Source organism: Trachypithecus francoisi, unplaced genomic scaffold, assembly GCF_009764315.1.
Source record: "Trachypithecus francoisi isolate TF-2019V2 unplaced genomic scaffold, Tfra_2.0 Lachesis_group10, whole genome shotgun sequence".
NCBI classification, from domain to species: domain Eukaryota; kingdom Metazoa; phylum Chordata; class Mammalia; order Primates; family Cercopithecidae; genus Trachypithecus; species Trachypithecus francoisi.
Window position 1 is genome coordinate 49,594,746 of NW_022681455.1, and position 60,948 is coordinate 49,655,693.

The 60,948-nt window shown below is 37.9% G+C and overlaps 1 protein-coding gene across 1 annotated transcript; it reads right to left on the reverse strand.

Annotated features, from left to right (window-relative positions):
* Nucleotides 1-28,438: 28,438 nt before the first annotated feature.
* RHAG (Rh associated glycoprotein) lies at nucleotides 28,439-58,058 on the reverse strand. The gene is made up of 10 exons (XM_033217414.1): nucleotides 57,827-58,058; nucleotides 42,250-42,433; nucleotides 41,143-41,293; nucleotides 38,687-38,834; nucleotides 37,781-37,947; nucleotides 35,154-35,291; nucleotides 33,818-33,939; nucleotides 29,857-29,927; nucleotides 29,551-29,628; nucleotides 28,439-28,588 (listed from the first exon to the last, which is right to left on the reverse strand). The coding sequence occupies exons 1-10, from the start codon at nucleotides 57,981-57,983 to the stop codon at nucleotides 28,581-28,583; spliced, it is 1,224 nt and encodes a 407-aa protein (XP_033073305.1). The 5' UTR covers nucleotides 57,984-58,058; the 3' UTR covers nucleotides 28,439-28,580.
* Nucleotides 58,059-60,948: the final 2,890 nt, after the last annotated feature.

Below are 60,948 nucleotides of genomic sequence, written 5' to 3' on the forward strand. Positions count from 1 at the left end.
TGACAATACAAAGAACATTATTTTTGAAAGGATTATAGAAATAGCACCTTGAATTTCACTTCAACTATTAGGTTGGAGCAAAACTGCAATTACTTTTGCACCAACCTAATAACAATGGCAGACTGAACTAGATGAGATTTCCTCAATGTTTGAAATTAACTAACTTACAATGAATATTGATATGGCTTACACTAAGTTCTGTGTACCCAGAGTGTTTTGTATGTTAGTCCTGTGACAATAGTTTTAAATTAGGGGTTGGATGGGGCATGAAAATAATATTGGCTTTATGTTAAGAGCTACAAATCCAAGTGTTTTTCTTACAAAATCTTGGGTGATTGCAGGTGAATAATCAAACTAATTTAGTTCTACCTAATACAATAATCTTACCACTAATGTCTTCTGTAAGATCACAAAAACTAAAATATTTATAATAGACTTACTATTCATAGGTACTATAGAGCAGCACCACTTAATCTAATATTCACTGATTCTTTTATTTTTTTTATAATACTTTAAGTTCTAGGGTACATGTGCATAATGTGCAGGTTTGTTACATATGTATACTTATGCCATGTTGGTGTGCTGCACCCATCAACTTGTCAGCACCCATCAATTCATCATTTATATCATGTATACCTCCCCAATATATTCACTGATTCTTAAAAAGTTCAGGAAGGACTTTATTGTTTGCTAAATTTTGTGTTTGTTAATATATTCATTTTTGGGGAGATAGGGTCTATATACTTAGTCATATTTAATCATATTCTCAAAGGAGTTCATCAGCCTTCATCAGCCTTTAGACAGACATAAAATGTCCTGTCTAAAATTAAACAGTATAATTGTCTGTTTCAGGGTTCCCAAGCACCTGTATTTAGAGTAAGTCTATATTTATAGTAACAGAACCTAAAGTATTACAAAGTGAGGTAATATGGTTGTCAGTGGTGCTATTCAAAATGAAAACTATTTGAGAAGGCTCTTTTTTCCCTAGATTCTAGAAGATAGTGACTTTATCACTCACAATGATAAAATATTGAATTTTAGCACTATTGTGAATGTCTGTAGCTCAGAATAAATACTAAGGTTTTATTTAGCACTTACGGTTTTTTGTACTTGGTAGTTGTTGGGGATCAGAAAACAATACCCCAAAATGAAGGCCTCAGAAGCAGCCTCAGAAGCATAAGTTTTTCTCTGACCTTCTCCTATCAGTCCCCTTCTCCCTTGAGCCTAGCCATAGAAACTAGAACCACTTTTCCCCAAAGCCAGAGCATCTCAGGATGCTTGAAGAGCAAAATCTATTTTTTTTTTTTGGTGCCCTGTCATTCATGCTGGAGTGCAGTGACATGATCTCAGGTTCGAGCGATTCTTGTGCCTCAGCCTCCCGAGTAGCCGGGATTACAGGTGCACACCATCATGCCTGGCTAATTTTTGTATTTTTAGTAGAGATGAGTTTTGCCATGTTGGCCAGGCTGGTTTCGAACTCCTGACCTCAGGTAATACACCCAACTCGGCCTCCCAAAGTGCTGGGATTATAGGCATGAGCCACCACACCTGGCCCAAAATCTTCTTTTGATGGGAGAATTATCAGATGTATTAACCAAACAAGCTCTAAACCTAAAAATATTACTCAAATTTTCCCTTTCCCTTTCTGTGTAAAAGCTAGCCATAAAGAAATTATTTGACTCATCTTGTTTGACTGTAGGTCATAATACTCCCATTCTAGAGAGGGTCCTGCCCATACCCAGAAAGAAGGAATGCTGCTCAGAGAGACCAAGAGTCTAGACAGGCCTGCTGGGTTTCCCCACTCCATCTGTTAGCATTAGAGCACACTCTTATTGTGTCTCTCTAATTTATTGAACATAAGCATAAAAATGGACAATTTCTCCTGTATCTTTGGGTCTTCTTTCTGAAGGTACCAGTATATACATGTTTATGCCTTTTATCCACATAATCTAGTTTTTTAGGGTTGATTTTTCAGCAAATCTTCAGAGAGCAAAAAGGAAATTTTCCCTTGGCCCATACATAAATCATACTTTTTACTTCATAAAATTAGCTCTCCTCAGTGACTTCTATTGAGTGTTCCTTTTTCACTCATTGCCTTTACCACATTCTGTGCATAACTAGCAGTACAAATAGAAGGTAGGTAGCCAGAATTATAAGAACTTACGTGTGATATTGGTGGGATTCATAATCCCTGTATCATAATTCACTTGATGTAGTATTTTATGATGAGAGAATTAGCAGATGTGTTAGCCAAATAAGCATGTCACATCTGTGTACTCAGAATGTTCCAAACAAGTATACATTTGTGAAATAGCAATTCTCTAATACTTTTTCATAGTCAATTTTAACAATCAAGTGTACCTCAGAGAAATTAAAATGAATAGCTATGATACAGTTTACTGCAATTCTAAGACCTCCAATGAGTTTCACATTTTCACCAATCAAGGCTAAGAGTCGCAGGAACGAGGAGTCTTGTAGTCAAACCATTTTCCAGGCAACACTAACACAATGATGTTAGCAACAGAAGCATTCATTATTGTTTTCATTTCAAAGGGCTTTCCTACAAGATAATTCATTAATCAAGTTAGGAATATTAACATATATAGTATTAAATCAGTTCTAGACTGATTGGGACAGATTGTCAAGGAAATAATTTTATAACAAAAGGGTTTATTGATGACTATGATTTTCAAGGAGAGATGAAACTTGAATAGGCCTTGAAAAATACCCAGAATTTGTTCAAATGATTGCCAGAGGAAAACGAAAACTATATGTCAAAGGAAACCTGCATTTGGTTTATCTAAAGAAACAAAAATGTGCCAGGTAAGGACATTTTAGTGTCTGTGTAGTGTGTGTGTCCGTATGTTTGCAGCTTGTGTGTGTGAGTGTGTGTGTGTGTGCATGCATACATGTGTGTTTGGGGTTGGGTGGGTAATGCATAATGTCTGGGAAAATGTCACTTCAACCTAATAGGCTGCATTCAAGTTTAAAATAGGATATCTAGATGATTAAAGTGGTTTCATTAAAAAAAAAAAACCAACTTCAGGGCAGTTCTCTGTTTCAGTTTCCTCTGTTACTACATTGTGTTTTTCTCAGCATCATTAAAGACTGCTTAGATTACTTAACATATATCAGTGAATGGGAATACATTTGTAAGTGAAGAGTATTGTAGTTGCTAAGATTTACTCTTAAAATCATCACCCAGCTGGACACAGCAGCTCACACCTGTAATTCCAGCACTTTGGGAGGCCAAGGCGTGTAGATCACTTGAGATCAGGAGTTTGAGACCAGCCTAACCAACATAGCAAAACCCCGTGTCTACTAAAAATACAAAAAATTAGCTGGGCATGGTAGCACATGCCTATAATCCCAGCTACTCTGGAAGCTGAACACGAGAATCACTTTAACCCGGGAGGCAGAGGTTGCAGTGAGCTGAGATCACATCACTGCACTCCAGCCTAGACGACAGAGTAGAATTCTATCAGAAAAAAGAAAGAAAGAGAGAAAGAGAGAGAGAGAGAGAGAAAGAGAGGGAAAGAGAGGGAAAGAAAGAGAAAGAAAGAAAAAAAGAAAGGAAGAAAGGAAGAAAGGAAGGAAGAAAGGAAGGAAGGAAGGAAGGAAGGAAGAAAGAAAGAAAAAAAGAAAGAAAGAGAAAGAAAGAAAGAAAGAAAGAAAGAAAGAAAGAAAGAAAGAAAGAAGGAAAGCCATTGCCCACCTTAAATGTAGAGGCTGAAAGCCTAGGGGATGTCTGATGGAGAATACCTTTTCTTTTTTCAATACAAATGGGAGAGCTTGCGGGAAGCTGTGTAAACCAAGCCCTGAGGAATTAATGTGCATTAGGAATTTAACACTGGGGGAGGAATTGTCATTTTTGTGTATGTAATTCCTCCAAACTGCCAAAAGCCACTCTTTCTAAACATACAGGTACTGCTAATTTAACACATGAGTTCTTGAGTCCTTTGTTTTTCATCTGCATGTGTTTCCAGGTTGTCTACCTTTGATCATTTCACTTCATATTAATTCCTGCATCAGTATAGATAATATTCAAATTAGCTCATTTTGAGTAAGGAATGAGCTCAGTTTAATGAGGAAATGAGTAAAACTCTTGACATGAAAGATGAGATTTTTAGATTGTTCATCCCATATATTGCAAAAAATAATATGGTATTTGATATAGTTTGGTTGTGTTCCCACCCAAATCTCATCTTGAATTGTAGTTCCTATAATCTCCACGTGTCATGAGAGGGACTCAGTGGGAGGTAATTGAATCATGAGGGTGGTTTCCCCCTCATGATCATGAGGGTGGTTATTTTTGTGATAGTAAGTTCTCATGAGATCTCAGGGTTTTATCGGGGGCTTCCCCCTTTACTCTACTCTCATTCTTCTCTCTCCTGCTGTCTTGTGAGGAAGGATGTGTTTGCTTCCCCTTCCAACATGATTGTAAGTTTCCTAAGGCCTCCCCAGCCATGCTGAACTGTGAGTCAATTAAACCTCTTTCGTTTATAAATTACCCAGTCTCAGGTCTTGGGTGTTTTTTCATAGCAGCATGAGAATGGACTAATACAGAATTAATTCCCATTTATTATTGAAAAGCAGAAACACACTCTTTACTGACGAATTGTTCTAGATTAAAGGAGGCAAAAGAAACATGACAACTGAATGCAATCATAATTTAAGATTTCCTTTTGTTCTTAAAAATACTATTGGGACAGTGGCAAAATCTGCATAAGGTCTGCAGATTAGATGATAATATGTTAATGCTAATTTTCTGATTTTTGAGAATTGTATTGTGTTTATGTAGGAGGAGGTTTTTACTTTTTGTAAAGAAATATTAAAGCATATAGGAATAAAGGCAAAGTATTTCTTCAAAGTACTCTCAAACAGTTCAGAAAAAGTAATACAGATTATATAGGCAGATACATAGACCAAGAGTGAGAAAGAGTGAGAAAGAGAGAGACAGAACATGTGCAAATGTAAAATGCTGATGTGGAGGATATTGGAGAAGAGTAGAATGGTAGTTGGGAATTATTTGTATATTCTTGGAATTTTTCTATAAGCCTGAAATTATTATTATCTTGACAAAATAAATCATTAAAATATATCCTTTGTTGACTTCTTTCTCATGAAAAATAAGATATAGTTTTATTTACCCTACACACCTCTGTGAAACTCAAAGTTCTGTATGAGATTCTGGCATTCCTCTATAATTGTGTCTTCTATGATCCCCTCGTCCATTCCAAAATTTTGTAAGGTGGTCAGACTGCACCATCTGATAGTTTTCCAGGTTTCACCATGAAAGAAGGCAATTCCTTATAATGAAGAAAATGTCCTTAAATTATTACTTCTAGGCTTTTTGAAATTTAATTTTTAAGTACAAGTAAAAATTAAAACTAAGAGGTGAATTCTCACTGTTGAAAATAAAAGAAGAAACGTCTCCCTCTCTCCTTTCTTTACTTAGAGCATTTACTTAAAAATCTTTGTAAGTACTTTCTCTTCTCTTTGAAATGTTCATAAATCCTTTTGAAACAAGATAGTTCTTTTATCAGCTTTACGACTCAAGAATACCTTTCTCAGGGACTTGGGGACAATCTTTTTGAATATAAACATCAAAGGAGCTAGCACCCTGTCTCTCAGTTTCTGTGTGAGATTAGGAGCCTAACTTCAGTGGGTACTTCTTCAAGTTGCAAAACTACCTCTTGTCACAAAGAGATGATAAATTTATTTTTCCTTTTTATAAAGCCAATTGACATAAATGGCCATCCCAATTGCCAAGTGAATCTAGAATAAACACTGTGACAAATGCGGTCAAGTCCTCTTATTTAGGGACTAGTTTATCTTGAGGACATGTATCTAATGGGTTGCATCTGATTGGCCATGTAAAAGGGTGAGATTTCTTTGTGTTTTTGCAGTCTCTTAGTGGATAGTGATACACATTATTCTGGTTTAATGCTTCTTCAATAATGAAAGTGTTTTCTGTCTGTGTCACTCTTGCGGAGAAGATTTCTGGGTTGGGAGAAGATTTTGTTTTTATTTACAGTTGCTCAACACATTTGATAAAAATTTCTTGATTACTTGCTATATGCTTACATCATGCGAGTTGTAGTTAAGCAGTTGATGAACAATAGCAAACAAAGTATTTTTTGCCAGGGAAAAAATGCAGATTACCCAAGTAAAAAGTCAGAAATAAATAATTACCAAGAAGTATAGCCAAATTTCTACATCAGTGCTATACATACTAATATCTAGAGACACAGTGTTGTAGCACACAGATGCTCAATAAATGTTTACTGAGTTAACAGATATGTGAATCTGTGCATAGCTAGAGGGAATAAAAATGATCAGTCAAACAAAGTTTCTTAGAAGAGTTTGAGCAGATGCTAACACTTTATAGAAAAATAAGGAAGGAGAGTGTTGCTAAGGTTGTTAACATCTTTTCATGATGAAATTTGTGGTGAAAGTGACATTATTCTTTCTGTGTCAGTCCTAGCCCCAGACCTTCTTTTATTTGCATTTTTCTATAGAGTTGCAAAAGACATGGGAGGATTTTTAAAATTTGATTGGTAACCAGAAATAGAAAAACTAGAATAGACTAAGTCAACCTAGGTGTTAGAAATGGGGCAATATGGTCTCAACATGAAGGAATAGAAACTCCAGAGTTGCTGTTGCCACCTCACGTCAGGTCAGGCCTTCCTTTGAAAGGATACCAATGAAGGATTAGATTCTGCTCTCATTGAATTATTGAATTAGTATCATGTTACTCTATGAATCATGAATTACATAAAACTCATTCATAACAAATATGTGATTCTTCAGACTATCTCATCTTTACATTTAAAATTTTACATTTTAGAATACAGTATTAGGACATTAAGGACCCACAGAAGTCACTGTATCTTTCAGAGAATAAAATATTCGTGTAATCATGGATTAGTTTAGTATCATGAAGGTTTGAAATTCTTTTAAATATTGGCAAAGAAGCCCTTAATATATTTAAGATTTTTTGATTATCCTCATCATTGGTTGTATTTCATGCTTCTTTGCATGCCTGGTAATCTTTGATTTGCCATTAGACATTGTGAATTAAACTTTGTCAGGTACCGAATATTTTTATATTTATTTAACTATTCTGGGGCTTTATTCTACAATGACATTAAATTATTTGGAAACAGTTTAATTTGGGTCTTGCGTTTTTTGATTTGGTAGTCATTTTCAGAACTGTCTTAGTCTTGGGCTAATTAATCTTTTTTTTTTTTTTTTTTTTTTTTTGAGAAGCAGAATATTCCTCTGTTTCACAAGCTAGAGTGCAGAGGCGCCATCACTGCTTACTGCAGCCTTGACCGTGAGTGCTCAAACAATCCTCCTACCTCAGCCTCTTGAGTAGCTGAGACTATAGGCATATGCCACCATGCTCAGCTAGTTTTTAAATTTATTGTAGAGAGGAGGTGTCACTATGTTGCCTAGAGTGGTCTCAAATTCCTAGCCTCAAGTGATCCTCCTGCCTCGAGCTCCCAAAGTGTTGGGATTACAGGCATGAGCCACCATGTTTGGCCATCTTGCGCTAGTTATTTTTCACCTCTGAGACAAGACCTTTCTGAGTATTTTACACAATACCCCATGAATTATGAAATTTTCATCTGGGTGGTGGTTACAGGCACTATTATTTCCTACCCTGTTAAATATCAGGCACTACTTCCTCTAATCCTTTTTAGTGGTGCTTTCCCTGGCCTCAGGTAGTTCTTCCTATATGCATACACTAATTAGTATTTTGCTGAATACTTGAGGGACCTTATGTAGATTAGAAGGTTTCTTTCTGTCTACAGTTCTCTTTGGCTGTTTTGCACACTTCAACTGTAGTGTCTCCCTGGATTCAAAGCAATGCATTCTCAACTCAGGAATCTGCTGGATTTCCACTTCCTGGACTGCAACCTAAAAACTCTCATAAGGCAGTAAGTTGAGAAGATAGTAGACCTTACCTCATTTGTTTCACATCTTTCATGGATAACTGTGCTTTGTTACCTGATGTCCAATGTCTTACCACGTATTTTTATCATATTTTTGTTTGTTTGTTTGGTTCAAGTTTGGTTCCTATGAATACATTTCAGTCAGATGTGGAAGTTGGAAGGCCTGTAAAATATATTAAGTGAAAATATAAACAATAAGCAAAAGATAGTATAGCTTGATCTCGATTACACAAAGGAAATCAAACATTTGTTTATGTATACTTTTTAAGGATCTAACTAAACTGTAGTCGTAGCAGCATCTGTTAGGAAGAAAAGGGTATCAGTGTGGTGTTAAAGGAAAGGGAAGCTATCACTTGTCATTTTGAAAAATAATTAGTACTGTTAGATTTTTTGCCATATACTTGCCATAAATGTGTATTATTTTCATAATTTAAAAAATTGTCTCAGAATTAAGGAAGCTGTGAAGAAAACTTGTTTGTTTTTTCTTCCTAATTCACAATAAGTTAAGACTTTGTTTGTGTTTGTGTGTGTGTATATGTGTGTGACTGTGTGATATGGCAAGTCAGGGGTGGGGTGTTAATTCTGGGGAGATGTTTAATTTGTCATGTCTGAAAAGTAATGGAGCATGGAGAGTGATCCTTGAGACATATAGTTTTGATAACATGCAATTTAATTGTTTATATTAACATGATAATACTTATGAGTTTATAGCATACTTGCTTATTATAAATACTTATGTGTATGTACAGAATAAACACAATAAGCCTATGAGATTAGGCATTGTTACCATCATCCTTGGTGAGAAAATAGAAATAAGTAAACTTTTTAAGGTTACGTAACAAGTAAAAGACAGAGTCGGGATCCAATCTAGGCAGACTGGCTCCAGAATCTACACTTTAATCACAACATTTTACTCTTTTCATAGTTATTTAAGTGTCCTTCATGACAACCATTTTATCTTGAATTTAAGTGATAATCACTTAAGGTGCTATGACTAGAATTGGCTGCCATATCAGGATGTAAAATGAGCAGTAACTGGCCATGAGCTTCAGTATCTGAAGGTCCAAACCAAGAGGCTGATTCTGCAGGCAAAAATGCATTTTAAAACTATTCTAGGGCCTGGTAACCATGGCACCATTATATAAGTTTCTAAGTAGGCAGGGGAAATTAAAGCAAGAAGCAATAGGCTAAATATACATAAACCTGGTAACATGCAAGATTGGAAACAAGAGGCAGTTGGGAGTGCCTGGAGAATTCTTTAAGCCAGACAGCATATACATTAGTTTACTGAGTCTGTCGAAACAAAGTGCCACAAACTGATTGGCTTAAACGACAGAAATTTGTTTTATCTTAAGTCTGCAGGTGAGAAGTTCAAGGTTGAAATGTCCACATTGCTGGATTCTTCCGAAGACCTCTCTTCTTGGCATATCCATGATCCCCTTCTCCATGTCATCAAATGAGTCATTTCTCTGTGTGTGCTTGTATCCTAATTGTCTCTTCTTATAGGGATATCAGTCATATTAGGTTAGGACCCAGACATATGACCACATATAACCTTAATTACCTTTTTTTTTTTCTTTTTTTTTTTTTTTTTTTTTATTTTATTTTTATTTTTTATTATACTTTAAGTTCTAGGGTACATGTGCATAACGTTTATATCATGTATAACTCCCCAATGCAATCCCTCCCTCCTCCCCCCTCCCATGATAGGCCCCAGTGTGTGATGTTCCCCTTCCCGAGTCCAAGTGATCTCATTGTTCAGTTCCCACCTATGAGGGAGAACATGCGGTGTTTGGTTTTCTCTTCTTGTGATAGTTTGCTAAGAATGATGGTTTCCAGCTGCATCCATGTCCCTACAAAGGACGCAAACTCATCCTTTTTGATGGCTGCATAGTATTCCATGGTGTATATGTGCCACATTTTCTTAATCCAGTCTGTCACAGATGGACATTTGGGTTGATTCCAAGTCTTTGCTATTGTGAATAGTGCCGCAATAAACATACGTGTGCATGTGTCTTTGTAGTAGAGTAATTTATAATCCTTTGGGTATATACCCAGTAGTGGGATGGCTGGGTCATATGGTACATCTAGTTCTAGATCCTTGAGGAATCGCCATACTGTTTTCCATAATGGTTGAACTAGTTTACAATCCCACCAACAGTGTAAAAGTGTTCCTATTTCTCCACATCCTCTCCAACATCTATTGTTTCCTGACTTCTTAATGATTGCCATTCTAACTGGTGTGAGATGGTATCTCATTGTGGTTTTGATTTGCATTTCTCTGATGGCGAGTGATGACGAGCATTTTTTCATGTGTCTGTTGGCTGTATGGATGTCTTCTTTTGAGAAATGTCTGTTCATATCCTTCCCCACTTTTTGATGGGGTTGTTTGTTTTTTTCTTGTATATTTGTTTGAGTTCTTTGTAGATTCTGGATATTAGCCCTTTGTCAGATGAGTAGGTTGCAAAAATTTTCTCCCATTCTGTAGGTTGCCTGTTCACTCTGATGGTAGTTTCTTTTGCTGTGCAAAAGCTCTTTAGTTTAATGAGATCCCATTTGTCAATTTTGGCTTTTGCTGCCGTTGCTTTTGGTGTTTTAGACATGAAGTCCTTGCCCATGCCTATGTCCTGAATGGTACTACCTAGATTTTCTTCTAGGGTTTTTATGGTATTAGGTCTAACATTTAAGTCTCTAATCCATCTTGAATTAATTTTCGTATAAGGGGTAAGGAAAGGATCCAGTTTCAGCTTTCTACTTGTGGCTAGCCAATTTTCCCAGCACCATTTATTAAATAGGGAATCCTTTCCCCATTTCTTGTTTTTGTCAGGTTTGTCAAAGATCAGATGGCTGTAGATGTGTGGTATTATTTCTGAGGACTCTGTTCTGTCCACTGGCGGTCTATTTCTCTGTTGTGGTACCAGTACCATGCTGTTTTGGTTACTGTAGCCTTGTAGTATAGTTTGAAGTCAGGTAGCGTGACGCCTCCAGCTTTGTCCTTTTGACCTAGGATTGTCTTGGCAATGCGGGCTCTTTTTTGGTTCCATATGAACTTTAAAGCAGTTTTTTCCAATTCTGTGAAGAAACTCATTGGTAGCTTGATGGGGATGGCATTGAATCTATAAATCACCTTGGGCAGTATGGCCATTTTCACGATATTGATTCTTCCTATCCATGAGCATGGTATGTTCTTCCATTTGTTTGTGTCCTCTTTGATTTCACTGAGCAGTGGTTTGTAGTTCTCCTTGAAGAGGTCCTTTACATCCCTTGTAAGCTGGATTCCTAGGTATTTTATTCTCTTTGAAGCAATTGTGAATGGAAGTTCATTCCTGACTTGGCTCTCTGCTTGTCTGTTACTGGTGTATAAGAATGCTTGTGATTTTTGCACATTAATTTTGTATCCTGAGACTTTGCTGAAGTTGCTTATCAGCTTAAGGAGATTTTGGGCTGAGACGATGGGTTTTCTAAATATACAATCATGTCATCTGCAAACAGGGACAATTTGACTTCTTCTTTTCCTAACTGGATACCCTTGATTTCTTTCTCTTGCCTGATTGCCCTAGCCAGAACTTCCAACACTATGTTGAATAGGAGTGGTGAGAGAGGGCATCCCTGTCTTGTGCCAGTTTTCAAAGGGAATTTTTCCAGTTTTTGCCCATTCAGTATGATATTAGCTGTGGGTTTGTCGTAAATAGCTCTTATTATTTTGAGGTACGTTCCATCAATACCGAATTTATTGAGCGTTTTTAGCATAAAGGGCTGTTGAATTTTGTCAAAAGCCTTTTCTGCATCTATTGAGATAATCATGTGGTTCTTGTCTTTGGTTCTGTTTATATGCTGGATTACATTTATTGATTTGCGAATGTTGAACCAGCCTTGCATCCCAGGGATGAAGCCCACTTGATCATGGTGGATAAGCTTTTTGATGTGCTGCTGAATCCGGTTTGCCAGTATTTTATTGAGAATTTTTGCATCGATGTTCATCAGGGATATTGGTCTAAAATTCTCTTTTTTTGTTGTGTCTCTGCCAGGCTTTGGTATCAGGATGATGTTGGCCTCATAAAATGAGTTAGGGAGGATTCCCTCTTTTTCTATTGATGGAATAGTTTCAGAAGGAATGGTACCAGCTCCTCCTTGTACCTCTGGTAGAATTCAGCTGTGAATCCATCTGGTCCTGGACTTTTTTTTGGGTAGGCTATTAATTGTTGCCTCAATTTCAGAGCCTGTTATTGGTCTATTCAGGGATTCAACTTCTTCCTGGTTCAGTCTTGGGAGAGTGTAAGTGTCCAGGAAATTATCCATTTCTTCTAGATTTTCTAGTCGATTTGCGTAGAGGCATTTATAGTATTCTCTGATGGTTTTTTGTATTTCTGTGGGGTCGGTGGTGATATCCCCTTTATCATTTTTTATTGCGTCTATTTGATTCCTCTCTCTTTTCTTCTTTATTAGTCTTGCTAGCGGTCTGTCATTTTGTTGATCTTTTCAAAAAACCAACTCCTGGATTCATTGATTTTTTGGAGGGTTTTTGTGACTCTATCTCCTTCAGTTCTGCTCTGATCTTAGTTATTTCTTGCCTTCTGCTAGCTTTTGAATGTGTTTGCTCTTGCCTCTCTAGTTCTTTTAATTGTGATGTTAAGTGTCAATTTTAGATCTTTCCTGCTTTCTCTTGTGGGCATTTAGTGCTATAAATTTCCCTCTACACACTGCTTTAAATGTGTCCCAGAGATTCTGGTATGTTGTATCTTTGTTCTCATTGGTTTCAAAGAACATCTTTATTTCTGCTTTCATTTCGTGATGTACCCAGTAGTCATTCAGGAGCAGGTTATTCAGTTTCCATGTAGTTGAGCGGTTTTGATTGAGTTTCTTAGTCCTGAGTTCTAGTTTGATTGCACTGTGGTCTGAGAGACAGTTTGTTATAATTTCTGTTCTTGTACATTTGCTGAGGAGTGCTTTACTTCCAATTATGTGGTCAATTTTGGAATAAGTGCGATGTGGTGCTGAGAAGAATGTATATTCTGTTGATTTGGGGTGGAGAGTTCTATAGATGTCTATTAGGTCCGCTTGGTGCAGAGATGAGTTCAATTCCTGGATATCCTTGTTAACTTTCTGTCTCGTTGATCTGTCTAATGTTGACAGTGGAGTGTTGAAATCTCCCATTATTATTGTATGGGAGTCTAAGTCTCTTTGTAGGTCTCTAAGGACTTGCTTTATGAATCTGGGTGCTCCTGTATTGGGTGCATATATATTTAGGAGAGTTAGCTCTTCCTGTTGAATTGATCCCTTTACCATGATGTAATGGCCTTCTTTGTCTCTTTTGATCTTTGATGGTTTAAAGTCTGTTTTATCAGAGACTAGGATTGCAACCCCTGCTTTTTTTTGTTCTCCATTTGCTTGGTAGATCTTTCTCCATCCCTTTATTTTGAGCCTATGTATGTCTCTGCATGTGAGATGGTCTCCTGAATACAGCAGACTGATGGGTCTTGACTCTTTATCCAGTTTGCCAGTCTGTGTCTTTTAATTGGAGCATTTAGTCCATTTACATTTAAGGTTAATATTGTTATGTGTGAACTTGATCCTGTCATTATGATATTAACTGGTTATTTTGCTCATTAGTTGATGCAGTTTCTTCCTAGCCTCGATGGTCTTTACATTTTGGCATGTTTTTGCAATGGCTGGTACCGTTGTTCCTTTCCATGTTTAGGGCTTCCTTCAGGGTCTCTTGTAAGGCAGGCCTGGTGGTGACAAAATCTCTAAGCATTTGCTTATCTGTAAAGGATTTTATTTCTCCTTCACTGATGAAACTTAGTTTGGCTGGATATGAAATTCTGGGTTGAAAATTCTTTTCTTTAAGAACGTTGAATATTGGCCCCCACTCTCTTCTGGCTTGTAGAGTTTCTGCCGAGAGATCTGCTGTTAGTCTGATGGGCTTCCCTTTGTGGGTAACCCGACCTTTCTCTCTGGCTGCCCTTAAGATTTTTTCCTTCATTTCAACTTTGGTGAATCTGGCAATTATGTGTCTTGGAGTTGCTCTTCTGGAGGAGTATCTTTGTGGCGTTCTCTGTATTTCCTGAATTTGAATGTTGGCCTGCCCTACTAGGTTGGGGAAGTTCTCCTGGATGATATCCTGAAGAGTGTTTTCCAACTTGGTTCCATTTTCCCCCTCACTTTCAGGCACCCCAATCAGACGTAGATTTGGTCTTTTTACATAATCCCATACTTCTTGCAGGCTTTGTTCATTTCTTTTTTCTCTTTTTTCTTTTGGTTTCTCTTCTCGCTTCATTTCATTCATTTGATCCTCAATCGCTGATACTCTTTCTTCCAGTTGATCGAGTCGTTACTGAAGCTTGTGCATTTGTCACGTATTTCTCGTGTCATGGTTTTCATCTCTGTCATTTCGTTTATGATCTTCTCTGCATTAATTAGTCTAGCTGTCAATTCTTCCACTTTTTTTTCAAGATTTTTAGTTTCTTTGCGCTGGGTACGTAATTCCTCCTTTAGCTCTGAGAAGTTTGATGGACTGAAGCCTTCTTCTCTCATCTCGTCAAAGTCATTCTCTGACCAGCTTTGATCCGTTGCTGGCGATGGGCTGCGCTCCTTTGCAGGGGAGATGCGCTCTTATTTTTGAATTTCCAGCTTTTCTGCCCTGCTTTTTCCCCATCTTTGTGGTTTTATCTGTCTCTGGTCTTTGATGATGGTGACGTACTGATGGGGTTTTGGTATAGGTGTCCTTCCTGTTTGATAGTTTTCCGTCTGACAGTCAGAAGGACTGTCTGTTGGTCTGTTGGAGATTGCTTGAGGTCCACTCCAGACCCTGTTTGCCTGGGTATCAGCAGCAGAGGTTGCCAAAGATAGAATATTGCTGAGCAGCGAGTGTACCTGTCTGATTCTTCCTTTGGAAGTTTCCTCTCAGGGATGACTCCACCCTGTGAGGTGTGGGGTGTCAGACTGCCCCTAGTGGGGGATGTCTCCCAGCTAGGCTACTCAGGGGTCAGGGACCCACCTGAGCAGGCAGTCTGTCCGTTCTCGGATCTCAACCTCCGCGTTGGGAGATCCACGGCTCTCCCCAAAGCTGTCAGACAGAGTCATTGGCCTCTGCACCGCCCCCGCGCTTTTCCCTATTGGACCTCAGCTGTGGGCTGTCCCCAGAGGTGGAGTCTACAGAGACAGGCAGGTTTCCTTGAGCTGCTGTGAGCTCCACCCAGTTCGAGCTTCCCAGCGGCTTTGTTTACCTACTTAAGCCTCAGCAATGGCGGGCGCCCCTCCCCCAGCCTCGCTGCTGCCTTGCGGATAGATAGCCGCAGACGGCTGTGTTAGCAGTGAGGGAGGCTCCGTGGGCCTGGGACCCTCCCGGCCAGGTGTGGGATATATTCTCCTGGTGTGCCTGTTTCCTTAAAGCGCAGTATTGGGGTGGGAGTTACGCGATTTTCCAGGTGTTATGTGTCTCAGTTCCCCTGGCTAGGAAAACGGATTTTCTTCCCCCTTGCGCTTCCAGGTGAGGCGATGCCTCGCCCTGCTTCAGCTCACGCTGGTCAGGCTGCAGCAGCTGACCAGCACCGATTGTCCGGCACTCCCTAGAGAGATGACCCCAGTACCTCAGTTGAAAATGCAGAAATCACCGGTCTTCTGTGTTACTCGCGCTGGGAGTTGGAGACTGGAGCTGTTCCTATTCGGCCATCTTGCTCCGCCCCTCCTCCCTTAATTACCTTTTAAAGACTCTGTGTCCAAATACAAATACAGGAACATTCTGAGTACTGGGTGTTAAGACGTCAATGTATGAATTTTGGGGAATGCAATTCAGCTCATAACAGGTTACTGAAAATTAAGGCACAGGCAGGCAGAGAATTATGGAGGTCACAAACCTGTTTGGGCACCAACCACTAAGCCAAAATTTTTTGGGCTGAAGTCGATGAGAAAGAAGATGCTTTATTATTCTAATTGGCCCTTTTCATACTTTTTCCTCATAAAAAGGTATGTGAAAGTGATCTCAAAATTCTGTTTGTACTTTCTTTTCATATATTAAAACTATGCCTTAATACTAATTATACAATTTTGATTTGTATTAATATATGCAGTGCTTGATTATAGACATATATCAGTCACAACTGCTTTTACAACCTTAGATGTTACAAACATAACCTATTGCCTGGATTCTTGAAGTATGATCCAAAATTTTTTCCCCTTAATCCCAAAATATTATACCATGGTGATTAATATCTAGACCTAGGAAGGGTGTGATTCAGCATCATAACTAAAACAATGTGGCCTTTGGCACCAAAAAGATCTGAATTTTAATTCAATTTTGCCCCTTTTATTATGTTGCTTGTGGCAAGCTACTTAAACTCTATGACTCAATATGTAGTATTACTCTTCTAGGGAATGTATCAATACATATGTAAATACATGTTTATATATACACCTGATTTCTTGGCCAGTTGTCCATATTTGTTAATGAATGGGCATGTTTTCTGTAATTATAGGGCATTAGATGATCACAATTCCAACTTAAAAGCTGGGAAATTTGATCTCCAAAATTTGACCCACTTAGGTAGATTTGTAGATAGAAATTATTAGGTAAATAGTTGGTTCTCTCTCTCTCTCTCTCTCTCTCTCTCTCTCTCTTTTTAAATCAGAGTGTCATTCTGTTGCCCAGGCTGGAGTGCAGTGGTGCCATCTCAGCTCACTGAAACCTCCGCCTCCCAGGTTCAAGTGATTCTGCTGTCTCAGCCTCCCAAGTAGCTAGAATTATAGGTGCTCGCCACCATGCCTGGCTAATTTTAGTGTTTTTAGTAGAGGTGGGGTTTCACCATGTTGGTCAGGCTGGTCTTGAACTTCTGGCCTCAAGTGATCTGCCCACCTCAGCATCCCAAAGTGCTGGGAATCCAGACGTGAACCTCCACACCCCTCCAATATTTGGTTTTTTATAAAATGTGCTATTATTAATGTCTTTCTCACTAAAGCTAAGACTGTCAGCCATGATTCTGTAATTGTTTCACTTAAGAAGTAACTTCAGTATCTATTGGACACCACAATACCAAACTTTCTCAAGAATATTTATTGGGGGTTACATATAAATGGAATCTGGGTTATATAGTAATCTGTAAATATGGAAAAATATGTCCATTATTCCCCAAATTGGTGACCTCGTCAGTAAATTGGACTCCTGTATATATTATTTAACTCTGATAAAATCCCTAGATAAGTAAAGTATAGTCTCACATCATCTCCTGCATAGGCAGATGTGATTTTGTGAAATATTTATTTGGTCTTCATCCCCATCTCCTGGTATACAACTCCTAAATTCCTTGGAATTTCCAAAGTAATCAGTGTCCTTTTGTATGTTAACGAGTTGACTGGTGGCTGGCAGTCCCTGGGTAGCTTCAGAATGAGGTATGGTCACAGGAAAGACCAAGGCTATGACTAAAGGGTTGGAACTTTCAACTCCACCTCACAACCCTTATGGAGGGAGAGGGGCTGAAGGTTAAGTTGATCACGAATGGCCAATACTTAATCAATTTTGCCTATTTAATGAAGCTGGCATAAAACCAGAAATGAACTGGGCTGTTTGTTTGTTTTGTTTTTGAGACAGGGTCTTGCTCTCTTGTCCAGGCAATCATGGCCCACTGCAACCTCAACCTGCTGGGCTCAAGTGATCCTCCTGCCTCAGCCTCCTGAGTAGCTGGGACTACAAGTGCACACCACCACATCTGGCCAATTTTTTATTTATTTTTTTGCGGAGATGGGAAAGAAAGGAAGAATGTAAAAAAAAAAAAAAAAATGAGGTTGAGTGTGGTGGCTCATGCCTGTAATTCCAGCACTTTGTGAGATTGAGGCAGGAGGATCACTTAAGCCCAGGTGTTTGAGACCAGACCGTACAACATGGTGAGACCTGATTTAAAAAACAAAAAACAAAAAACAACTTTACAAATTAGCCAGGCTTGGTGGTGTCTGTAGTCCCAGCTACTCGGGAGGTTGAGGTGGGAGCATGGCTTGAGCCTGGGAGGTAGAGGCTGCAGTGAGCCATGATTGTGCCACTGCACTTCAGCCTGGGTGACAGAAGGAGACCCTGTTTCAAATAAATAAATAAATAAATAAATAGAAAAAAAGGAAAAAATGAGAAAAGGCATAAAAATAATTCTAGATTCACAGATAGCCATACCATATGTTGGGGCTCAGAAAACAAATACGGGGCTCTGAAAACAAAATGAAGACTACAGCAGCAGCCTCAAAAACAATAGCTTTTCTCTGATGTTCTCCAGGCCTCCTTTCTCTTCAGTCCCATTCTCCCCTGAGACCATAGAAACAAGAAACTCTCTTCCCCAAGGCGTGTCATAGAAACAAGAATGTCTTTTCCCGAATGCCAGTCATAAAACCTAAAATGATTCCATATAAAAACTGGCCATAATGAAATCATTTGACCTACCTTGTTTGACTGTAGGTCATAAGACGTCCATTTCAGAAAGGGTCCTGCCTCATACTCAGAAGAAAGGAACACTACACAGTGAACCCAAGAAAAATCTAGACAGACAGGCCTCGCTGGGTGATATAGTTTGGGTGTTTGCTCCCCAGGTCTCATGTTGAAATGTAATCCACAATGTTGGAGAGGAGGCCTGGTAAGAGGTGTTTGGGTCACGGGGGCAGATCCCTCATGAATAGCTCGGTGCTGTCCTTATGATACTTGTGAGATCTGGTTGTTTAAAAGTGTGTGGCACCTCCCCCCTCTCCCTCTTGCTCCTGTTCTCACCATATGTTGTGCCTGCTCCCCTTTAACCTTCTGCCATGAGTAAAAGCTCCCTCAGGCCTCACAAGAAGCTGAGCAGATGCTGGTGCCATGATTGTGCAGCCTGCAGAACCACAAATCAATTAAATCTCCTTTATTTATAAATGACCCAGTCTCAGATATTTCTTCAGAGTGATGCAAGAACAGACTGACACACTAGGTTTTCCCACTTAGTCTGTAAGCATTAGGTCATGCCTTTTTTGTCCAATCATTTCTTCATGGCTGTCAATACTTTGTTAAACCTAAGCACAAAAATGGAAATTTCCCCTGTAGCCTGCCACAAGCATCATCATAAAAGGAGCGAACTTGAATTCAAATTCAGATCTTTTTGGTGTCAAAGGCCACATTCTTTTAGAATGTTGAGTCTTCATTCTGAGGGCTCCAGTGTATACATGTTCAACAAATTTGTATGCCTTTTCTCCTATTAATTAATCTGTCTCATGTCAGTGATTTTTTTTTTAGCAGGCTTTCAGAGAGCCAAGGGCCTTGGCATCCACACACATACATGATATCTTTTGGTTCATGAATATTTGCCACACATACATACACACACTCATCCTAAAATCACCCCAGAGTCTTTCAAGCAAATGAGTGGGAGTAAGTCTGGATCTTCACATTCACTTTTGAACTTTACCTTATTTTTCTTGCCACATTCTTTTTTAGTGTGAATATTAACTTGAATCAATTTATATGTAAATGTACCCCATAATCTATATAGCCTCAATATTCAGCAGAATCCATAAAAAATTAATCCAACATAGTAAGGAGCGGCTTTAATTCCAAAGCATTATTGGCAGGGAGGAAAAGGGACTATTGTAACAGAGTAGGAGGGACTCTTGAAATACGGAGAATGCTAAGACCATAGGTCTATTACTGTCTCAAGGGTTTGGAGAGGTATAAACAAGGCCAGAAAGAACTGGCTTTGGAGAAGCAGCATAAAAGAGTGGCATGATTGGAGAGAAGATCAGAGAGTATTTCACTATGGGGCAGTTTATTCTCAGGAGAGGTTCTATGCTGGTTAAGCTGAGGGTGAGCCAAAGTTCAGCAGCCTGCGTGGGGAGGAGAGAAGCTTAACCAACTTGGTTAATGTGCATTTTTGTTTCAACTGATTAGTAAAAACAAGTAGTTCAGCTAAGCATTTATGCAGTAAAGTATAGGAATTTGGAGGGTCCATGCTTGGCCTTGTCATAGGTAAACAAGGGAGTATCTGTGAGTCTTGTCTAAGTCATATAGGTAAGGGTGATTTCTTGCAGTAAGTCATTCTGGAACATAAAAGGGTGTGTGTATGGTGGCAGAGGGAATCCCTTTAACCTTCACCATTTTCTAAGAGCACCAGGCTCAGGTGAAATTAAATATTGTCAAATCTCCACTATTTAATATTTGGCACGTTAATTGAAAAACTTGTTTAAAATGAGAAAAAAGATTTAGAGAACAAAGATCCACACATATGTATTTATTCGAAAACCTTGTATTATAAGACATCATGGTATATTTTACCATGGGATAGACAGCTTGGCTTAATTCCACGAGTTGAGTAAAATGCATGTCAGTAAAAAGAAAAACAAAAAACTTCTGTGTGCTGGTTAAAAAAATGATGAGAAGATCATTTTGCCTGATTTTGCTCACTTCAGACATGTGACTTTTTAATATCATTGTATATAAATATATAATGATATCTGAAAGGAATATATTACCCTGGACTTTTGAAGATGTCTAAAGGGCTTGCACAGAGTGACTACACCTACAAATCATAGTGCAAAATTGTACAATTCACTACATGCACGAATGGTCAATACACTAAAAGGAATGCATTTTGTGATCTGATATAAATTGTCATTTCTTTCTTTTTCTTTTTCTTTTTTTTTTTGGTGGTGGACGGGCTGTGGATAGAGTCTTGCTATGTCACTCAGGCTGGAGTGCAATGGCGCAATCTCAGGTCACTGCAACCTCCGCCCCCTGGGTTTAAGCAATTCTCCTGCCTCAGCCTCCTGAGTAGCTGGGATTACAGGCCTGGCTAATTTTTGTATTTTTAGTAGAGACAGGGTTTCACCATGTTGGGCAGGTTGGTCTCAAACTCCTGACCTTGTGATCCACCCACCTAGGCCTCCCAAAGTGTTGGGATTACAGGTGTGAGCTGCTGGGCCCTACCTAAGTTCTCATTCCTAGCTCACTAAAAAACTAGTGATTTTAAGCAAACAAACAAACAATAGTGTTTCTAGGAGACTAGTTTTGGATTGAACTAGATTCTTTATAGGTCAGATCCTAAAGATACTCCTATGTCTCCCAATTGTTTCTTCTTACACTATTTTGCTTTAGGATACTTTGCCCTGAGATTTTAAATTTAGCCTTCATCAATTAAATAATGTAATTCACTTATTCAAAGAATAGTGGAGAGGTGTGCATCAATGAATGTGTGTTTTGTTTTTCTCTATTATAAACTAAATCCTGACTGTCTGTTTGCTGGTGAAATCAACAAACAGATAACCAGGATGTAGTGGAGCATCACAACAGCTCACTACTTGTGTGCTCTGGTCCCTGCATACCTTTCCTCCCTCCTTGGCAGCATTTTTTATCTGTAAAAGAAGTATGTTCTATATGTTTTTATCATGGACATGTAGAACTCACTTTGAACTAAAAAATCACTTTCTGCTTGAAATCAAGGATAAAATGAATTTCCTTAATGAACAACACGTTAAACATCCACAATTATTAAACCACCAGTTTATGGAGCAATACTTTTTAGTCATTTTATGCCCCATTTTGTGTATATTCCACTAGAATTTTGGAAGAAGGATGGCTAGGAATTTGTCCCCAGCTCACTCCTTCAATAAGAATAAAAGATTTTTCTGAAAATGGAGCTAATTCTGTAATGCAAGTCCAGGAAATAGAATTCTCCCAGGGTGATGGTTCACTACTCTTTATTCCTCTGCCCAAAATGGCAACTCTCTTTCTTGCTCTTCCTCTCTCATTTTTTCTTTTAATGAACAATTCAGTTACATAGCCATTGAGTTGGGTAGAACAAGGTAAGTGTCCACACCCGGTGATGAGGGGATGTGATGGTTGAGATCATGACATGTTGGAGCCTGAGCAGTGTGAGGAGTGTGTGCCTGTATGAGGGCTGCTCCCTGGAGAGAATAAGAGCCAAGAGGCGTGAGAAGGGTGACCACAGGGAAGCGTGGTCTGCTGTGCGTTGTCATAACCTTGTGCAGGGTGAAGTGGCATAAACACAGGGGAAACCCTGGTTATGGAGCCTGATTGTGAGTGGTGTGGAAGCCATGTGCATGGAGAACGGGGCAACAATAGTGATGAGAGACTGGCTACATTCAGGAGCTTGATCAATTAAGTAATTATAGTAAGGATGATAGGAATCTGATTTGTTGCTGTTGGAGAAGGGAGTCTCCTGTCTTGGCCTCCCAAAGTATTAGGATTATAGGTGTGAGCCACCATGCACAGCAACAAACCTATGGTTTTGGATAGAATCAGTTATTTTATAACATGACATGCTGATTACTTAAAATTGTTGTGCCACATAGAATTACACAGTAAAACTCACAAGGCTTATGGAGCACAAAACTCAAATACTTCATTACTGACACACACACAAAAGATTGAAACTTAAAAATGATAGTAGAGTTTACATATGTTAAGTGGGTAAGAAGTACATAAATATTATACTAAATATGTCACTTTACCTTGTAAAGGACCTGAAGTTTGCTTGTGGAAGTGGGAAACAGAAAAATTGCAACTTATGAAATGGCGGAAGAGGTTTACTTGAAATCAGACAGAAAGCTGTGACATTAGATGAGCTGGGTATAGCTCATAGCACATGAGATGAACTGAGGTAATATAGAGATTTGTGCATGTGTGCATATTTTGTGTCCAGGATTGTTTCAGCTGGATGCAGTTTTCTGGTTTCATCTTGTGTTTCTTATAAACAAAATAATGCATAAGCAAACACAAAATATATACTATGCTCAATTTGTTGTTCCTTAGTATGTCAACTGTACTGAAACAGATTCTCATTTTCAAAACGAGCATTATAGCAGAACTCATTGAATATTAAAATATATAGATAGATATAGAAATAATTGTAGATGAAAATATATGCCTTCAGAGACATTTATATTCCCTATCTCTACAATTGAGAGGGCTGGAGAAAGGCAACATCCCAGTAGCAATGAACACACCTAACATGCAGATCTCAGACTCTAAATACAACTAAAAGAAACCAGAGGCCAGGTGTGATGGCTCATGTCTGTAATCCCAGTACTTTGGGAGGCTGAGGCGGGTGGATTATCTGAGGTCAGGAGTTCAGGACCAGTCTGACCAACCCTGTCTCTACTAAATACAAAAAATTAGCCAGGCTTGGTGGCGGGCTCCTGTAATCGCAGCTACTCGGGAGGCTGAGACAGGAGAATCTCTTGAACCTGGGAGGTGGAGTTTGCAGTGAGCCGAGATTGCACTATTGCATTCCAGCCTGGGAAACAAGACCAAAATTTTGTCTCAAAAACGAACAAAAAACAAACAAACAAACAAAAAGAGACAAAAACAAAGAAATTAGGAATTGAGAAAAAGAGTTACAATAGGAAAAGGATAAGATGAGCACATCTCAGAAAGACATAGGAACCAGCATGAATAGACTTGCCCTGCAAATCTGGGACAATCTCACCATCACAACATGTTTCTATAATATATTGTAAATAATTTAATAAAATAAAATAATGAATCTATTGTGATAAAAGTTAATAAATGAATGCATTGAAAGACTAAGGAGGAACAGGACATTGACACGGGGATGTTGAACATTTCATATTGCTTTCACACAAAATAAAATGAACTATAAAACAAAACAAGAAACTTTATAATGGAGAAACACGCTCTCCATCAATGATGGAAGTGAATAATCATTAATAACGGAACAAGTTCAAAAAGAATTCCTCCGGGTAGGATGCAATTCAGTATATAGGCTCGCTTTTGTGATATTGCTCTTAAAGTTGTATGACCTAAATCTAATCATGGGGAAACATCAGAAAAACCCAGACTGAGGAAATTCTATGAAATAACTAGCCTATGATCTTCAAAAGTGTCAAGGTCATGAAAGTCAGAGAAACACCAAGGAACTGTTCCAGATTGAAGGACTAAAGAGGCAAGCAACTAGGTATAAAATGGGATCCGGAACTAGATCCTTTTGCTATAATGGACATCATTAAAACATTTGGTAAAACTTGAATGGGGTATCAAGATCCGATGGTTGTTACAGCCTGAATTGTGTGTCCCACCCCATCCTCAAAATACCTCTGCAGAGTAGGTATTGTCTCTTTTTATAACTGAATAAAGAGGCTCAGAGAGAAAGTATTCTGTCTAAAGATACTTAAATAGTAAAACACTAAGAAAGGATTAAATTCAAGGCCAAAATAAGGGAGGACTTTATTCAAAAGAAGGTCTCATATAATTTATATATATTATATATGATATAATGTATTTTAATATATAATATATGATATAATATTTTTAATATATAATATATGATATATAATCCATTATATCATATAACATATGATATATAATCTACATTATTTATATTTATATATAATATATATTATATAGAATATATATAATTATATATATATATATTTGCAGATGGTGTCTTGCTCTGTTGCCCAGGCTGGGGTGCTATGGCATGATCTTGGCTCACTGCAATCTCTGCCTCCCGGATTCAAGTGATTCTCCTGCCTCAGCCTCCGGAGTAGCTGGGATTACAGGTGCATGCCCCAACGCCTGGCTAATTTTTGTATTTTTAGTAGGGGAGGATATTACCATGGCCAGGCTGATCTCGAACTGCTGACCTCAGGTGATCTGCCCGCCTCGGTCTCCCAAAGTGCTGGGATTACAGGTGTGAGCCACTGCGCCCAGCCTGATGGAATTATACTTTCTATCAAATTAATTCTTGGAAGTGTCTGGTTAACAAAACCAGGGTGCACTATAACTGCTGTCATTTAAGTTAGATGAAGCTGGAATAGATACTATTCTGAGAGATTTTCAATGAACACCCATCAAAATAAGGCCAAGATAAAAGCCAAAATTATTAGTTAGAAAAGACTAGATTTTATACTCCTAAAATAGAAGGGAACTTAGGTCTGGAGTTGGGCAGGGGTAGAGGAAGGTGGCTCAGGAAATAAAGGGAAGAGTGGAGAGATCCGATAGTTCATGGGTTTGTTAACTCTTCCCATTTACTAATCTCCCCCGCCGACCTACTCCACGTTAGCACTCACACTCTTACACAAATAACTTCTATCTTCAAAAAGAGAAGAAGAAATTGATCGAGCAGACTTCCAATCTTTCATTGCATGAGCAGGGTGGTCTCCAGAGAAAAGAGTATCAGTTTTATTTTCAGTAGAGTTTGTTCTTAATCCAGTCTCTGCTTAGCTGTATGCTTTGTTTATGTCATTTAAAAAATTTTTCTGATAAGTTTTCCTTGAGTGGCTGAATTTGATTTAGGTTCTTGTCTCTTCCTATGTGTACCACCCTGTATGCTACCATAACAGCACCTGTTAGTATAGACACTTTAGTATGTCACTGATCCACCAGCTCTACTCTAGGAAAAGCTGCAAACAATTTTTTTTCTGTGGTCAAGAGCTTTATTTTATATGACTTTGTATTTATAGAGTCAAACTTAGCCAGTGCTTAATGAATTATTATTGAATAAATGAGTAACCAGATAAATTTTAAAAAGGGTCCTTTTGCTTCTTTGAGGCTGATTGCCTTGGTTTTTCAAGTCATTCAATTATTTATCCATTCATCCACTAAACAAGCTTCCCTAAAACATGTGCTCTATTGAAGATGTGAGGGTTACAAAGAAATAAATAAATTGTGTTTGCTCTTAAAAGAGCATACTTTAAATGGAACATGGAACATTATCGAGTTGTAAAATACATGGAGTGACATCTTTAAACCTTATTTAAGTGGGGAGATGGGAGCTGCAATGTGTCCCTCTTACCTTGTCCACAATTAAACTATAGGACCTCTCCTGAGCTAAGCATTAACCTGGCCTGAAGGATGTGAAACCTTTAGATTCTGGGAATACACTAATGACAAAACCTACAGAGAACTTCCCTCCTCTGTGTTGGAGGAAAGTCTGGAGGCAGTTGTAGAGAGACATGGGGTAATGTACTGCTGGTTTGCAGAGATTTGTGAATTCCCAGTGGATGGTGATGTAGCTTCTCAATTGAGTGTTCCTGAAATGACAGTGGTCTTTCTGGTCCCCCATAGGTGGCAGGAGGGCTTGGCAGATACATTGAGCTTCTTTTGGCCCTGATTCTAAGATAACAGGAAGCTTTGGCAGCTGAAAAACTAAAGAACAAAGAGATTTCCTTTAGGTGCCAATCCAGGAGAGTTCTGTTTTGGCATCTGGCAAAACTTTAATCCATTCAGCCAGAGATTACTGTCCCTTCCTTCATTTTTAAGATTTTTGCCACCCAAGGTATCTCAGCAGCTGGAATTTAACCCTCAGTGAATAGACAAAAAGAAAACAGACAATCCACCTAATGGTTCCAGCACTCAAAGTGAAGAGAATCAAGAAAACACACAAAGTAAGTGGCTCCTAACAAAACACAGCTACTAGAGAAGTCCCCCTATCCCCTCTTCAGCAGAGTTCTGTTGTCTTGTGCAAGAAACAGGTTACAGACTATGGAAAAAAGGGTTGGGGAAGCTTGAAGATTGTAGCTTTCACCAAAGAGTCTGAAATTTCAGTTAGTAATCATGAGTCAATCTTTCAGATTTAGATAAGAAAAAAAAAAAAACTTCCTGAAATTGATCATGTTAAGTATAGCTTGAGATTTCTATTATCATAAATAGAGTGTTAGTTAACATCCTAAATTTTTTTTGTGTGTGTGAACAGATAAAGTATAATGTTATGTAAGTTTTGAAGACAGATTTTGAACTTGAACAAAAGTAGCTCCTCTCCAATAAACAAAATTATAAAAGTAAGGAAATTCAAGTATGGCATATATACATGCATGTGCACACACACACACACACACACACACACACACAGATTTGCTGGACCTACAAAAACGGACCATGATTTGCAAACAATGAAACAAACAAAAATAAATTGATGAAATGGATGAATAGAACCAATGAAATAAAGATCGGGAAGCTCTTGGATAAGAGACCAAGCAGACTTTCCATATGAATAACAGAGTGCCAGAAAAAGAAAAAATTAACAGTTGAAGAGGACAAAGTTACTAAATAGTAGAACAAAATGTATCTGAACAGAAGACTCAAGTATTACAATTGAAATGCTTCACCAAATTCCAGGCAAAATAGATAAAAAAGATATTATTCTACTGTGAAAAGAAGACCACTAACTCAGAATTTGAAAAATAAGGCTTTTTTACTTACAAGAATTGCCCTGTAGAAAGGCAGGAGAGAATGTTTACAAGCCAGGGAGTGAAGATGATCATGAGCCAGTTCCTTAGCACATAAAAATGACAGACTGACTTACATGTTCCTGAGTATACCCAAGGCCCTCCAAGATTTGCTTTATGACCAGCAGAGCGGGGAGGAGGTCTCATTACCCTGGTAATGAAAATGATTTTTTGTAAAGATCAGAAGGGAGAGAACAGTGGACTTTATAAGTGAGCACACTCCAAAACACCTATTTGAAAGAAGTTCTGATGTGTGTTTAAAAGAAGTCAACAATGTCAAGTAAGATATATGAATAAAATACACATTATGTATTTTTTCAAGGAATAAAATATTAAATAATCCACTCTTAGTTATAATTTTTAAGTTCATTCAGAAGCTAGCGTTCTGTTAATTTTGGGAGGACTGATTGCCTTGTTGATACCTAGATATATCTTGGGAAATTTCAGGACTCCAAGGCTAGAAGAAAAATCTTAAAAGCTTCCAGATAGAAAAAATAAGTGATTTGATTTTTCTTAAAAATGATGTTTTGACTATGTCAGTTATCTTTTCTAAAATTTAACTTTTTACAACATTTTATAATGAGTCATTAACTTGATTTTTTAAAATAGCAAATACATGATAAATAATATATTTAAATTGAGTGTGGACTAAATATGAAGTGTGTGTGTGTGTGTGTGTGGAGTGCGCACATGTGCTTGTTACTGACATGAATTCCAATTACCAAAGAAAGGAGAGTCAAAGACTAATGTTTTATTTTATAACAATATTTAATTATTGGACATTTTATACAAAATAGACTTTGATCAGATAGCATTTGAGCTCATTGCAAATAGTAAACATGCAAAAGGAATTGGGAATAATATTCAGGCAAGGATACAACATTACTAACTAGAACATTTTTAAAATAGAAAGCACTACCTAAAATCATCATATTACTACTTTACACATATGCATTTCTTTAATTTGTTTTTTTTACATAGATTTCTCACATCTATTATTTCTTCACAGGTTTCAGTTTTATAATTTTGGGAATTGAAGACATAGTGTCTACATTAAGAAACTGATATGTTTACTCTGTATTTACTCACTGCCAAAAGCATTTTGGGACTCCTGGAGAAGATCTATTTGATTGTCTGTTTTATGAGTCACATCCCCTCAATTAATCATTGAAGAGCAAGAGACAGCATCAGACATAAGGACATTTTTACACTAGCCATTTGAGACATAGGATCTATTCACTCTGGTCCACACGTTCTTTGGTTTGGTTACTGCCTTTTTTTTTTTTTTTTTTTTTTTTTGGACTTGATTCTTGATCATGGGAAAGGAAGCTGGAGACCAGGAATGGTGTTTAGACTTCAGGTTCCAGCTGGCTGTGGTCACCATGTCCATGGAAGTGATTGTCGAGTTCTGTCAACCTAGGCAATAATAGTTTATTTCACTGTGCTTGTCAGAAGTTAGTATTGAAATAAAAATATTTTTGGTAATTATTATTCAAGCTTGGAAATAACTGGGAATAAAAATTTTTTGAGTTGAAGAAAAATAAAAGAATAAAATATTTATCTCACCCACCCTGACTACATTCCTGCTTTTGCAAACTAATTCTTCCTGAAATTTTGCTGAGAACACCCAAACATCTATCCTTCTCAAGCTTTGCAGGAAATAATTGGGGAAAAGTATCAATAGAGTAAAGAGAAACTGGAGGATAGAAAGAGGCTGATGTTTTGTTATTCATTTTGATGTGTACTCACTTTTGATGTGTACTCACTCAAATTCTTCAACCTTATGTATTTCACTTGCTTTTGACTACTTTTACCTATGGCATAGTTTATAATTATGTTAAATTTCTTTTTTTTTTTTTTTAACCAAATAAACCTGTGGACCATATATGGTATAAAATCTCACACTATTTCTGATAATTAATATTATTTTTATGAATAGCTTTTTTATGGCTCTCAGAGGAGTGAAACAACATTTACTAACTAAATTCTTTCTTTTCTTTATCTAACTTCTGCTTTAGAAAATACCATAACTTTTGATTTTATCTGGCTGGGCACGTCATCTCAATTTCTCTCTATAAATAGGTAGTTCATTCAGTTCCTTTTTATTTATGTATTTTTCTTTTACACTTGACATCCCATGGAAAGAAAATTTTAAAATTTATTATTTATTATTTTTGTAGAGAGTTGCCCAGGCTGGTCCTGAACTCCTGGCAGCAAACTATCCTCCAGCTTCGGCCACCCAAAGTGCTGGGATTACATGTGTGAGCTACCATGCCAGGCTAATTCAATTTCATCACACACATGCCACACAGATATCTAGGCTTGAAGTGAGTAAAGCTTTCACTAATGAAGCCATCATTCACATTCTTGTTTAGAATACTGTACAGTACCTCCCAATAAACAGAATCATCATAGCAGTCCTGGTCAGATGGCTGTCCCCAAAAAGGCAACTTTAGAATTAAACCTGTGACGGTAGAGGGAAAATGAGTCATGTTGTGATGCTGAAGAGGAAAATCTACTTGCATAGTAGTTAATATCCTATTATAAAATCATCCCCTTTAGCTGGCATAATTACTTTACTGCCAGAAGATTAGAACATTTTTGAATTTAGCAATTGACTTGCTCATTCATTATCTATTGTAAATAATCTGAGAGCATAAGATACAGGGAAGTGTTCACTTTTTATGCTGACCTGTAATCAGACCTCCAACAACTGCTGTTCCGATAGAGGAACACAGTGCAGCTGCCTGCATGGCCACAGACCTAAGGAAACAAACAAAACAGAATCAGTGTCTTTCCTGGACCTCAATCAAAGAAAGTCTCACCCACTGAAGGTGTGGATGACTGCCATCTTCAGGCCAGAGTGTAACATTATACACCAGCAAATTAAGCATTTGTTACAATTTTTCTTTCATATTCTTATTTTCTTTGAAACTCGAGCAGTGTTAGAAAATTCTGAGATACACCTAAAAGAAGAGAATCATCTTTTAATGTAAACTTTGGAAATAAGACTTTCCTTAGAAAGGGTTTAGCACTCTCAAAAAATTGATCCCTGATCTGATGTATTTAATAAATATTGAGTATCCACTCTCTGTCAGTTTCTTTCCTAGGCACTGAGGATAGAGTAATAAATAAAACAACATGAGCTACTATCTATCCTCACTCCATTTTAATGAAATCGTTATGACAAAATTAGAAAAATCTATCAATAAGTTCAGAAAAGCTAATTTCCACATATATTGTAGAGATATCTCATTGAAGATATTTAAGTATATCTCTATATGTCATATTAGAAGTCATTGCCTTAAACTGAAATTAGTAAAAGATTGTTTGTAATTTTGGTAATGAAAAAATGTGATAAAAGGCCATTGAAGTGCATAAAGGTGTTGTATGAATGATGAATGACCTAGGAATGTGGGAATCTTCTTAGCAAAGTGGCTCACTCATAGCAGGCAGTTAATAAAGAGTTGTTTAAAGATTGAATGAGTGACTCCAATGAATAAAACAATAGGAAAATGAGAGTTTTGTTAGTCTTCCAGTCTCATCATCCAAGGGAGAGGATGCACTAAACTCAGATTCCTTTTTTTTCTCCTTATTTGAAAGGTTTAAATATTTTAATATATATAAAAAACTGCACAAGTAACATATAATTGTGAAAACATTAGAAACTGCAGATAACAAAAAGAAGCAGAAAAGTTTAATATTCCTCAGATTGTATCAGAATAAAAATGTAAAATAAAAACATGTATTTTTATAAAAATGCAATCATACTATATTACTTATTTTCCCATTAAATATGTTTTAGGGGTCTGTTTATGTGAGTCACTGTAGATCTGGACCACAGTTTGAATTGCTTCAGGGTATTATACTGTGCAAAGTACTGGTTGCTTCCAGTGTTTCATATTTTTAAAAATGCTGTGAGAACATCTCTTCTGAACAAGCTTATGAACTTGTCTGATTATTTTCTTAATATAAAACCTATCTAGAAATGAGAATATTAGTAAAAGGCTACATATACCTCTTTTTTTGAGACGGAGTCTCGCTGTGTTGCCAGACTGGAGTAAATTGAGGTGATCTCAGCTCACTGCAATCTCCTCCCTCCACATTCAAGCAATTCTCCTGACTCAGCCTCCCAAGTAGCTGCGATTATAGGCGCCCACTACCGTGCCCAGGTCCTTTTGTATTTTTAGTAGAGACGGGGTTGCTCCATATTGGCCAGACTGGTCTCAAACTCCTGACCTCAGATGATCCACCTGCCTCGGCCTCCCAGAATGCTAGGATTACAGGTTTGAGCCACTGCGCCTGGCCTATACACTTCTTAAGAACTTTTCCAAATAGAAAATTGTACAATTCCGATTCCAATTTTTTACTTTAGCCACTATTCAGTATTATTATTATTCATTCATGCCTTATCACTTTGATAAGTGAAAAACTGGTAGCTTGTTTTAATTTGCATTTCTTTGATTATGAATGAAGTTGAGTATTTTATATATACTTATTTATTTGATTTTCTTCTTTTGTAAATTTCCTGTTATTTTTACAGGAATTTGCCAAGATCTTTTACAAGGTCTTAAAAGATATTTTTGATAACAAGTGTTCTGTGATCAAATAAACTTGGAAAACAATGACTTATACAAAATTGACAGCATTACTAAAGTTATGCTGCCATAATTTGCAAAAATGTCCCTTAAGAATATTAACTTTCCCTTGTTCTATGCTTATCAAAAACCTGATTTGCATTTTAATATTCTGAATAGACACATGTAAGTAGTCCTGGCTCTCAGGCGGTATTTTATTTGGTGTGAGATATGTAAATTTTACCCAAGTGAATGGACCTTCAAGGCTTGCCCCCCTTCCCCTCTGATATTCCTCTACCTCCTGACCCCACCAATGAATAAATTGAGAAGATGTTTCTAAATCTGCATTTCCAAGGACTAGACCCACAACTCTGAGACTTACCCAATGTCTGACCACCCAGCGAGGCCTGCCCTTTGAGAGCCAAATAGACTAGTTTTATTGCATCTGTGAAACTGGTCTAGGCATGATGCTCAAGAATTCTTAACCATAGGCACCTCTTTGTGTGTTTGCACAGTGTATGCACACTGCAACACTGAGGAGTTGAGCTCATTCACACATGCTTTTATCACGTTTAATTTGCATTAAAATATTTTCGCATTTGATTTCTGCAGTCTCAGGAACTGAAAAAGATGTGCATATTCTGGAGTTGTCTTCTAAATTTGCAAAAAGGGTTAAAAAACATATAGAAGAAATGTGTCAACTGTACATATGAAGAAGGAAGCAAACTACATAGTAGGAGATATGATTAAATGAGTTTTTCAAGTATGTACTATTATTGATCTCAACGGGGTTAAATTTTAATCTGCTAAAATTGAAGATAAGATTTTTCTTTTTAAATTAGTGGTCATTCAGACATTTTTAGACACATATTTCCCTTTTCTTCATGCTTTCAATTGGATTTAAAAATTGAGCGTTCTACTATGCAGCCATAAAAGAAAATGAGTTCATGTCCTTTGCAGGGACACAGATGAGGCTGGAAACCATCATTCTCAGCAAACTAACACCACAGGAACAGAAAACCAAACACCACATGTTCTCACTTATAAGTGGGAGTTGAACAATGAGAACACATGGACATAGGGAGGGGAACATCATACAACCGGACCTGTTGGGAGGTGGGGTACAAGGGGAGGGAGAGCATTAGGACAAATACTTAATGCACACAGGGCTTAAAACCTAAATGACTGGTTGATGGGTGCAGCAAACCACTATGGCGCATGTATACCTATGTAATAAACCTGCAAGTTCTGCACATGTATCCCAGACCTTAAAGTATGCACAATTGTAAAAAATTGAGCATTCTGATTCTTCTTTATTTACTCTGAGGGATCTGGACTCTATGATCTTCCTAGCTTTTTCACATGGATGACGTTCATACCAAGTCGTTCCAATATTGTGGCATCGCTTCCATTCTCCGGGGTTTGCTTGATAGTTGTTTTTCCTCTGGTCATTTAAGTAAACATTTATACTCAACTCAGGGAAGAATCTACGTCTGATAGAGCTAGAAGGGATTTTGGAGAATAAATATTCCAATCTTCTTATTTTACAGAGGAGAAGACTGAAAACCAGAAATGCTGAGTGATACCTCAGAGGTCACGTAACTAGTTAGTAGCAGAGTTGGGGCCATGTACCAGTGTTGTTGATTCTGTAGAACTAACTACTTTCTGTATTATTCCAACTCATTCTTCTTTGTATGGATTGGATGGAACTGACTGTTCAGTTCATCATATGTGCCTCCTCCTCCATTTTGGAGGGATCAAGAAAAAGACTAAGCCTTCTATAATCCAACTGTGATTATCAAATTTCCCTATCTGCTAGGAGACAGTTGTTTCTGGTAAAGACATTTAAAATAAAATTGTTAATTTTTTAAAATTAACAATTTCAGTTAAGATGCCTCTTCCAATATAATTTTATTCTAATGATCTTCTCTCTCAGGTGCGTCTCTTTGGCTCCAGTAAAGACAATCAGACCATGGTCAGAACTGCTAAAATGAAAACTCTCCCATCACTAATTTCTCAAAGTGAGAGAAAACATCATGGGACCACAGGGGGTGGAAAACCCATTCTTTTACTCACGTGTTGGAGGCGCCCAATGCTACTGCTGCAATGCCTGCAAGGCCTCCTATTACACCAGGTAAGCCGTGGAGGTTATGGACCCCACATGTATCATGGATCCTCAGTTTAGTAGTAAAAAGTGGCTAAAATTGTAAAAGGAGGAAAGTTTATTATTTTGTTAAACGTATAGAACTGAAGCAGAGCTATAGCTGAGCTCTATTCTTCCATGCAGAATTATTTTATAAGTATTTTTTATGTATATTTAAGGTATACAACATGATGTTATGAGGTACATATAGAGAGTAAAAAAAGTCACTATAGTGAAGAATATTAACGTCTCCATCATCTTATATAGTTATTTTTTTGTTTTTGTGGTAAAAGCAGCTAAAAATCTCATTTAGAATAAATCTTGTATACAGATATACAGTACAATTTTACTACTATAATCCTGATGCTATGCATTGAGAAGTGTTCATTCTGTATTTCTGCTACTTTGCATTCTCTGACCTACATCTCCCCATTTTCTTCTCCACCCAGAAGAAATTTTGTGTATAGCACAGATCTCCATCCACATCTGAAGTCCACTTAAGTTAAAGGATTTGAGTAGATACTTGTGGCAAAACTGCCCATTTCAGTCTTTAGTGGATGGGTTTGAAGGGAGTCATTTCACATCCTACTGCTTCTCACCTACTGATGACATCCTAAATCTCTCTCTCTTTCTTTTTTCTTTTGAGATGGAGTCTCACTCTGTCACCCAGGATGGAGGCTAATGGCGCCATCTTGGCTCACTGCAACCTCTACCTCCCGAGTTCAAGCAATTCTCCTGCCTCAGCCTCCCCAGTAGCTGGGATTACAGGTGCCTGCACCATGCCTGGCTAATTTTTGTAGTGTTTTGTTTTGTTTTTTAGTAGGGATGAGGGTTTCACCATGTTGGCCAGGCTGATCTTGAACTCCTGACCTCAGGTGATCCTCCTGCCTCAACCTCCCAAAGTGCTGGGATTACAGGTGTGAGGCACCATGCTTGGCTGACATCCTAAATCTCTTAAAAGAGCAGAGTCCTTAATTACTTAAGACAAATAACAACAACTCCAAAGGAAAGTAATGTCCATGTACTTAACATTTAATTCAAACTAAATTATAAATAATTGATATCAGATTCTTTCCTGTTACACAGAAGTTAGGGCAGAGTAGAGCCACTGAACCACTGAAATGGGAGTAGTATTTCCTAAAAGAAGGCAAATGGCCTCCAAATAAAAATGTTTATAAAATAAAACTTTATAGCTTTTTTCTGCTGGTGGGATATGTGAGAAAAATGGTGCATATTCAGAGTTTGACTCAGAACATCTGCCATACTTACAGTCAGGAACTTGTATCCAATCACAGAGACCACTCCTGCAATGCTCCCAATGGTCATAGAACCGAATGGGTGAATTGCCATATCCGCACAAGTGCCCACGGCAACTCCTCCAGCAAGGGTGGCATTCTGAATGTGAACCTGTGTGAGCAGCAGAAACATAAACGAAGCAAGCTGGAGGATGGAGAATTCAGAAGGATCAGAGGATTCTAGAGTTCAAGCAACCCATATCACATTCTTCAGCTGAAAGGGCTATTGGTTCTTTTTTAAAAAGAGGGTTGTTTGGATTTATAGAAGGTCTTTTTTTCGAGAAGTTGACATTTGGTATCTTTCTTGCCAGTCCCTTGTAGTGAATGAATAATCAGTTTAACTCATTAAGGCCAGTGGTGGAAGGCATTTGAGAAAATCAAAAGATGTTGTAGTGGGAGGGTAGGAGTGTTTAGAGTAAATATTCTCGCAATGTTTTGTCTATTTGTGCAGTTTTTGGAACACATTTGTGGTTATCATGAACCAAAAGATGACTATGGCCACCGTGTGTTTTGTAGTCTATGATATTCCAATATTCAAAGAGGAAATGTAGAGACATTGAAATGTACACATTACATATGAAAGACAATAGTTTTTGCAAATGTCACTGGATTGAGGACATTTGAGGATGAAGGAAAGAGGAATTGAATTTTTTTTTTTTTTTTTTGAGATGGAGTCTTGCTCTGTCTCCTAGGCTGGAGAGAAGTGGCGTGATTTTGGCTTACTGCGACCTCCACCTCCTGGGTTCAAGTGATTCTGCTGCCTCAGCCTCCCTAGTAGCTGGGATTACAGGTGCACGCCACCATGTCCAGTTAATTTTTGTATTTTCAGTAGAGATGGGCTTTCACCATGTTGGCCAGGCTGTTCTGGAATTCCTGACCTGAGGTGATCCACGTGCCTTGGCCTCCCAAAGCACTAGGATTACAGGCATGAGCCACCGTGCCCGGCCAGGAATCAATTTTTGTTTAGCAGAATTTCTCAGAAAAATTACAGTCTGGCTGTTCTGTCTGAGAAGCAGAGGTCATCGTACTTTTAAAAGAGAAACACTGAACTGTGCAATTTTTTATTTTCTTGTTTTTAATGACCTCTCATGAGACAATTTGTGGAGAATTAAGATACATGTTCTCAGCTATGCTTAAAAAGTAAATTACAGGCCGGGCGCAGTGGCTCAAGCCTGTAATCCCAGCACTTTGGGAGGCTGAGACGGGCGGATCACGAGGTCAGGAGATCAAGACCATCCTGGCTAACCCGGTGAAACCCCGTCTCTACTAAAAAATACAAAAAAAAAAAAACTAGCTGGGCGAGGTGGCGGGCGCCTGTAGTCCCAGCTACTCGGGAGGCTGAGGCAGGAGAATGGCGTAAACCCAGGAGGCGGAGCTTGCAGTGAGCCAAGATCCGGTCACTGCACTCCAGCCTGGGCAACAGAGCGAGACTCCGTCTCAAAAAAAAAATAAATAAATAAATAAAATAAAAATAAATAAATAAATAAATTACAATAGCCTTTTCCTCCCCACTCCACCCCACCTGCCCCACCCAGCTAGAAAGGTAGACTGGCTGATCTGACGGGTTACTCCTTTACTGGTGTTTCTCTAGCTCATAGGCAAGAAACTCAAGAGACTAATCTGGGGAAATTTTAAAAATATTTTATTTTGAACTAATCACAGACACATAAAAGTTGTAAAAATACTACAGAATGTTTCCATATATCCCTTGTCCATTTTCTCAAATAAGATGTTAATCTTACATAACCATGGAAAGGAAATTAGCATTGATAACATACTAGTAAAGACCTTATTTGAATTTCACTATTATTCCCACTGAAATTTTTTCCAGTATCTTATTGAAGATCTCACATTGCATTTGGTTGTTATTTCTTTGAGAGGAATGTTTGCAGTTGGGAAATAGAATCAGTGTGCATCATCCCACTTTCTTTTTCTGCTGTTTGATAAATCTTGTTTCTAAGAAATCTTTTCTCAGAACTTGGGAGCAGTTAACTCTATTATTAAAGAAATATACCTCAAATCAAAGATTTTTACAAGACTACCTTCATTCTCTACTAGACCGTAAATTCCTTGAGAACATTTTTTAATTTTCCAGGGTAATTTTTATTATTATTATTTTGTGTGTGTGTGTGTGAGACGGAGTTTTACTCTTGTTGCGTAGTCTGGAGTACAATGGCACACTGCAACCTCCGCCTCCCAGGTTCAAGTGATTCTCCTGCCTCAGCCTCCTAAGTAGCTGGGATTACAGGTGCCCACCACCACGTCTGGTTAACTTTTTGTGTTTTTTTTGTATTTTTATTAGAGACAGGGTTTCACCATGTTGGCCAGTCTGGTCTCGAACTCCTGACCTCAGGTAATCCTCCTGCTTAGGCCTCCCAAAGTGCTGGGATTACAGGCATGAGCCACTGCACCCAGCCTAGGGTACAGATTTGATGAATAAGTGAATTAATGAATAAATGTTGCTATTTTTAAACATTCTACAAAGTCCACTTCTGATTTGTCTTCGGAGTTCAGCAGTGATGTGGAAATTACCTACTACTTATCTGAGCAACTGTCAGTGTCGTGAAGTGAAATTTCCATGAGGGCTAAGGCGGCACTTACCATGTTGAGCTTGCCTCGGTGCTCCACTAGGCTGGAGAAGGCAAAGGCTGTGACCACAGAGGCAGCGAGAGAGAAGTATGTGTTTACAATGGCCCTGGACTGTTTGTCTCCAGGTTCAGCAATGGCCGAGTTAAAGCTGGGCCAAAACATCCATAGAAAGAGAGTCCCTGTAGTGAACCCAAAGAGGGGATATTAGTTCTGAATATGGAAGACAGTCCAAAAGATGCAGCTTGCTTTATTTATTTATTTATTTTTGAGACAGAGTGTCCCTCTGTCGCCCAGGCTGGAGTGCAGTGGCTCGATCTCTGCTCACTGCAACTTCCACCTCCTGGGCTCAAGCAATTCTCCTGCCTCAGCCTCCTGAGTATCTGGGATTACAGGTGCGGGCTACCATGCCCACCTCATTTTTTTTTGTATTTTTAGTAGAGACGGGGTTTCAGCATGTTGGTCAGGCTGGTCTCGAACTCCTGACCTCGTGATCCACCCGCCTTGGCCTCCCAAAGTGCTGGGATTACAGGTGTGAGCCACTGCGCCCAGCCTGGAGGATGTAGTTTCCTTTGGCCACTGACAATGTATCTCTTTAGGCTTGATTATCTACTGTTAAGAGAAAAGAGGAGAATTGAGCCAGCATAAAGTAGTATGCAAAAGATCCTCCTTTTTTCAAAGTTTAATTAAATTTACTATTATTATTTTTTAGAGATAGAGTCTCACTGTGTTACCCAGGCTGGACTCAAACTCCTGGGCTCAAGCAATCCCACCTCAGTCTCCTGAGTAGCTGAGGCTACCGTCGTTCACTACCATGCTTGGCTTGGATTTTTTTTTGAGCATCTCACTCCTGTGTTGAAGTTAACCTTCCTTGGCCCCTTTTCAAATAGATAAGATTCAAGCAAGTTTATCCATACTCACCAATCATTGCAAACAAGTCTGAGTAGTAAGTAGACTCTTCATTTTTATGCCCCCTTCTCAGTCCAGATCGATACAAGATGCCTGCTACAGCCAAGCCAAAGTAGGCCCCAAAGGCATGGATCGTCATTGATGCTCCAATGTCAGAAGCCTGAAGGGACAAAATAACATTCATATAAATAGAGGTGAACCTGAAACTCATTTATGGGAGGAAAGTCAATGAAAGAATTGCGTTGTTGGTTAAACAATTTAAAAAAATTAAAGAGGGACAGAAAGATTGTGTCAGAGAAAGAGGGGTAAAACAGGGAGTAAAATAGAAATAGCACAGAATTTGGGGCCACACACAACTGACTTTCAATCCTAGGTCAGTTACTTCCTTGCGATGTGACTTTAGACAAATTATTAAACATCTCTGATCTAAGGGTTCTGTAAAATGGGGAAATATTACCCACACTCAACAGAGTTTGTGGTGAGACTTAGATAAGACCATATTTCTAAAGCACTAGTTCCCTAGTGGGCACACAAGACATGCAAGGTTACTTCTCTAGGTGATGGAGATTTTGAGTGAAATATGTATTGCACAGCCTGGCATGGTGGTGCCTGCCTTGTAGTCCCAGCTACTGGGGAGGCTGAGGCAGGAGAATGACTTGAGCCCAGGAGTTTGAGGTTGCAGTGAGCTATGATTGTCACATTGCACTCCAACCTAGGTGACAAAGCAAGAACTAATCTCAACTAAATAAATAAATAAAAAGATACTGCTTGTGATAAAAAACGAAGATGATATGTTCACTTGAAATTGCAATTAAAGCTCACTTAATTGTAATTCAAGACTTGAAACTTCAAAAAACCAGAGTTTTTACCCATATTTGTTTTTTTATTTGGCTCTATGATGACCTGAAAACCAGTTGAGGTCCCAGATTCATTTGAAGAGATTTAGATTCCTCTTTAGGATATGGTGTGGATTTGACCCAGTTTTCTACATTTCCATCCCCTAGAGGGAATACTCAGAGGGTCAAATTCTAGACATTCATCTGTACTTATAGACAGTAAGATGACACACATCTATTTATGAAAGATTTTCAAATTTAAGTAAAAATGGTCTCCTAGTTGTTGTTCCTTTGTTTGCTAGACATAGACAGACCCAGTCCCCTTGAAGATCCACACATGGTTGGAATGAATCAAATATCTTCCCAGTATATATGAGCTATCTAGCAATCTTTACCCTCCCAGCAACACTTAGTCCCCTCCCAGCTGGAAAACCTTGCTTTGCTTCACCAGGTGGCTTCAGGAAGATGGGAGGTGGTGATTAATCATGCTTGGACTTTCCAAATACCATGTGAGCCTGTGCCTCTCTTGAAATGCTCACATATTTGTAGGCAAAATAACCTTCTATTTTTCCCTTTGGAATCATCGAATAAGTCTTCATTCAGCTAGCACACAGAGTTGACAGAGTCTTTATTAATCGGACCCACTTACGTTGGTGGTTTCATCTGGTATCAGTCAAGTCCTTTCACCTTACTCTAAAAGTTTTCTTTTAGTTCTTCATCACCATTTCAAGACTGTGGTTGTTGTTACTTTGGCTTGAAGAACGTTTCTCTCCACTAGTTACTTGAAAACTTCTAGGTATCTTTTAGGTCCAGTGTAACTGTCACTTCCTCAGGGAACCCCTCCTTGATTCTACAATCTAAACTAATCTTCCAGTTACACTTTCTCATAGTCCCACCATACATATTTTTCATAACATGTATTGCAATTTATATTAACATTTGTTTGTTTGTGTCTTTGGATGGGTAGATGAATGTGCAATTCTTTATTTGTTTTCTGTCTCTCCCACTAGAGTGTAAGCTCTATAAAAACAGGAACTTTCATATTTTGTTTGTTATTGAGTCCCTAACATCTAGAAAGTTGTCAAAAATATTTGCAGTTGAATTGATGTTAATAGAAATGTAAACAAAATCACAAAGTACTAGAGAGTGCCCAAAAATGTTCTTTATTTATTATTCCTGGGAGGAATCAATGAAATATTTGTGGAGAAAAAAGTTTGACTGAGGCCTTAACAAAAACCACTACAAGGCTTTATATAGGGCTATTCACCTAGTAGTAAAAATATAAAAAGGAATTGATCATTGATAGGCAAAAGAAGAGTTGAGGAATCAGAACAATCGAGGTGAATTCAGACTCTGGCAACTCATTCAGTATCTGTGATAATCAGTTTTTATGGTGTATATATATGATAATAAAAATAATACCTACCATGCAGTGTTGTTGTGAAGATGAAATGAGATAATATTTACAAAACTCCTACTTAACAGTAGGCACTCCGTAAATGATGGTTATTGTTACTATTTGCTATGGTATCACTCACCAAGATTTGCTCCCATATACCGTAGACACCCATTGTTTTTTGTTGCCAGAACTGATGCCCAAAGCTAGGTAAGTATAAATTTTCTAACTCTTACCTTAAATATTTCACCAACCAGATATTCATTGCCAGCAAATACAGCAATTTCTATAATTGTCATGATCAGCATTTGGGTGGGGCTCGTTTTTCCCAGGACAGCTCCAAAAGATATCAGAACTGTGGCTGTACTGAAGTCTGCATTTATCATGCTGAGGGGAAACAAGAATAAATTGAAGAGTAATGCACACCTAACATAAAACTGACCAAAGTGCAATCACATCTCCCACCAGGCCCATCCGGTGCTTCCCAGACTTACTCATCATCTCCCACTTCCTACTCCTCCTCCAACTAAAGAGTGTCTTTAGTTGCTCTAATGTACATATTTTAACTTACCTTTTATCTCATTTAGGGTTTTACTTTATGTTCGTTGATTTAATAAGTTAATTATTTCTGGAGTGTGAGTTTACTATTGCACAACAAGAATACATGTTTACATTTTAGAAAAAATCTGAAAAATAACGAATGGGAAATTTTTGCTCCCTGTAGCTGAGATGGAAGGAATAATACTTTTATGGAGGAGGGTTTCTCATACCCTCAAAGTCAAACCAGAGAGGTTACAGATATGAATGTATTATCCAGCTCAGTAGAGCAAGGCATTGATTCAGATTTTTGAATTTCAACAATTTTCTGTTACATAAGGGAGGCAATTTGCCAGTCGGTACAGTAAATGACAGTGGACTACCAGAGAAACGATTGATCTGAAAATGCAATGGCTGAAACATAAATAATTGTTTTAGTCCGTTTGTACTGCTATAACAAAATACCATAAACTGGGTTGTTTATAAATAACATAAATTTATTTCTTATGGTTTTGGAGACTGGGAAGCCCAAGATCAAGATGCTGACAGACTTGGTGTCTGATGAGGGCTCCCTTTCTGGTTGGTAAGTGGTGCCTTCCAGCTATGTTCTCACATAGTGGAAGGGGTGAGGAGTCTCCTGTGGACCTCTTTCACAAGGATGCTGACCTCATTCATAAACACTCTGCCTTCATGACCTGGTCACCTCCCAAACCCCCCACCTCTTAATATCATCATGTTGCAGGTTAAGAGTGTAATATATGAATTCTGGAGGACACAAACATTCAGCCCATAGTAAAGATGCTCACTTTTTGATTCCAATGGTAATTTTCTGTCCCTGGCTATGCAGGATTCCCTGTACAACAGTGCCCCACTGGAGGCCCAAAGCAGCAATGAGTAGGTTGATACCCACACTGCTGAAGCCATACTTCTTCAGGAAGGTCATGAGGAAGCCAAACCCAACAAATATCATAACATGTATATCTTGGAACACTGGAAAAGAGTAAAGGAAAAAAAATCTGCATTAGGAGAGCATGAAGAAAGTATTGCATCATAGTATAACCCACGTATTAAGTGCTACCACCTTTGTATAACACACTGGGAAAAGAGAGCATTATCTGGGAAGCAAAAGTTTAGTTCCAACGCCAGCTTGACTACTTACCAACCAAGAGACTTTGGCAAGTTATTCAGTGTTGGAGCTTTTTATTGGGAAGACTATGCACTATTACAACAGTGTGTCTTTCATCCTGTTCCTGAGGAATTTTTCATTGTTTTCCATGTGAAGACGGCCTTACAAAGCACAGAGCAAGCATCACCCTTTCTTGCACTTTACCAATACTCCCAGGAAACAGAATATTTTCTCTTTTCATTTACATAGCTTTGTGTATATAATTCAGCTTTATCATTTGTCATGCTATATTAGCATTTATTTAGCATTTGTCAAACAATAATAGTCAATAAGGTGTCCATCTCCTGCACTAGATTGTGAATTTCTTGATTGAAGGAGTTTGGGCACATTCATACTTGACTCTCTTTAACTTGGCCTAGTAGCTTGCATATCAGATAGGAAGCAGTATGTTTCTTTGATGGATGAGTCTCCATTCATCAAATGTGTATAATAGCACCAGCCACAAAAATCTTACCAGATCATTATTTGAGTCAAATGGGATAATCTCTGTTAGCACTTTATGAACCATGAAGCATTAATAAACATAAAGGCTGTATCCTCTTCAGTAGCAAATATTCAATTTGGTGTCTGGGGATATGGGCTCAGGCACCTGAATTCAATCACATGATTGTGTGACCCTGGGCAAGTCACTTACTCTCTATGAGCTTCAGTTTTTCATCTGCAACATTGTAAAGGCCCTATTTCACAGAATAATCCAAGTGGGATCACCTGTGTAGGAGGATTGGGGTACAATAAAGTATTATACCAATAAAACATATGATCAAATGCAAGAGAGCGAAAATATGAACTCTTCAAGAAACTGACAACTAAGTTGGTAAGACATATATATGGATAAGCCATATATGAAATTGACATTTTTGACTGGAAATAGTCCTTTGATCTGAAGGGAGGATCTGGACAGTACATAAAGCATCCACTACAGTGGACAAACCTGAGTGGGGTACCATAGTCTCTCTCTCTCTCTTTTTGTGGTGGGACCGGGGGGGGCGGGAGATGGAGTCTTGCTCTGTCGCCCAAGATGGAGTGCAGTGGCATGAACCCGACTCACTGCAATCTCCGCCTCCCAGGTTCAAGAAATTCTCCTGCCTCAGCGTCCCAAGTAGTAGCTGGGATTACAGGCGCATGCCACTGTGCCTGGCTAAGTTTTGTGTTTTAGTAGAGACAAGGTTTCACCATGTTGGCCAGGCTGGTCTTGAACTCCTGACCTCAGGTGATCTGCTCTCCTCGGCCTCCCAAAGTGCTGGGATTACAGGTGTGACCCACCATGCCTGGCCCCATAGTCTCTTTTTAATTAAACATTACCATTGTGGCCAGAGGTTTAAGTGGAAATAGGTATGAGGGAGGATATGCCTAGAAAATATGTCCCAGAAGAAACCGACATTAAAGGTCAATTAATTTGCCCAAAGGTTGAAGTCAGGATTTGAACTCCAACCTGACTTTCCTGATTTCTCTGTTCATTGAGCACTGTAAGGGGAATAAAATGACCAAAGCAGAGCTCTGGCTTCCGAGGCACACAGAGACGTTACTACTTCTTGGCTCCTCTCTACTTCTGTTCTGCCATCAGGCTCAGGGTGTTGAGGGTAAGAGACTATGGTACACTACTCAGGCTTGTCTACTGCAATGGATGCTAAGATGCGCTACCCAGATGCTCCCTTCAGATCAAAAGACATACCTCCCATTTTCCCTGGCTGTCAGGAGTGCTGCCAGATGAAGCCCTAAGCTCTCAATTCTCTCTGGAAAATGCTGTTGTTTTGCTCAAGGTCGTAGCTCTTCCCTAGGGTAGTCTGGATACAAAAACCGATTCACATGAGCAACCCCTTGTTTCAGAAAATGACCACCTAAACCTGGACAATCCTAGCTTCAGAGCCTCCTGCAGGGTCAGCTGAGGACTTCTACTTCTCTCCTCAAATCCTTTTCCCTCAAGTGTTGATCCTTAAGGTGTTGATTCCTATCCTATACCTACCCAGGGTACCCTGGAACTGAGATTTTTACCTGACTCGCTGGTGGGCACTTGTCAGTTAATATCAACTTGTTTCCCTTTCTGCTTTTTGAAGTATAGATAATCACATATATTCATTTTTCTTTACACATCGATTTGCCGGTATTTAATTTTTATATGTAAAAATTTGATCTAGATCATAGAATAAATTGGAGGGGAACTTAGAGGATATGCATGATTCTTACTATGGTTTTACTAAACCTTTATGGGACTCAGTTTTTTTTTAAGGAATACTTGGATTACATGATGTCTGAAGTGTCTTAGCTCTACAATTTATTTTATTTCGCATTTAGGTCAAGACTCTAAGACACAGAGAAGTTAGGTAACTTGTTTATAGTCACAAAGTAGAATAAAAATAAGGACTCAGTTTTTTTCATTTTGTTCATTTTTTTCAATTACACAAAGTTTTTTCTAACATTCTTTTTTTTTTTTTCTTAGAGCACTCTGGTTCTCCCTGTAATCTATTGATTTTAAACTGCGCAGTTACCAACTGATATGGTTTGGCTCTGTCTCCACCCAAATCTCATCTTGTAGCTCCCGTAATCCCATGTGTTGTGGGATGGACCTGGTGGCAGATGACTGAATAATGGAGGCAGGTCCTTCTTGTGCTGTTCTCGTGATAGTGAGTGGGCTGGAGTGCAGTGGTGCAATCTCGGCTCACTGCAACACCCGCCTCCTAGGCTCAAGTGATTCTCCTGTCTCAGCCTCCCAAATAGCTTGGGTTACAGGCATGGGCCACCATGGACGACTAATTTTGGTATTTTTAGTGGGGACAGGGTTTCACCATGTTGGTCAGTCAGGCTGGTCTCGAACTCCTGACCTTGTGATCCACTCTCCTTGGCCTCCCAAAGTGCTGGATTATAGGTGTAAGCCACCACGCCTGGCAATCTGATGGTTTTATAAACAGGAGTTCTCTGCACAAGCTCTCTCTTTGCCTGCTGTCACCCATGTAAGACGTGACTTGCTCCTCCTTGCCTTCCACCATGATTGTGAGGCCTCCCCAGACATGTGGAACTGTAAGTCAAATAAACCTCTTTCTTTCATAAATTGCCAGTCTCAGGTATGTTTTTATCAGCAGTGTGAAAACGAACTAACACACCAACTAATTTAAGAAATTGTTTTATTAATTTCATAATTTCTCTTAGTGGAACAATTGTTCTGCAGAGCTCACCCCTCTTCCCCTTTGATGGAAAACCAGACATTTTATATTGGGGTAAAGAAATTTCATATATTAACTGTGCTTCAATATTTTTCCCTCTTCTGATGTAATTATTGTTACTGCTTTTTGCCACAAGGGGGCTTAAGAACCTCATTTATTATTTAAATTAATAAGAGCTTAAAAAGTTGTGGAGGTTCTTGAATGATTCGGTATGAAAGGTACGAATAAAAAGGTTTATAAACAACTAGGATTATTGCATTATCATTTATCCTGCTTTAAGAGTTTGTGGTTGGGGACCAGGGAGAGGGCCACAACTATAGTTGTGTGGTACAAGGCTCTGCCACCAAAGGAATACAGTGTCCATTTCATAGAAGAAAAGGAATTTCTTTAGGGGTTTGCACTTTGGAGAAATCTTCCAACAGGTTTTAAGGATTGTCAAGTCTTGTCTAAATCAGTGATTCTCAACAAGAGGTAATATTAGCCCCCAGAGTACATTTGACAATGTCTGGAGACATTTGTGGTTGTTGCAACTTGAGTAGGTAGAGTGGTGCCACTGATGTCCTGAGGGATGCTGCCAAACATCCTGTGGTGAATAGGACAGCTTCCCACAAGGAAGTATTGGGCTCAAAGTGTTAAGGATGCTGCTGTGGAGAAATCTTCATCTAAATCAACTATGCTTTTAAGGATTAATAGTAACTAATATAAAACTTTCATTTTCTTTAAATGTTTTATACCAAAACAGAAAATGCTGGCTTGATTTACTTAAAAAATTCTGCCCAGTAGCACAGCAAATTTTGCACTCTGTTTTGGGCCAAGATAGCAGGGTGGAGGGAACCAGGTGCCTACGTTTTCCTTGCTCTTTTCTCCCATTCTTTGCTGCCCCCTGAGATCATAACAACTCAGTGTTTTTTATTTCAAGCATTTTCCTGAAAGTTGTTAACAGAAAATAAAAGAGGATAGTGAAAACTATAAAAGCGAAGAAATCTGAAGGCATTAGAATCCTACACTGTTCTTAGCAATCCCATCTCCCTGACTGTGATAAGTTGTGTCTTTCACATTTATTTATTTATTACTGATTATTTTCATTTATTTATTTATTTATTTTTTTGAGATGGAGTCTCACTCTGTCTTGCCCAGGCTAGAGTGCAGTGGTGTGATCTCGGCTCACTGCAGCCTCTGCCTCCCAGGTTCAAGCGATTCTCCTGTCTCAGCCTCCCAAGTAGCTGGGACTACAGGCATGTGCCACCACACCTGGTTAATTTTGTATTTTCAGTAGAGATGGGATTTCACCATGTTGGCCAGGTTGGTCTCGAACTCCTGACCTCAGCCTCAGCCTCCGAAAGTGCTGGGATTACAGGCATGAGCCACTGTACCTGGCATCTTTCACATTTAGAGACACATCACACTGATCAAAAACACTGTGTCAGCTCTACGCTAGCTAGTAATTTATATTCCATTCTAATTGTTTACTAGCTGTGTGTCTTTGGATAACCAGTGAATCGCTCTGAGCTTCAGTTTCCTCATCTGTAAAATGGGACTAATACTTCATAAGGCTCCATGAGGGCATGTGTTTTATTTACCTCCTCATGTCTCCAGTATCTGGTACAGAGTACATGTGAAATATATCCAGAATAAACATGTAAACTCGGGTGTACATCTAACATCTAACAAACTTTTATGTTTTGATATTGGTGTATATGAAGGATTATCACAGTTAGGCTCAATCTTAAAGGAGACCACTATATTTAGCCATTTTCAAATAGCCAAACCTGTTTCTTAGCTATTAGTTGATGACATGCATAAAACCCCCCACATTTATCAGTTGTGTAAAAAACAATTGCATCTCTCTCTATGTGTAAATATTTGTTTGTCTGTTTATATCTTTATATATTTTAAGCTCACAGTGCCTTATCTTGGAAAACATCAGCAAGTGCTTTGAATTCTACAATTTTTGTTTAGAATACAGGGATATAAGATCACTCAACTTGATATTTTCACTGAGTAAACTCATTTTCCCACAAAGATTATATTCTCACCCTTTAAAAGTTGATTGATGTTAGTGAAGACCAAGAAATATTTTGGCAAATCTGTTGGAGACAATAGATCCATGTAGACAAATTTGGCCTAAATTCCTACCTGATAAACAATGCTGCCTATATAATGCAGTGGTTAAAACACAGGTTTTGGAGGCAGACAAATGTGGGTTAGAATCTGACTAAGCACTTTCATTTACTAAACATTTGATCTTGGGCAAATTGCTTATATCTTTCTAAACCCCAATTTTATCATAAGTATTTCTTCTTAACATGTGTATTCCAAGGGTTGTTTTGAGGATTAGAAAATAAATACACAGTAAGTTTACACAGTGCCTATGACAAATTAAGTATCATTATAATCAGTGGTTTTATTATAATTTAAAATTTGTCCTACTTTTCTGCTAAAAATAAATTTGGATTTGAGGTTGGTAACCAGAACCTGACAGGATACAATTTCACCATCGTCATTACCATCACCACCACCATCAGCAGCATCAACATCCTCAGCATCATCTCATTCATTAGTAGAGTTTAATTTATGTTGTTAATTTTGTTCTATTCTACTTTTATGTCTTGCAATAGGATATCTTGCAAGTCCTAATGTATTGGTCTGTTCTCACAGTTCTAATAAAGACATACCCAGGACTGGGCAATCTGTAAAAGAAAAGAGTTTAATTGACTCACAGTTCCACAAGGCTGGAGAGGCCTCACAATCATGGTGAAAGGTAAAGGAGGCACAAAGTCGTGTTTTACATGGCAGCAGGCAAGAGAGCTTGTGTAGGATAACTCCCCTTTATAAAACCATCAGTTCTCATGAGATTTATTCACAGTCACAAGAACAGTGCAGGAATGACTGGCCCCCATGATTCAATTACCTCCCACTAGTTCCCTCCCACAACACATGGGAATTATGGGAACTACAATTCAAGATGAGATTTGAGTGGGAACACAGACAAACCATCTCATTTTGCTCCAACCCCTCCCAAATCTCATGTTCTTGCATTTCAAAACCAATCATGCCTTCCCAACAGTCCCCCAAAGTCTTAATTCATTTCAGAATTAACTCAAAAGTCCACAGTTTCATCTGAGACAAGGCAAGTCCCTTCCACCTGTGAGCGTGCAAAATAAAAAGCAAGTTAGTTACTTCCTAGACACAATGGGGGTATAGGCATTGGGTAAATACTCCCATTCCAAATGCGAGAAAATGGCAAAAACAAAGCAGCTACAGGCCCCATGCAGGCCTGAAATCCAGTGGGCAGTCCTTAAATCTTAAATTTCCAAAATGATGTCCTTTGACTCTATGTCTTACATCCAGGTCATGCTGATGTGAGAGGTGGGTTCCCATGGCCTTGGACAGCTCTGCCCCTGTGACTTTGCAGGGTACAGCCCCCTCTCCAGGCTACTTTCACAGCTAGAGTTGAGTGTCTGTGGCTTTTCCAGGTGCTGGGTGCAAGCTGTCAGTGGATTTACCATTCTGGGGTCTGGACGATGGTGGCCCTTTTCTCAGCTCCACTACACAGTGCTTTAGCTGGGACTCTGTGTTTGGGTTTGCACCCCACATTTCTCTTCTGCACTGCCCTAGCAGAGGTTCTTCATGATGGCACTTCTCCTACAGCAAGTTTCTGTCTGGACATTCAGGCACTTCCATACATCCTGTGAAATCTAGGCAGAAGTTCCCAAACCTCAATTCTTGACTTCTGTGCTTCCATAGTCCCAATACCACATGTAAACTGCCAAGACTTGGGGCTTGTACCCTCTGAAGAAACAGCTGGAGCTGTACATTGACCCCTTTTAGCCATGACTGGAGCTGACACAGCTGGGATACAGAGCACCATGTCCTGAGGTTGCAAAGAGCAGGGAAGCCCTGGGCCTTGCCCATAAAACCATTTTTCCCTCCTAGTCCTCCTGGCCTGTGATGGAAGGGACAGCCATGAAGGTCTCTGACATGCCCTGGAGACATTTTCCCCATCGTCTTGGTGATGAGGGAACATTTGACTCCTGATTACTTAATGCAAATTTCTGCAGCTGGATTAAATTTCTCCCCAGAAAATGGGTTTTTCTTTTCTACTGCATCATCAGGCTGAAAATTTTCTAAACTTTCATGCTCTGTCACCTCTCAAATGCTTTGCAGCTAAGAGATTTCTTCCTCCAGATACCCTAAATTATCTCTCTCAAGTTCCACAGATCTTTAGGGCAGCGGCAAAACTATGCCAGCCTCTTTGTATAGTAAGAGTGACCTTTACTCCATTTCCCAACAAGTTCCCCATCTCACTATCACCATTTTGGTCTAAGCCATTTAACAAGTCTCAAGGAAGTTCCAAACTTTCCCACATCTTCCTGTCTTCCTCTGAGTCCTCCAAACTGTTTCAATCTCTGCTTGTTGCAGAGTTCCAAAGTTGCTTTCACATTTTTGGGTATCTTTACAGCAGCATCACACTCTACCTGTACCAATTTACTGCATTAATCTGTTCTTACACTGCTAATAAAAATATACCTAAGACTGGATAATTTATAAAGGAAAGTGGTTTAATTGACTCACAGTTCCACATGGCTCGGAAGGCCTCACAATCATGGTGGAAGGCAAATGAAGATCAAACTCATGTTTTACATAGTGGCAGGTGAGAGAGCTAGTGTAGGATAACTGCCATTTATAAAACCATCAGATCTTGTGAGACTTACTATCACGAGAACAGCACAGGAAAGACTTGCCCTCGTGATTCAGTTACCTCCCACTGGGTCCCTCCCATGACATGTGGGAATTTTGGGAACTACAATTCAAGATGAGATTTGGTTGGGGACACAGCCAAACCATATTACTTAATAACTCAACATGTTAAAATGTAACTGATTATTAGAACTCACTCTCTACAACCCAAAAGAAACAAAATGAAACAAAACTCTCCTTTTCTTCTATTTCCTATATATATGTATATATGCCAGCTGCTTGGAATGATGTCCACTCCATCCCACACCCAACACTTTGCGTGTGTGTGTGTGTGAGAGAGAGAGACACACACACACACCCGGGGAGGGGGGGGGAGGGGTAGAGAGAGAGAGAGAGAGAGAGAGAGAGAGAGAAACTTGCTCTGTCACCCAGGCTGGAGTGCAGTGGCTCACTCACTGCAGCCTTGACCTCCTCCTGCCTCAGCCTCCTGAGTATCTGGGATTACAGGTGCACACTACCACACTTGGCTAATTTTTTATTTTATGTTTTGTAGCAACAGCATCTCACTGTGTTTTCCATGCTGATCTCAAACTCCTGGGCCCAAGTGATCTTCTTGCTTCAGCCTCCCAAAGTGCAGGCATGATCCCAACCCCAGTACTCCTTTACCTGAAAATCTAGATACTTTTTAAGAATCATTCTCTGAGTGTTACTGGACACAGCTGCCACGTTGTGCATATCCCTCTTGTTTTATTTCATTTGTTTGTCTGCTTTGTTGCTCTGTGTGCTCATTTATCAGTTATTTAAATAGACCTGATGGAACACTGCCAGTTAGACACTTTTGCAGGAGAAAGTGAATGCAAGTCTTAAGATAGGAGTCATTGGGTGGCTTGTCTCAAAGAACTCAACAGAAAGTCTGCCACTTGTAGCTTTTTAGGAACTGCCTCAGTTATTCATAAATAAATAGATTACCAGTGAGGGCCATTGCAAATTCATCTAATTGGTAACTATATGGGTCTTATTCAGAAAAATTTTGTTTGTAGACTAACTGGTGAAAATCACAAAGTTCATTTTCCAGTTAAAGTTTGGTTGGATTTCTTGTTTCATTTTGTTCTGCTTTTTAGTGGCTCAAGGCTGGCAAAGTAGTTTGCTATACATATAGTTTTTTGGCCTTAGTGAGTTCCAGTCTTTTGAACCAGTGGAGTTGTATTCTAAACTCATCTTTTTTTGAGAGAATAGTATCCTTAGGGCAGTATCTTCCTTCCTCCCTCTAAATATGTTATTTTTACATATTTCAAATATTTAGAAACGAGAATACAATAAACACTTATATACTATTCACTCAGATTTATCAGTTATTAATATTTTCATACTTGCTTTCTGTGTTTGTGTGTGTGTGTACATCTCCTAAGCAAAAGGACATTCTAAATACCATAATATCAGCATCACATCCAAAAAATGCCAACATCAATATAATAACATGATCTAATATAGAATTATATTCAGATTACTCCAACTATCCCCAGACTGTCTTTTTATAAAATTTCTGGATTAATTATTCACTCAAATTTCATACATTTTCTTTGTCATATGTCTTTAGACGCCTTTGATTTAGAGCAGTTCTCTTACATGCTTTTCATTGTTGGTATTATTTCATTTTTTTATGTAGAATGACCTACAATTTGGATTTGTTTTATTGTTTCACCATGATGAGAATCAGACTAAATATTTTTGGCAAGAATATTATACAGATGGTATTGTGTACTTCCCACTAGATCACACCAGGAAGCACATAATTTGTTTTTCCTATTACTGATAATGATAGGCTTGACCACTTGGTTAGGACTGTGTTGCCACATCTCTCCACTATAAATGTAACTTTGACCCTGTAAGTATCAAGTAATCTCTGGGTGATGCTTTCAGACCATGTGATTGCCATGCTGTCCAATAACTTTTCACTCAGTGATTTTAGATTCCATGATGAACATTGCTGAAATGGATTATTACACTGGTAACTTCAAAATTGCAGTTTTCTGTGTCTATTCTCCTTTTATATTAATTAGTATTCTTCTGTAAAGAAGAGCTTCCTCCTTCTCCTCTTTTTCTCTTTTATGCAATATTTCTATGGGCTTATTGAATCCCTTTTTCCTTATTTGAATTTCTATTATCATTATGTCATTATTATTTTAACACTCTATGTATTCCTAATTTGGCCTGTTGATGCCCCTTCGAGCAGGATCCTGCGTCCTTTTCACATGGCCCTGTTAATCTTTAAGCACTTAGTTTACCTTGTGCTGTCTTTGCCCCAACCTGGAACCAGCAATTTCTCCAATGAGTCCCAGAGTGGGGAACGATATTTCAAATCCAAGGTCTTAGTACTATTTGTGCCCATGGCTTCCAGGTCTTTTAAATAGGCAAAACTGTTCAATTCAAAGGCACCACATCGGTTCTGCTAGAGACTAGTATTTTATTGTTAGGTCATATATTACAGACAGTATATTAATTCAGTTTTAATGACAATTCCAGGTAACAAAACAGCAGCAAACCATTTCCTAGGAATGGTTTACACAGCACAAATCAGCTACCTTCGTTTGTGACATGAAGATTTGCTGAATTTTTTGGTGAAAGTCATGAAATGATTTCAAGTGATATGTAGATCCTTTGCCAGTTCACCTCTATCTTCGGTGGTTCCTAAAGTGTGATCCACAGATATCTGGGTGTCCTGCAGACTAACTTCCAGGGAGTCTGAGAAGTTAAAACTATTTTCATTACAATTCCAGGATCATATTTGCCTTTCGTGTATGACATGACTTTCTAATACGTATGAATCAGCCTGGTGAAATACAAATATATGTAATGCACTACTGAAATGTGATGGTATCTCAGAAAAAAAGCACTTTTGTGATGGATTGAGTTGCTAATTGAAGAAGAAACATTTTAATAAGATTCCACTGTTTCTTGAAAGAAAGACTGACACATACATTGCTGCTTCTCAGACTTGAGTATCTGACAGATATTTTCTTAAAAATGCATGAAATGAGGCTATCATCTCAACTTAAAGAACTAACAGTATTTATAGCTGTGATATAGTCTCAGTTTTTAAACAATTAGAATTTCAGAAAATTTGTGTCTGCTATGACAAGCTTATCAACTTCCTGATACTTGGCAAGACTTTTCTGAGAGACTGTTGATGATATTAACAAATATTCTTCTTCATGTTATATGTGGAAATATGTCAACATTTGGAAGATCTGTATAAGTCAGTGAATCAATATTTTTCAAATGAACAATGTAACAGTATTACAGAGTGACGCATGAGTAAATGAGTCAATCAAAGTACAAGATAAACTAAAGGATTTTTAATGCCACGGAGTATACAAAGATCATTAATATGATTTTAATGTCCCCTAGATATTAAATACCTGGCATCTGTGGAATTCTAAAAAAAAAGTAAACAGTCCCCAGAGAGCTTTCTCTTTAACTTTAATTTTCTCTAGTCCATCTACATGTTAGCAAGGAGTAGCTGACAGACCCAGTCAAACTTCAGTGCTTTTTAAATTGTTTGACTCAACAGGGTGACCAGCACCTTGATAGGTGCTATGGAAGCCAAAAACCATGGAGTATAGCTGGTTTATCAGATGAGTATCTCAGAGGTTATTCATGGCATGAAACATGATATTCAGGTACATAACATAGTTTCATGATTGTGCTTAGGGTTGTGTGCAAATCCAAGGGTTCTGTAACATAATTCCCTTCTCTCCTATTCAAAAAGCATAACAGAATACAAGTGATGAGAATAAATTTGTATTTTCTGTAGTTTACTTAAAATGTAGATTAATATACAACTTCATTTATTTTTGAAATACTCAAATCTTTTACCACACTGCAATTGAGAACTATCATAACGTACTGTGAACTTCTTGGGGGAGGAACCGAGCCTTTTCTATGCTTGAATCCCTGCACTGGCACTGGGCATTGAGCTAGGTAGGGACCCAAAATGTTTACTAATTTGACTTGAACATTGTTTTCTATTAATGAATATAAACAATCTGTTCTCCATTAACTTATACCATTACATAAACTTTGTGTAAGTCAATTGTTTAAAATGTAGGGAAATACATATATATAAAATATATTCTATATATGTATATAACACCTCAGTCATGTACTTTCTCAGTCTATTCTACAAACGATTTTAAGCAAGAAAAATATAACTGAACTGGAAGATGAGAACTTGCCAGAATTTTGAGTCTTGAGACCCACCCTTACTGAAGAGAGAACTTTTAATTGTGTATAGAATCGGTTATGGACAGCATTTTGAATGAATGAAGGCTACCTTTCATGTAAAATTCCACTTTGTGGCATTCTAGGTGCATAGGAGACAAGTTAATTAATTGCATGCAATGGATGCCTTGAGTTATTAGGATTTTATTCTCTCACATAACCCTGGTGGAGAGAGGCTGAAAAAACATCTCTTGTCCAAATGCATTTATGTCTCTAATCTTGCTTCGTTTACAGCCATGACATATTTTTTTTAACCATCTAAATATATGGTATACATTTAGACATTCAGATGTGCCTGGTCACACATCTCCTTGTCTGCCTTCCCCCATGGAATGTAAACTGCCTGAGGACATGAACTTTGCCCATTTTGTCTTTTTTTCATTTTCTTTTCTATTTAAAATTGATACATAATATTTATACACATTTATGGGATATATGTGGATGGTATTTTGATAAATGCATATGAATTGTAATAAGCAAATCATGTTATTCAGGATATCCATCACCTTGAACATTTATCATTTCTTTGTATAGGAAACATTTCAAATCTTCTCTTCTAGTTATCTTGAAATATACAATATATTATTGTTAACTACAATCACCTTACTGTACTAATACACTAGAACTTATTCCTTTTATCTAACTTATATTTGTAACCATTAACCAAACTTTCTTCATCATTTTCCCTGTTCCAACGCCCTTCCCAGTCTCTAGTAATCATCATTCTACTCTCTACCTCCATGCAGAGAAAAGGAAATTCTTACACACTGTTGGTGGGAATGTATATTATAATGTAAACAATATGGAAGTTTCTCAAAAAACTAAAAATAGAACTATCACATGAACCAGCAATTTCACTACTAGGGATATTTCCAAAGAAAATGAAAGACATGTTTGCACTCTTATGTTTATTGCAGCACGATACACAATAGCCAAGATACAGAATCAACCTAAGTATCCATCAGTTGATGAATACATAAAAAATAATGTGGCATATATACACAATGGAATCCCATTTTGTTTGTTTTATTCACTGCCTAGTGCCTACAAGTTTGAGAGACTTGAAGATTGCTTGCAAGTATTGGTAGTTTAATAAATATTTTCTTCATGAATCATAAAATCAATAAATTTTCATGTTTTTACAAGTGGTGTAGAAGAGTGATATGACTACTAAATTATATTTTTTAAAAGATTTATTGAGATATAATTGACATATAAAATTATATACATTTGAGGCATACAACTTGACATTTTGATATCCATATACTTTGTGAAATGATCACTACAATCAAGCTAGTTAACACATTTATCACCTCTATGTTGTTACTATTGTGTGTATACCTGTATGTGTTTGTGTGTGTGTGTGTGTGTGTGTGTGTGTATACCTGTGTGTGGGGGGGGTATGGGGGGTGATCAGATTGAATTGAAGCTATATCCTCCCAGGAAATTACAAGTATCCATACAGTATTGTTAACTATCATCAATTATGCTGCACACCAGATGTCCAAAAATTACTCATCTATTGCTAGGTTACTGAAAAATGACCATGTTTAGTGATTTTCCTTCAACCTGGTCTTGGTCTCAAATTGTGAACTGAAGTTTTACCTAGGAGATTTGATGCTGGAACTCAGAAAGTTCAGCTTGAATGATGCAATTATTAAGCTCTTAAAGTCTTAAGATAACTTTATTTAAACCATATTAATCTTAGATCATATTTTTGGCATTTTTAACATTGTATTTCATCTCTTGGTTTACAAGTGTATTAGATAGTGGAGTCTTAGAATAAAATAATCATATTTGTTTTATTTTTGAATAAATTTGCTGTAGCACATGCTTAGTGCTTAATAAAATATTTACTAAATGAATAAATGGATGAATGAATGAAATGTACAAAACCATACATAGTTGAACAGAATTTTTTTCTGTTTTATTCTCTAACTTACAAATTGTAAAACTTAATTTAATCAAGAACTCTCTTGGACATCTATGCAGTGTAAAGACAACTAGACTTGGAGTCTAGTTTTCTCTGTCTTATTATCCTAATTCTGTCCTTAACTTTCAATTTTATATTTTTGTTATGTCACTTAGCAACTCTAGGCCATTATTTCTACATGGGAATACCCCCATTATATTAATTCCCTATAAAAAGTAGGAATAAAAAAAAGGGTGTCAAATTGTTTTTTTAAAAAGCTTAGACATATGCTATGAAGTCTAATAAACATTATACCATTTTAAATAATTTTTATTTTTTTTAGATTACTTTAACCTTACTTAAGAAAAGTAAATAGTGTATATGATAGTTACCTACTGCTGTCTCCCTTCTTGGTTAATGAGGTAATGGATGTGTTGGTTTATAATAAGGACTCAGTAAATGGTAGTTATCATTGTTATATTACCTATTATACAGCCTACCCTTCCAAACTTGAAACTAAATTTCTCTCTTTGCTTAGTCATCATTCCAAAGGGAGGATGTTGTTTTTAAAATATGTTAAGTATTCACACATTTCTTTTCATCTCAAAGGAACAAACCGACTTCATTTCAGAATATTGTAAAACTCTGAGTACACCTTTTTGATTAAAACTCCATTAACTTCCTACATCATGCTAAATACCCCTTCTTATTCCTTAGGGTCCTCACATGAAATCTAGGGTTCCCCTCTTATAATTTCATTTTCTTAGCACTCTCTCTCCTTGAAAGTTACCCTTGGCCCTTTCAGTGGGGAATGCAAAGGAAGTGTGATACTTTTCTTTGCAGAACTAGTGACCAATAGAAGGAAAAAAGAAGGTCAGTTAGCAGTAAATAAGCAATACAAAAAGCATCATTATTTTAATTTTCAGCTTCTTGTTCTGATATTTTCATAGGAAAAAGTTCTAACCAAACACCTTAATCACAGAGAAGAAGACCAGATGTCACAGCACAAACATGTAATATCTTAGCACTCATAATCATCATATAATTCTACAAGGAGCTCAAGAGTTTATAGTAGTCAATTGTTTTACATTCTAAGAAACTGAAGAACCCAAAAATGTATAGTAAGTAGTAAATTGCCTACTCACGAGGATATAACTCAAGGACTTTGCCCATGTCTGTTGACTCGGTGATGTTGAGCTGCTGGAGAATAGTCTGGTCCATTTCATACTCAACAAATAATGCAAATAAAACAATCATGGCAATTTCCAGGACTATGGCCATGAGAGGGAATTTGAACCTCATGTTTGTGGCAAAGGACAGAGGCACACTGAGAACTTCACAGGCTGTGAGATGTTGATAAGAACAAAGGACTGCTCTGTGTGTGGAATTCGACTGCATGTTCAAGGCACCCCCATGACATCACAAGAAAAAAAAATGGGCAAGACTGGTTAAAATGCCCCACCCATTGGGGAAAATTATGCTGTGTAATCTAATTGTCATTCTAAGTGTTGATTTGAAGAATATGCAATGAAATTGTGAGAAGCTGGATGATGCCAATGATCTATTGCACAGGCCTCTAGAATCATGTTTAACTTAATTCAGTAGACATTTCTTGAGGGCTTATTGTATGCCAAACATTGCAGAAGGCTTTGTAGAAGGCACGAATCTAAAGCAAAATATAGAACTGGTCTATTAAATTCTTGAGAAAATTAAGAATCTAATTGGGAAAACATAAATATAAGTGAATGATTATATAAAAACAAATATGTGATATAATAGTGGTTATAAAAGTATTATAAAACATAAATAAGGCAGTGACACTTTTTGCCTTACGCCAAGAACAGTAGTATATAAGATAATACGGATATGAGAACTAACAAATAAATAGGGTTTTGCAAGTAAAACAGGTAGAGGGAATGGTATAAAGCTTGGAAGAACATGGCATGTTTTGGAAATGGCAATTAGTCAAGCAAAGCTGGAATATAAAAGAGATGAGGAGAAAATGAGGAAGTGGCAGAGATAATGTTGTAATGGAGGGGGCTGTGTTGTAAAGACCCTCACATTCAATACCAAGGATGCTAGATGTTAAATATTATCCATGAGCAATGGATAATATATAGGACTGTAAGGAGCAGTTTTGTGTATTTATGAAGTTTTTCTTGACTCTTTACTCTGCTTTACACAAGTGTAAATATGGAAGTACACAAATGAGTTGTGATATATGTTTTAGTCTTAAATAGGAAGAGAGTAAACTTAAACAGGAACATAACTAATCTAGCATCCTGATAGATAGTCAATAGTAAATAAGATGCTAAGCAATTCAAAACTACCCTATGGGTGGAGGAATTCTTGTCTCCACTTTGTAATTGTTCTCATGGCAGAATAAACCTGTTTTTGAGAACTAAGAGCTACCAGTTAAATGAAATTTCTTTCATGAAATCCAATTTCCAAAAGATTCTATGTAGAATTTGAAGAGAGAATGCAAATGACTGCCAGGACAAAGTCTACATTATAACAAATGTGTATAAAACAAAGCAGCAGGATTTTTTTGTATTTCTGGTATGATTTTCCACAGTAGAACATGATATATTAGGACTAAATGATCTCTGAAATTTGATAACTATACAAATACTTTGAAAAATGACTATTTCCATTGTTCCTTACAGGATAGTACAAGAGGAGTGGGTTCACATTCTTAGCTATGAAAATACTTGTGTACATCTCACACTTTAATTTCTGGTTTTGCAGTAGCTTAAAGAGTGTTCATGAGAACACCAACAAATCCTAAATGCAAAGCATATATGTTAATAAACTATACATAAACTTGTGAAAACCAAGTATCAAATTATAAATTGCAAGAACATCTAAACAATATTATAAATCAGTTGTTTTAAACTCTTCAATAAAAAGTGACACAATATATTAAATAACCCAAGACTGATGGCAACTCTCTTTCTCTGGGACATTTGCAGCAGCTCAGCAACCACTTAACACATGGGGAGTAGACGATTCTACTCATGTAGATAATGGGACTGTGCTAGGACTTGACTTCAGTCTGTTTAACTTTGAGGAATTCACATTTGTTGCCTTCTTCTGAATGTAGACATTTGCATTGAAATAAGCTGTATCATGTACCATCTGGGAAAATATATCTCTTGTTCAGCTCTTCACATAAGCTTCTCTTTCTAATCGGAAATCTTTGCACATATTCTCTGCCCCCTATCCTGTATACATCATCCATCATTCTTCAGTTTTCAGATAAAATGATACTTCCTCAGAAAAACCTTCCTTGATCTCCCATCTTAAACCAGGTTTCCACTATTATCTCTCATTGAATTGTGGTCTTTACATTTAGTACAGTTGGCTGTGTGTGCTATATTTATGTAGTGTTTGTATTTACATGTAATTTTTAAGAATGGCCCTTTCCCTTACTGGCCTGTTAGCTCCAGGACAGGGGCTGTGTCTCTTTTGCTCCTCATTTGTTATCTGGAGTGAATAATACCATGTCTAGCACAATATATAATTGATAAACATCATTTGAGTGAATTGAATTAAGGGCAGACTTGAAGGGAGAAACACTCAGCAGGCAGGTCAGCGGTGAGGAAGGGAGAGAGGAATAACTTTAATAAATTTCATTTTAAATTATAAATATGTAGAATCCTGACAGTAGCTTTCATACTGCTGTCTACTCTCTCATTATTTCAATCAATGAGGGCTTATCATCAGGTTCTCTGTGCCTGCAACAAAAGGGAGGATCAAGCTCAAGTCATGAAACTTGGGAGGGTCAAATTCCTGGCAGACCAACACATGGTAGTGTGAACCTGAAGATTTCAACAGCATTTTAGAAATCTCTCTCCTGACAGTTCTGAATCACAAAGGCAATAGGCTGAGGGTGTGGGTGTCCTAAAGTGGAAATGGTTTATCTGTTGCCTTGTCTGCCTATGAAACTACAGGATAGCTTTCTTCTAGTGCCTTCAGTAAATGAGGTAAAATCGGAAAGAATCATGAACAGGTAAGTCATGTTTTCGTGCAAACCAAACCAAACAAAATAAAACACACACCATGCCAATGAACCTTCAAGTTCCCAGCTAAATACACAGATACAAATGAAGTATTCCTGTGTTAATGCAGGAGCCAGTGGGCTACATGGGATCTCAGACTGATCCTCAACTTGCTGTGCAACTTTAGGAAATAAACATAATTCCTTTGTCTTATTTTCTGAATATATGTAAAATGTAGCTAATTGTTATTATTGGGAATTTTAATT

Bases quoted from the DNA above. Each gene is read 5' to 3' on its own strand.
- RHAG (XM_033217414.1), bottom strand. From the start codon at position 57,983: ATGAGGTTCAAATTCCCTCTCATGGCCATAGTCCTGGAAATTGCCATG. The intron at 35,292-37,780 runs GTAAGTGCCGCC...CTGCTCACACAG, and splicing joins ACCGAGGCAAGCTCAACATG to GTTCACATTCAGAATGCCAC. The intron at 29,629-29,856 runs GTCAGCATAAAA...CTACCGTCACAG, and splicing joins TGTTGGAGGTCTGATTACAG to GTTTAATTCTAAAGTTGCCT.